This window comes from Leuciscus leuciscus, assembly GCF_965113295.1.
Source record: "Leuciscus leuciscus genome assembly, chromosome: 3".
Classification (NCBI taxonomy): domain Eukaryota; kingdom Metazoa; phylum Chordata; class Actinopteri; order Cypriniformes; family Leuciscidae; genus Leuciscus; species Leuciscus leuciscus.
Window position 1 is genome coordinate 31,568,110 of NC_138727.1, and position 72,089 is coordinate 31,640,198.

General features: G+C 39.8%; 1 protein-coding gene across 2 annotated transcripts; it reads left to right on the forward strand.

Moving 5' to 3' along the window:
- Positions 1-12,981: 12,981 nt before the first annotated feature.
- Positions 12,982-46,854, forward strand: anos1a (anosmin 1a). Of its 2 annotated transcripts, none has more exons than XM_082164025.1 (14): positions 12,982-13,252; positions 17,024-17,071; positions 26,495-26,557; positions 28,803-29,025; positions 31,122-31,306; positions 32,180-32,309; positions 32,492-32,688; positions 34,700-34,841; positions 34,983-35,099; positions 36,948-37,036; positions 37,524-37,695; positions 41,565-41,782; positions 45,317-45,461; positions 45,803-46,854. In XM_082164025.1, the coding sequence occupies exons 1-14, from the start codon at positions 13,073-13,075 to the stop codon at positions 45,850-45,852; spliced, it is 1,959 nt and encodes a 652-aa protein (XP_082020151.1). In that variant the 5' UTR covers positions 12,982-13,072; the 3' UTR covers positions 45,853-46,854. The 2 variants fall into 2 exon arrangements, with proteins under 2 accessions (XP_082020151.1, XP_082020150.1); XM_082164024.1 differs by having other exon boundaries at positions 12,983-13,252; positions 41,562-41,782.
- The last annotated feature ends 25,235 nt before the right edge of the window (positions 46,855-72,089 follow it).

Sequence of the window (72,089 nt, forward strand, 5' to 3'; positions counted from 1 at the left end):
CGCAAGCACACAGCCAAACAAATGGCCATGTGCTTACACACAAAACATGGGCCTGTCATGATCCTGCCTCAAGACCAGGGAAAATCAGAGACAAGAAGGCAGAATCATGACACTGCAGTAGTTTTACACTATGCAAGTGCTGAATATACAGACATTCAATAGGCCTACTATTAATATTCAGTACATTACTATACTTGAAGTGCATACAGTAATATATTAACCTTACAGTTGAAATTACTATTACTATATTTATGTAATGGCAAAAATTGTTTAATTGTTAACATTTTTGATGTAGTGTCTAATGAATGATCTGTAGTGCTTATTTTCTTGTGTATGATATGATCTGAAAGCATTGTTTGATTTTAAATACAGGTGAAATGGTTTTGAAGCAATTGTTTGACTTTGCCAGAAGAGTCGATGGTTTTGTGAGTTTAGTTTATAAATTTGGATTTGTGTTTAATGTTGTAAGAAAATGGGTGAAGGTTTCCAGAAATGTGCCTTAGCAATTGTGAAAAACTGTAAAAAATAAACTAACATGATAACAAATACTATAGTTCACAGTATCAAGCAGCACAATTGCAGTTAAAAAAGGCTGCGCTCAAAATTAGTTCGATATGATAAAATTACAACAATAAAAATAAAAGGGGGAAAGCTTGTGCTGCATGAAGATCTGTCTGTGGACATGGTGTCTAGCAAAAATATTCAGAGCTGCTGGGAGCCACACCCTGCAAGCTCAGCAGGAGGTCTCTGCTCACAGAAGGACAAAGAGAGAGAGAGAGAGAGAGAGAGAGAGAGTGGAGGAGGATGTGCCCTGACACCTAGAGAGAACACATCATAACCCAGGGAGGTGACAAACAAAAAATACACACACACACACACACACACACACACACACAGACAGACACACACACACACACACACACACACACACACACACACACACACACACACACACACACACACACACACACACACACACACACACACACACACACACACACACACGTATATATATATATATATATATATATATATATATATATATATAAAACTTAATGAATATATGAGTCCCAAAATACCTTCCCAGCCTGCACAAACACAATACAATATTGCACCATCATTGTGTCTAGTGCTAAATTAAGCATTCTTCACATCCTTCCCTTTCAGATCTGTCTGACACTTTCTTTCAGACACTTTCAGATCTGCTTATGGTGGGACCTTAATAATGATTTAATACTTAATAAAATGCGTTCCCATTCATGTTTCCACAGCATTTGATTAAAAAAAAAAACACAGTAATTAAGCTAGGGCAGTTTGAAGTATTGCAAGGTAGAGAATTGTACTGATCTCAGGTCAGCAATAGACAACGGGCAGGTGGAAGATGCAGCAGTAATGATTGCAGATCTCCATAGGCTGACTCTTTCTTTTAATTGCAATTGATTAAAGATCAAAACAAAGGAAGTGGTCTAAAACCCAATAACCTGAGGTCTGTGGTGAGACTCAAACCCAAGCACAGGCACAACTGAAGGTCTGAAATAACTAGTGAAAATGCTTCTATTTTGTTTCTGGTTCAATAGAAAAATACATAAATAAATAATTGTAATTATAAAGTTGTACAAAAACTATATTTTTTAGCAAAAAGATTGAGTGAAAATATGCTTATTTGAATAGTGTCCTATTGAAATAGTGAAGGATATTATCAGGACTTATATTATAATAACTTTAATAGAATATGGGTGTAAACAATGGATTGTCCATTCTCAAGGAAACAGTTGAGAGTATTCACACCCTTCCCCCCCACACACATGCACGCACACACACACACACACACACACACACACACACACACACACACACACACACACACACACACACACACACACACACACACACACACACACACACACACACACACACACACAAAGTGTGCATGGTAAAATCCATGCATGACCACACCCTGATGTCAGACTGCAACGTTTGCCTGCTCTTTCTTCCTCACACTCAGCACTGCAGTTATTATGTAACTCACTGCCAGTGAGTGACTCTCTACAACACATCTCATATATGACTTTCATCATTGAACTCTTCTCTTCACTGTACAGTGTTTACAGTCAACCAGCTGTTCTCCCCTTTATCTCATTAAACTCTTCTGCAGCTCTCATCCTTAAATTAAGCATTGCAGCTGGACATATTACAAATTTGGGCTGATCATTGTGTCTGTGAGAGATAATTAAAATTATGGTTTAATTGCTTAAGTCACGTTCAGCCTGAATCTCAAAAGCATATTTGCTAGAGGATCTCTTTTACAGACCCAAATACTGTAGAGTTATCAATAAATCATCTGATGCACTCAAAATTATTTCTAAATGTATTCATATACTATCATAGTTTAAAGCCATAATGATATATGTTTTGTATAGGTTGTTATATATATATATTTCTAAGTTTGTCCACTACACATTTTATTGGCCCAATACATTTTTTGTCTCCATAGTATTCAACTGCATAAACTGAACTACTACGCCATCTGTTGATCAGTTAGAAATATGCAATAACATCAAGTTCATTTGCATCGTCTTGTGGCAATTTACTTGTTCAGTTCCTTTGTGTAATTGTAATTGATGTTAATTAATTTAATTATTTTTGGTTTTGTGGCTAGGTTGGACTAGAATAATACTATTATGTGCCATCCACGGCTAACCTGATTTTATCCAGAAAAGCTTACAATGCATTAGGGGTTAAGAACAAATAGACACATAGAGCATGTGTCTGTCAGTGTTAGCAGAGGTTGTGATCTCAATAAAAACTCATTCCTATTTTCTACTGCGTCTGATAGCTTTGCAAGATCCACCAGCCCATATGGAAGCACACTTGCGTTTAGATCTTTGATATAGACCTTAGTCAGGGTAGCGCCATTTAATTTTTGACAACAAAATTGCTGTTTAACAACAATCCAATTGTTCGGCTGACTAAATTTAAGTAGACAAAAACTCCATTCAGCAGTTTCAAAGGCTGTGAGTTGTGAAAATGACATGATGTAGGACCTACAGTGTATCATTGTAAATACTGTCCACATCCCTCACAGCCTTGTTTTCATGTGTTAAATTCAATATATGGCACCTAACCATACTAATGTTTATAGTTTTAAGTTTTAAGTTTTTGTTTTGTTCAAATATTTCATTATAATATATAACTTCTGTTCCAGTCACTTCAACCTTCTGAATATTGAGGCTGTTTTCATCATGGTATCTATAATTGAATGTCTGTGTGTGAATGAGGAACTGCCATTCAGGATGTGACAAATAGTATATGATATGTGATACTGAGGCACAGTGGAACAGTCAAGTCACGTCAAGTTACCTTCATTTATATAGTGCTTTATACAATACAGATTGTTTCTGTTTCGGGGGCAGTCATGGCCTAGTGGTTGGGGAGTTGAACTGGTAACCCAAAGGTTGAGAAATGACTGAGGTGCCCTTGAGCAAGGCACCTAACCCCCAATCGCTCCAATCGCTCCCCGGGCGCCACACAAAGGCTGCCCGCTGCTCTGGGTGTGTGTATCCACGTTTGCAGTGTGTGTGTGTTAACTACTCACTACTCTGCTCCTAATGTGTGTGCATTAACTTGGATGAGTTAAATGCAGAGGTCAAATTCCAAGTATGGGTTACCATACTTGGCCTTCACTTTCACTTCAAAGCAGCTTCACAGTAATAAACGTTCCCTGAGAAAGGAAGCCACTGATGACACAGTTGCTGATGCTATGGGAATGCGTCCCGTGGAACTTGGTGTCTGAAGCACGTATGATATCAAACCAATCTTATTGACCAGCGGTAGATTGATGACATCATATGGAACACCCGAGTGTCTATTACATGTCTGCATTACACGTCATCCTATTTGAATTTACTGAAGGAAGACGTGCAGGCATGTCCAAAGCATGGCAACGTGACGCAGCGTCTTGTTCCCTTCTTAAGGAACCAAGTTACATAAGCAACCAAGACGTTCCCTTTTGAGGGAACTCGATGCTGTGTCAGTTGCTGATGCTATGGGGACATTAGAATTAGAGGTCTGCACGGACTTTAAACAGAACCCTAGCCTGGGAAAACCCAGACAACTTCCGGCAAATTTAGATTTGCTCTGCAAATAGTCTGGCAAAGAGCTCATTCAAGCCCATTTCTAATCCGTCGAAATCGCGGCACCAATCAGAAACGTTGGGGCGGGCTTTACACGATGACGATCGCTCTGATTGGTTTTAGGTCTACCCAATTGCGCCCAGAGGCATTTGAGCGACATCCGTTGGTGACGCCCCTTTGGAAATGAGTTATTAATGAAGCTTTGCCAGACCATAACTCAGTTACTACTGAGAATGGTCTGGTTTTAACCAGGCTAACAGAACCCCGAACCTGGCCCGAACCCGAAATCATTTAACCACACACGAACCAACCTGACCATTACGGTTATATTTTAAGCCGAACCCAAGGTCCGTTTCTCACAGTGAATACCTTTTTTATATTTTTTTTATATATGCTGTATTTTATGATTGCCTGCAACGACAATCAAACAAATACAAATGTACAAACACCGTTTCACAAAGACACCCTCAGCAGTCAGCACACAACAAAAAAAAAGAGAAAACGTACGGACTTACCAATTATGAAATTATAATTACTTTACTGTGATTGAACAGGTGAAAGTCACAAATTATACAGTATATCATTCTCAGTACGAGTTATGAAGGAAGAGAACAGCATCGACAGTTGATGGTTTCAGTGCCGCTGTCCTCCTCTGATTTCTGTGTTGTGACCGAAATAGTGCGCACGGGAGCACATGCGCAAAACTTTTTTGTAAAATTATATGATAAAATAAAAATGATTCATATATAATTTTACAAAACTGTTTTGCGCATGTGCTCCGGTCACAATTCACTCAATTCTCTGAAATGAAGTGTTAATGAGTTATATTCACGTTCTGAAGTGTTTTCTAAGGGTTTATATTCATTTATTGTTCAGATGGTATGTGTAATGTATTGTAACTGTATGCACTGTATTTCTGAAGACCTCACAAATGCTAAATATGCAGAGAAATATAATTTATGAAAATTATTTATTATGCATTGCTCAAACAGTATTTTTCACCTAGTTGAGTTAATATATGAAAGATAAATTGAGTTTAAAAGTCATATTAATTGTCTATGATGTTTATGGCTGTTACGAACCGCTCCGAGACACGAAGGTTGAGAGCCAAATGCAGCTTTATTGTATGGGGAAATCCAGAATCATAATCAGATGTACAGGCAAGAGTCATACACAGACAGGCAGTCAAAACAAAGAAACAAACAAAGAAACAAAACAGGCAGGGACCAGAGGCAAGAGAGTAATCCAGGGAACAGGGTAAGATATCCAAAACCGAGAGACAAGAAAACCAGGCGAATGCTCAGAAATGCAGTGTAACACAAACAAGACTTCGCAGGGAATGAATGAATGTACAAGGTATAAATAGGCTGAGACTAACAGGGTAATAAGATACAGGTGAAAGCAATCAATGATAATGAGTCCGGGCAGTGAGTTCTGGGAAATGTAGTGTGAGTGAAATATGATAGTCTGGTGTGGAGTGCCCTCTGGTGGCACTCAAGGGCACTCCAGCTGGTGACCGTTACAATGGTGCTGTTTGTAAACAGGTCAGGTTTTTTTGAGCTGTGATCCTGAGATGGCGAGCCTCCCAGCTGAAAAGTCCTAAAAGAGACAAGAAATCCTGTGATTCGTCGAGTGATCAGTGCCTTATCTGATATCACAAGTGGAATTCATCCTTAGTGGTATTCTTAGTGGTTCTAATTCAACCAAATTAATAAGAAACAAAGCTCCAAAAAACTATAATAAATTAGAACACGAGAAATGACATGAAACTAAAATTGAATTTAAGTCTATAAAAAACATTTTATATACAAAAACACAATTTAAATACCAAAGTAAATAAATATAATACGAATAGATATAATCAAGTATCCACAAAGGAGCTCAAAACATAATTTCTTAAAGGGAAAGAGAAAGAGACAATTCCATTGTTTTATAACATTTTATTGTTTATTTTTATTTCATTTCATTTTACATTCATTTTCAATTTTTCTGCAAAGTAAAAGGAAACCATCTTGGTCAAAGTCATTTTCCTGGTCTGTCTGATTTTTGTGTTAAAGTGTCTTACCTCTTTTTTCCGTCTGTAGCGAACCTAGAGTTCTGGTCCATAGCGTGTATCCTGACATACAGATGATACACACAGAAAAGGAGTAGCTACGGTGCACTACATAGCGCTACCTGTTCGCTTTCCTCTCAATAACAAAACAAACACACAACAAAATTGTTTTTTAATAAAGCATAAGAAAAGCATTTGATCATAGCAACGTGTGGCACTCTAGTAAAATCATGTTTATTTATATAGCTCTTTATACAATATATGGCTTCAAATCAAGCAGCTTTACCATATTAAACATGAAAAACAGTGTCAGTGTCTCGTTTCATCAGAAGTACAACTTCATTTTCTACTATAAAGCAGCTCTCCAGTGTGTCCATGTTTTTACTCATGGACATCTGACCTCAAGGGACTCAACAGAAGAAATGAACCAGAAAAGATTTCAACGTGAAAGAAGGCGGAGCCTCCGCACAAACCCACCTATTACGTAATCGCCACTGACCAATGGTAGTACAAAAGTGTTTACCAGCCGTAGCAAACTTTTCCGGAAAGTTCGCTTTGGCAAGCTGTTTCGAACTCCCAAAACGAACTCCAAATGAACTTAGTTTGGTCTGATTTTGTTCGTTATTCAATTTTTCTTGAAGTTTATCGGGGCCTTTACATGGACACCTTTTGTTTAAATCAGAAATAATTCATGTGATGAATTCAATGAATCTGAACATAGTGTTTACATGAACCCTAAAAAAAGTGATCGAGTAGATGTGCGCATTTATATGTCACAAGCTTCAAATCAGAATTGATTTTATGATGTGCACACTGCCTGAATATACAGAGTTTTCCGCTGTTTGCGCATACTATTCTCCTAAATTGCTTCTTTGCTTTGATTCGGGTCCTAATTAGGAGACAACGAGCACATGAACCGTTGTGTTGTGCTGCTTATATTAATCAAGCAGTAAACACCCATTCCTGCACCCAAAACAAAACATCTGTGTCCAAACAGTCCAAAACAAGGACTGGTGGGACGTTCTCCTACTCCACTTCACAGACAATGAGTGGAAGGACCGTTTTAAAATGACACGACAGTCATTTATGACACTTCATTCAACAACAACAACAGCATGTTCCTTGCATCATACGTTACGCCATTTCTACATCATTGCACATGCGCCCAAGTAGCAGTGCTTCGCCTGTGCTTCCCCCTAATATAGTCCCAAGTCAATATCTGCCTAGGAAATTGCCTAGTCTTAATCTGCATCGCTATTTGTACTCGTTGTGAATACGCAGGCCACAAGAAGTAATTAGGTGTTTTTTGTTGTTGTTTTTTATCACTTTTAATCAGGACATGCTAGCTGGCAACAAAGGATTCCATTCATTAAGCTAAGCTAAGCTAGCGCCGACCCTGTCAAACTAAAACAATGCATGCACTGAGACAAAAATGCATTTGCCCACCTATCTAAATGTAGGAAAGAAGGGGAATGAGCCCTATTTCAAAAAATGCTGGAATGTTCCTTTAAACCACCCCTTACAAACCAAATGAAATTTTAACTGGATTCGGCCAATTCATTCCGATTGACATGGTTACTTCCGAATGTGCTAGTAATCCGATTACAATCGCTCAAGAGCTTAATGTGTAAATCTGGGAGGAATGAAAGGCTCACAGACTTTGCAGGGCAGCAGAGGAGGGGGATGCCTCAACTCTCTCTCCACATCTAATTCCTCAGAACTAGACACGGCACTGAATATGCGTGCAAAGCATCCACAGAGAGGGCTTCCAGAGCTAAATCGGCGTCTATGATTAGAGTTTATAGGTTCTGCTTAGATTTTGCATAGAGTCATAGCAGCATCATTTTTTTTTTTTTTTTTTTTTAACATAATGTCCTAAACATATACTGTTGTCACAGTCACACACCATTGGACATTGTTTTTCAGTTTTCACCGTTTTCCTGAGTTGAGTTGTTTGTCATGGTTATTGATTTGATTTTTTCATTTAGTCCAGGTGTGTGTCGTTAATTATCCTCATTTGCATGTATACTTAAGTTCCTTTACTTCTGTTCATTGTTGTCGAGTCTTGTTCATGTCTGTTGAAAGCCATTCTCTCTGTTTGGATTTGTGGATTTATTAAAGATTACCTTTGCTTTCATCATCATGTTCATGCATGCTCTCACTCACAACACAGTCCTTATGACAAGTGTAGGCTACATGCACAACATTGTACACTAAGTTAAAAGTAAATACAAGACTTAATTTAAAAACTCCAGAAAATACATATTATGTGAAAACAATAATAATCATAAATATAAGAACAAATCATAGACTCACACAGTGCAGTAGTTCTGAATATCAGATATCAGCAGATGTAGAAATGTCTCTGCAGTCAGTTGTGTCCATCAAATCAATTATCATTTCCATTAATTAAAATTTCAACAGGGCATGTGATAAAGTTAAGTTATTAAGTGCTCCTCCCTGACTGTGATCAATATATTGCTCTTTGGATAGATGAAGGACATGGAACTGAATCATGAAGATCCCAGCATGTTGCTTTCTCAGACATTTATGTAAACCATCACAACTATTGAAAAACAAAGAATGTGAATACTGACCACAGATCATTGTCTATGGTGGTTGTGGCCCTGAAGTCAGATGCAATTTTAATGTGTGTTCAACTAGAATGAAACTTCTCTTTCATATACACAGTATTAATATTGATAAGAAAAAGGGTGAATAAAAAATTATAAAGCATACCATCACAAACAATGCTTCTTTCTGGGAAATTTTTTGATAAAAGACAATGGAGATGTTGCTCCATGTATTTGAAATTAAGATCTTCCAATCTTTCAAATGATTTTAGATTCTTTGTTGTGTGTTTTCGACAGCAATGTTTTCAAATAAAGTCTAGTTCTAAATTAAGTCCAGACTTCATTGTCTCAGTGATCTACAGACATCTATGATTACTTGAAAAATGGAAACCGTAGAATTTATGGCCAATACTGCATCCATTAGTGACTGTATAAGAGTGCATTGAGGGTTTTTACTCTCATTTAACTGATTTTGTTTCACTGACAGTATAACTGGTCCTCTGGAAAACATCAAATGTACTTCTGTAATGGCATTAATGCCCACCAGATGTCAGCAGAGTTCTTAAACAAAGACGACCAGGATCTCCTGTCAGGCCTAATAACCAATTCTGAGCTGACGGACCTCAAAATGTCTCGCTTTAACACAAAAATGAGTTTCCTTGTGCCACTGCCAAGATTCCATTTACTTGATCAGAATATAAATAAATCAAAGTGGCTATGATGAAATCTCTCCCTACCTCCCCTCGTTTATTCCATTTTGATTTTATCATAGTTTTCACTTGCCAGATGGTGAGTAGTTTCATCATTCTGATCAGTTTAAGAACTGTACATTCTTCATATTTGAAAAGCAGTTCATTTTCATTATAATGCCAGTTAACTTTAGACAGATTTTTTGCTCTTGGGTAAATGTGACTCATTTGCAAGCTGACATCAACATGTTCATTCGTTTTTCCCAAAATAACACAATAAAAAGTTATTCAGGCATATTAGCAAGTTGTTTCCTAACGCTGAGGAAAAAGAGGGAAATGACAAAATCAACCTACCTCATGCTCCCCTACTAAGCCCAAATAAACTGCAAGGATCTCCCTGTACTCCGTATTTACGAGCTGGGCTCCCCAACGGCCGAAGCATTTCCCTGGAAGCACAAGGGGGTTATGGGAAATACCATTCAGTAAGGCTGCAGGAGAAAAGAGGACCCCACACCAACATGCTTTCCATGTGTACACACACACCAACCACCAATGCTACACACTATCCTGCTGGAGTACACACACTTGTATAGACGCTTACATAGAAATTCACAGCTGTGAGGAAACCACAAACACGTCACAGACGGCTAATTTTATGTGTAAGTAACATAGACTGATGCTTAAAGGCTTTTTTAGGAGGAATGACTGACACCTCACCTCCTAAATGTTATGGTGTGTGGTTCGACCACCAGGAGCACCAATCTGGCCAAGTGTAATGTTTCTTTTATTCAGAGAATACTCGCATGTAAGTATGGAGTCACAGGCTGTATCCAAATATGCATACTTCCCTACTATACAGTGGGCAAAAACATAAGGCCATAAGGCCACAGCAAAGAGTGAAGAGACGCAACTGACACTGGTAGGTCAAATGAAAATAGCAACGTGACGAATATAGCAAGCCTAGATTACATTCAAATTACACACATTCACAAAATATAGAACACATTTTTAAATGGTTGCGAAGTAAGTACATATTTAAAAAAATGTACCCCTCAGGGTGCTTCCGAGTTCAACAGCCAGGGCACTGACCAGGAAGGCTGGCATTTTATGGGTTGTCTCAATCACAAAATTCTTGAGATTGAGACAAACCATAGAAAATCGCACCATAGAAAATCCCACAATGCACCACAAAAAACAAAGTATCAATGCTCATTATGTTCCTTTAACGGGAATTCTGTAGCACAAAACATAAATCGCACGATCCAAAAAACAATGTGACGTGATTGAAGATTTGAAAAAATAAACTGTTAATTTATTATATGTCAGTATAACATTGCTAGACATGTAATGAACACAATCTAGTTAATTTTTATTTATTTATTAAAATTCAGCTAAAATGTTGCAGGAATATGTAACAGAACAATCCATGAATTTTTCATAACGTACATTAAACAGTAATAAAAAAATAAAAATAAAAATGTCAGAAAGATATCGGTCCTGTCTGTTCTTGATAAATATCAGTGGTGGTGACATTTTACAACGCAAGATGTCCCAATACCGACACTTGCAGTCTTGAGAGTGTGTGCATGTGACAGGAAGTGTGCAAGACTGTCCCAGGTCTGAAAAATGGCAAAGCTAAAAATAAAAATCACATTATTCATCTCGCTCAGAAATTCACCCCAAAAATTGCAAGATTTAGAGGAAAAAAAGGACTGTTTTTTAGAAGCACCACAAATAAACTGTTATCTGTTGTAGGGACTACTGAACAAACATTTATACGTTTATTGTAAAGCACTGAAAATCAAAATGTGTAAATAAAGCTCAACAAAACTTTACTTGAATTTTTACAACACTATGCACACTTCCGGTCTTCATGTCCACTTGAACACTTGGGCAAAATACAGGAAATTAGTCATGTAAGTAGACAAGTTGTCAATTTCAAAGAACGCAAGAGTAGGTGTTGGGAAAGACCCAATGTGCAGTGAGTCAGGATCCGAACCCATGTACACAGTGTACCGATTCATGACCTAGGGAGCAAGTGGGCTGATTTTGAAGCACCCACAATCTTACACAGCATGAGATTAGTAATCAGATGTTGATAATTACTACTAACTTGATGTCAGCTCAGCCTGCTAAAGGAAGCCATTGTGATTCACCTGTTAAAAAAAAGACCTCCAAATTGCTGACAGCACAGCTGCCAAAACACCAGGAAGCTTCGCTACTTCATAAAACCCAGTAGGGAGGAGGACGGGCGTCTCGTTAACACCCTGGGATCTCCCTTGTGAAGCACAATCCATTACAGCAGCTCGCATGACAGAGTGAAAAAAGCACATCATTTAGTTCAATATTTCCAACACGTCATATTTTCTCCATTCCTTGGGCGAGGGACCAGTGCCAGTATGTTTAGAGATACCTTGTGGTATATGTTAGTGGTCGTTTTAAACGCTCCGCACATAAAACTGTTGTTGTTCTCAGCTACCAGTGAAACCTTTTAATAGTTGTGGGGTTCCCTGGATGCTTCCTGCTCCCCTCCAGATGGGCTCAGGGTTTGGTCCATGATGTTGTGGGGTTTCTATCGGACACACACGTGCACAGCTGCATTTCAACAACACAGACTGAGTGGAAAATGTGTGCATTGGATGGCATGTTGGCTGAGATTTTAAAAGGCCTGGTAAAAATGAATCTAGTACTTTGGGTGAGAAAGTCAAGGGCGAAAAATCTTTCATCCATGATGACAAAATGGTAAGACTTTTTTTTAGATGTCTGTAAATACTATGTTTATACATAAAATAAAATAATAATAATAATAATTGTTGTATTTATTGTGTTCATGTTGTATTGCAAAACACATTTGCTGCTATTGATGTGGGATACGGGTAGGGACAGGTTAAATGGTATGGGTAGGTAAGGGAAGGGTCAACAGTGTAATTATAGATGTAATTACATAAATTAATAGATGTAATCACATGAAGGTATTTTTTTATTTAAAAAAAATACAATAAGTAGGCTACAATGTAAAGTGCATTGTATCAAATTATTACTTTAAATGTTAGTACATAGTAAGACACTTAATATAAAGTGGGACCAATTAAATAGATAGATAATGTGGAACATTATATTTCTGTATCAAATAAATTAGTTCCATGTGCAATTTTGTGGTCTACTTGTAATGTGTCACCAAAAGATGGCAGCAATGCCAAATGTCTCTAACTTATTAATGCGTATTAGTTTGAGATGGACAAATCAACATAACATATAACCAACAAACTAGTTGATGTAATGTTTGATGTAATGTTTTATTTGTTAAAATGAATAATACTAATTTCACTATTGCTACCCTGAAACAATGTCACAGCCAAACAGTTGTGTTGTGTTCAGCCATGAAGTGCGCAATCCACAGAGAGCATTAAGCTGTGTATCTTCATTGAACAGCTGCTGCGTGCGCTCGGTGCACCTGATCCCGCGCGTCTCACGGGCGCAAACTCTGTCCAATAGCAACGCACGTCTCTGTGGAAGCCCCGCCCACACGCGCTCATTGAACTTTCATTATTTGCATCAAGCACCCGCATATCCACTTTTTCTTTCAAGCTCTTCGGTTCAACGGGGCACTTTCTGTCCGTCAAGATGCGCGACGCGCTCATGGGTTTGTGCATTGGGATTATACTGTTATTAAACAGCGGGTTTGTAGTAATGAGGAGGCAGGACTCGTCTTCAGCTCTTGGCAGTATTTTCCGTACGAGGTGCGCCGCCAGGTGCCTGAGCCTTCACAGCACGCGCATCGCTCTCTCTCCAAGACATTTCCAGGTAAGTAAGAAAAGAGTTGACAAGTAAATATTTATTGTGTGTTGTACTCAAATGTACTGAATCAGACAGTCCCTTGTAAATGAGTCAGTGCCTTTTACCCTGCCTTATTCATAAAACAATATGCATCATTATTACTAAACTTATATTGAACTTCATTTAACTAAACGTATATTATAAATCTTGATTTTTTTCACAACGGATACAGATTTTTTAGCTTTATTGTATTGCTTGTTATAATGTTATTTGTATTAGTAATATTAGCCTTTTTTTTTCTTCTGCTTTCGAATCAATAACCAGCAGGATTAAATTGAATGAAAAGCATATTTATTATTATTATTATTATTATTGTCAGTATATGTATGCAAAGTAGATTTGGGATCTAAATAGTCTTAAATTCATCAAAATGGCCAGGAAGAGTAGAGAATAAATGACTGTAAAAGTACAGAAATGATAAAAATAATATATTAAATAGCCTAAGTTACTTTTCCTTTCAACCTTTGATATTGGGTGCCATTTTTTTTTCTGTAAAAATATCATCAAATCGATTATAGGTTGATCTAATACTACTACTACTACTACTACTATAATAATAACAATACATTATTTATTAATTAAAACTCCAAATAGATCAGAGAACTCCAAATAGATCATTCAGTGGCTCTATTTGATAAAGAAATGTTTGTGTAAATGTACCATCACTCTAAACCTTAATCAGATGAACTAAAGATACTTTTTTTTAGTTAAATGACTATTATTTTTTTAGTGCTATAGCTTACCCAGTGAACACAAGCAAACTCACTCATCAGCTCATCCATTTCAAATTCCTAACCATTCACCCAGAGGAGTTCTATCTATAAACAAACAAATGCATAGAATTGGAAAACTGGAGACACAACTGTACAAATCTCTGCCAGCCTCAGTCTCAACACTGCGGTTGGGGTTTTCATTAGACGTTTTAAGTTACTTGCTTCTCTGTTTATGTTGGTTATGACAGACCATGGGAGGGTTTGGGGTGGGGGTGTAGAAGAGGAGTGTGTTTAGAGACTTCCTCTGTATATGTGTGTGTGTATGCCTTATATATTTATGTGTGTTTGTATCTGCGCAGAGGCATGTGGAGGGGGATCTTTGTGCGTGTGTCTGCACTTTTTGTCTGCTGTCAACAAACTCCCTTGTTACCGTGATTATATTCATCCTCATGTCCTTCCTGATCTTTATCATGAGTTTGCACCGACATCCGACCCAGAAACAGACAGCTAGATAGCCAAATTCATTTACAATTGTTTTGCGAACCTTTAGGAGGAATGATAGAAAAATTATGTAACACTGCAGGAATTTTGTTCAATGTATAATATTAAAAAAAGATGATTTAGTGAGTGTCAAACATTATTCAGCATCTTTTCTTGTTGTTTCATGAATAAGCTATACTATTCCACAATAATAACAACTTAAATATGTTTTTGACATAGGCTATATAATGCATTAACATGAGAAAACGTACTGAACCAATGCATGTAATTAAAAGCCCAATGCCCATTCAAAAGTCCCCGATACAAATCATCCGGATCTATTTACCCATTCAAATTAAATCATCTCCTATCTTCAAATGCCCTGTCTGCTCATCACAGTGACGGCCTTGTTGTTATCTAATCCAGACATCAGTGCAGAGGGAAGCTATGCATATCAGTCTCTTTTATCAAATGCTTTATTCTACAGCAAGCTGTCCATCTGGAGATGCTATCAAATTAGACACTGGTCTAGAAGCTCTTCATTGTCTCAGCACCGATTCCACAATGGGTTCAAAGCGTTCCAGAGCTCTCCGACTCAAACAGCAGCTAGTGTTCCTGAACAGCTGCTGTCATTCTGATGTCCGAGCAGGGAATAAACCAGAATGAATGCTTTTCATATCTGCTGATCATTGTCTTCGTGTCCACATCCCTAAAGCCCACTTACACTGTCTCCCGAGGGGGGAAGCCATTTTGGCAATTATCCCCCTTCCTCTAGTATCAAATGGAGACCAGGGTCATGGGTTAATTTAGACGGGCTGAGCTGAATGTCAAGTTATGTTGTGGCGAGGCATAACATCGAGCTATGAGGAGCTATCACTGATGATTAATGATTATGGGAAATTAGAGAGCATTTGATGTGGTTCAGAGAACGTCTGATCTGTCAGCGTTATGCAGACAGTTACGGGGAAATACACAAATCTTTCAGCTGTCTCAATATCCTGTTTGACTGCCATTGTTTTCTTTGATCATCAGTCTTTGCCTCACAATGTCTTAAGTTTTTCCCAGGAACCAATAGTTATTTTGAAGTATAGTTTTATTACTTCATTATATAAAAAATAATAGTATACAATTATTTAATACATTTAGGAATTGGTTAATGATGTGACACTTTTTTCTGCCCCATTCATTTATTCAAATAATCAATAAAACAATAAAAAAGAATACACTTGAATATTTATTATTAATATTATTATCATTATTATTTTTTAGGGGGACAAACATTTCAGGGTTATACAACAGTCCTGATATCATAAAAAGTGAAAAATCCTAATTAAAAGAAGGACATCATATAAAATGTGTCTGCCAAATGAAAGTCATGTGGAGCGACCAACGAAGTCTTGTGATCCAATCAATATGAAGAAACACACAGGAAAAAGAAACTTAGGAAATTATATCATAGAGAATTCAGAATTGAATTGTTTTTATAAATGACAAGACAAGGTTGTAAAATGTCATGTGGTGCAACTTCCCCCAAACATGTGATTATATTTATGAAGTGATTCATAATAATTGTTTAAAAATACGTTTTTACAAATACGCTAATACATGTGTTTCCACGCACACCAATGTGTAAGGAAATATATATATATTACTTTTTGGTTACATTACATGACATTTTAGAGTCATTAAATGTAAAATTTCTTGAAAATGTTATAAATGTTTATTAAAAAAAAAAACATACAAGACCAATATGAATACAAAGTAACACAAGTACGCTCTTATACGTTGTTTACCCAATAACAGTTATACATATACCTTTAGTAATGAGAATAGGTTTGTGTAGCTCTGATGTGAGCACATCCATTACGTGCATGTGAACTAACCATGCTAATGCTGCCGGCTTGATCCATTGATCCCACCACAGGCCAAAATAGATTTGTAGCACTATTCCCCACAGTGGCGTAGTTGCAAGATCTGGCAGCGATAATATTGTGGTTACTTTAGAGTCCCCACCATGTTCAATAAAATATACAGTGCATCAAAAAGGTTTTTGTCCTTTCTTTGTTTTTGTGCTATTCAATAACCATTATTCGGAAGACTGGCCAGGGGCGTTATCCTGTGGTCTGCCAATCAAATATCCTGCATAAGCTTAAAACAACTAGTTGTTATTCAGATAAGCAAAGCGCTGTGACGATTCCTGACACGCTACGGAACATTCCAAGATCTGCTATGCAAACAAGTTGTGTGATTCCAGGTGCTGATGAGTGATTTCTGATGTTTCTGTGCTCAGGTGCCCTGGCTAGTCTTTTTAATAAGGGAGGGGATGTAGACTGACTGTTCTGGTTTATGAGCAATTTCACATTACCGTAGTCAGGGCAGTGTTTTTTAAAAAAGAATAATGCGTTCATAATAGGAAATTTCCTTTTTAAAGCCTCTCTGCTCAGCAGGGGCACATTAAAATAACACGATTCAAATGAGCCTGTCTGATGTGACTGGTGATTACAGCATTCTGACACGCAATTCCATCTGTCTCTTCTGTCCGCAGAGTAATGGATCCCTTGGATGGTGTCAGAGCCATAAACAGTGTGCAAAGGTAATTTCTGTCAAAATTACACAGCATTTCACAGCAGCTTGACATAAAAGCCAACACAGATCTATCACTGTAAAGCATTGGTATGCCTGTGCACCTCCCGTAATGACATCATACATCATCGTAAAAGCTACTGTATTTGTCAGCTATCGCCTTGGACTATTATATCCATGCTAGCTTGTTGTCATACAGAAATGAGATTATGATTCACTAGCAAAGCTAGAGGTCACATCTGTAATGAGACTGATACAAATGGAGTAGAAAGGCTATGTGTTTTGATTCACATTAAATTATACAGCCGGTGTTATTTTTCTTTTTTCACTTCAAGGCAAAATGCTAATTTCAGTAAAGAACTCAACCCACTTTTCTTAATGAGGACATTAACATGCTCTAGCAGCCTAGTCATTAAATAACAATAATATGCCAGTAGCACAGGGGGAATTGAGCTGACATGTTGCCAATGCAGATTTTCCACACATTTCACTGTGGTATTATGTAAAGCTCCCTTTGATGTATTGTTCAAGAGGGCTGCTTTCCTTTCAATGCTCTGTGCTTGCATTCCTTTACATATCAACCAGCTATTGCAGTCCGCACAATGACAGTCTGCAGAAAATGTTCTTGAATGCACATCTGGACATTTTGAAATTTTTCAAAACAGTTCATGATTGTGCATGTTACAGTTAAGCGCCTAAGCAGACTTTTCATGGCTTGAGGGGCAGCTTTAAGGATTTGAGATCTTTAATGCATTGATGTATGTGTGCATATGGTTGGAAATGGTGCAGCACGTGTTTTCATATCACCCTTGGGGTGAGTTCACTGGAACAGCCAGGGTTTTGACCTCTCTTCTACGATCCATGAAAACATTTGGCCAACTGGTTCATAGATTTTTACTGCATTCTCCAGAGAGTTTCTTCATTGGCTTCAAACAAAGACAATACCTTTTAAACTCTTTCTTTTCATTATACAGGATCCATGCACATTCAGTTAGAAGTCCAAAAGCTTCAGGACAATGTGCTTTTAAAACTCTCTGTCAGTAATAATGTATTTAGTTATACTCTAACTAAATAATGCATGTAGTCTTGTCACCATGTAGCAGGAATGTGCAAAATTACATATTGTCATTATCAGTTAGTCTGTGGGTTTTCTGAGTGTGCAACTTTTCAGTAGGATAACTCACAAATTTTGAACAAATATATAAGCTAAAAATTAGGGATATCCAGTATAGGTTCAATTAAAAGCACAACACACTGTCAAAAATCATTTCCAAAAAAAACAAGAAAACTAAACAAAACAAACTTAATTTAATCCATCCCCTTGAAAGTATTGCAGTTTAAAATATTAATCCTGACCTATCCTTACAATGCAGACACATCTACATCAGTCTAAAGCAAAGTAAAGAGTCCCTCCATTATTTTTTTCCTTGATTAAATAAATAATCGTAATCTCTCGTTGAAATATGGCCCATGGGAATCATAGCTTTGATAAAGCTAAACTTGTTAATCAGTCTCTGTCCGGGATCTCTGAGGATAAGATGGACTACCTTGCATAACATCGGGGGTTTGCGCTGGAATTTTAGACTGTGTTCACTCCTGTTGGCTTTCATGCCACGTTCAGGTGGCCTCTAAACGTAACCAATTCTTCAATCTCACTACAAATTGTGCACATCTAATTAAAGAGCTGTATCATATCATATAACTGCATACAGTACGTACACAAAGCAGACTGCAGCTTTTGTTTTACTGACCTTGTTTACCATACATTCCAGAACTAGCATTTGCATTCAGCTTGTGCACACAAACATCCATTGATACTCCTAATAGAGTGTTTACCAACTAGACATGTGATTGAAAATGCCATCTTGGAACTAAAAATTAAGGCCGGGAACACAATAACTGCAAGCGTCCGTCGGGATCGTTTTTGCAGTGTGTTCCACATGTAGGCTCTCGTCAGGCTCACATCAGCGACAGCTTACCCGATTCAGCAGTGCACGAGAATTAAAGTGAAAGTGATGAAAGAGAGCAAGTAAGTCCGACGTAAGTAAGACGTCACAGACAGAAGGCTTATCTAATGTTATGTTATCCTACCCGAGCATTCCAAAACGCAAATATTTTCATAACAACATGAGCCGCTTAAAATGAAGAAAGTTATCACCATAACTGATATTCAAAATGGTAAGCAAGCGCTACGTTGTTTAAGTTTTGTATATATGCGTATATCTTGTACTGTATGTACTTGTTTCGGTTTCTCCTTTTGAATAGATGAAAATAGACTATTGATACCGGCTTATATAGACAGTTAATTCCTTACATGCAGGCGCAGAACGTACATGCTAGTTTGCAGTCGGCTGTAGTCTGACGCAGCCGACACAAGGCGACAACACCGTTGGTTTTCGTCTTCGCTAGTTCTTTGAAGTCGGCTTGGTTTGTCCCAGGCTTTAGATGTTCCTGCTCTGAAGCTAGTTAGCTTCCAAAGGCTGTTAACTTGATGCTTCTTGTTTAGGCTGTTTGCCTCAAATTGACTGTTAACCCAGTGGCCTCCGCTCATCGGCACATTTTGATTCATAATAACTATACTCAGACAGCACTTGGAAAGCTCTTCACTGAAGTACTCTTCAAAGCGATTAGCATGATAAAACTACACCAATTCCTCAGTTTTCAAACGACGTCTACAAAAATGTTAAAGTACACAGGCAGCCCTCAAATCAAAGATCTGCTCTTGAATATTATTATGCTTCTGCAGCACATGGCCTTTAGGCATTTGATATTCAAATGCCAGCGAAATAATTAGTGTGCCTTGACAGTTCTCTTAGCCTCTAGTTTAATTGCTGGTTCAAGTATTAGTGCTGTGGCACCAATGCAATTGCAAAACCGAGAGTGCCAGCAATTTTCATGACATGGGCAAGATTTCAATTACAGTTGCTCTACATAATTTGCTGAGGCTGGCAAAGTGAGTGTCTCAGTGGTAGATTAAACAACGCTTGGAAACTCCTTAAAGCAACTACAATTTGTCCAAATGTTGGGTCCAGACATGGGTGGGATTCTTGCATTCCGCCCAGCATTTAACACCCAAAGCATGCATTATCCAGACTCACTTACACCCTTAAAAATAAAGGGATTGTTCCCCTTATTCCAAAAGGGATTGTTTTTCTTCTTCTTTTTTCGCAGCGATGCCATAAAAGATCAATTTTTGGTTTCCCCAAAGAACCTTTTAGTGATCTGTAACCATTTTTTTTTTCTTAGAGTAAAGAATAACCTTTTTCTACTAGACGCATATACGCATATATTCGCATATATTCCAATAGAAAGGTTCTAAGGATGTTAAATGTTCTCTATGGAACCATCAATGCTACTAAAGAACCTTTATTTTTAAGAGTGTATGGAGGGAGCGGTCTCATATTTGACCATTTTATTCAAAAGAAACAGGTCTTATTTTTTTACGTAATGCTAAAAAGTTAAATATTTGAATAACTGTTTCCCGGTGTGTGTTATTTGTTCAAGGGCAGTGCATCTTAGCTGAACTGGAACTCACCCAAGGCTTCTTCTCAGCTCAATCTCCATGTCCGCAGCTCTTAAATAACCTTTATTTTGTACGGTGGAAGGGAATGCTTGATTTGAGACTGAAATGGGGCGGAAAACTAACTGGCGCTGGGGTATAATAAAGACACTGGGAGAGAGCGCTTTCATGGAGATTACAGGTGCCTCACGGACAAAAGCAGAGTGGGTTTGGAACAAGCCAAAAGGTTGTTTTAGAAAGGTGAAAGCGATTGGATTGAAATACTTTAAGTGATTTATAGCTTAGATCTATGCTGTGCTTTTTCCACCAACATGCAATGCATCATAAATGGCCGTTACACAAAGGGCCATTGAGTGCTGTATTTGAGAGACTGATAAATGAGACTAAGGTTGTGAATGTGGCATTCCTCAAAACAAGCTATTGTTTACAATGGTTGAGGTTTAAAGGTGAGGCTGAATGAAAATGTATAAAGAGGCCAATGAATCTACTTGTCATATAAGATATGAATAATATCTGATCATGATCAATTATAAAATATGTGGGTAGGAGGTAATTTCCCTGCATCGACTTCAGCATTGCACAAAAATGCATTACCTGCAGAGTATTGAGCGAGGAGACATGGGTGTTTATCAATAGACTGCATCATATATCACATCTATCACATATAATGCTGCATAATCAAGGTAGGACTCAATTTTTAAGGGTATTATTTGTTTTAAGACTAAATCTGATAGAAAATAATGAATGCCAAAGTTAATAATCATGTTAATAATTTATGTGTGGGTCAAGGACAAATAATGTGTCCGTGAAAACGAGTCTAGAATAAAGAAAAGGAAGCATTTTGAAAAACTTTTATACCATTTGCATCAAAAGTTTTAATTTAATAACTCAAAAGATTTAACGTTGTGTAACCTTCAAGTAAAATGTAAAAAGGTAATAAGTGACCCTGGATCACAAAACCAGTCTTATGTTGCACGGGTATATTTGTGGCAATAGCCAACAAAACATTGTATGGGTCAAAATGATAGATTTTTCTTTTATGCCAAAAATCATTAGGATATTAAGTAAATATCATGTTCCATGAAGATATTTTGTAAATTTCCCACCTTAAATATATAAAACATTTATTTTTGTGAATGGATGCAGCACAATCGCCAATAGAAATGGACAACTTTAAAGGCGATTTTCTCAATATTTCGATTTTTCTGTACCCTCAGATTCCAGATTTTCAATAGTTGTATCTCGGCCAAATATTGTCCTATCCTAACAAACCATACATCAATGGAAAGATTATGTATTCAGCTTTCAGATTATGTATACATCTCAATTTAAAAAAAAATACACATAAGACTGGTTTTGTGGTCCAGTGTCACATAAGTGAATGTACACATCCTAAAAAATATTTTACATTTTCAAAAAAAAAAAAATATTTATGAAAAAGTATATATTTTTTTACAAATTGGTATACATTTGTAGATAATTATTAATAAATAAATATCATTATGTTTTTTTTGATATTTTAAGGGAATTACTGGCCTTGGAACAAATATAATTTTCTGTTTTATTTATTTTTCCTGCAAATGGTTTTCCTGCAAATGGTTTTCCTGGTTGTGTGACTTTGTTGGTCGCTCAACATGACCTTGATTTTGCAGACAAAAGTCTTTTAATATTAAGCAGTGAAGCAGTTTTATTTAAATGTTTCTAAGAAGTAATAATAAAACAATATGCTATACTATTTAATTAAGTTTTCTTTTCAATGAAGGCATTATGCTTCATTATGATATTAAGAAGGAAGACATGAAGGAAGGATAAATAAATAAATAAATATGGAAGCAAGTAAATAAATAGTCACATGTATTTACACACACGTCTATATAGATTGTTTCAAAGAAGCTTTACAGTGAACTGGGGAAGCAGTGTCAGTGTTGCAATATTCTTCAGTAAGGAAACAATACATTTGGTAATCTCTCAATTAAAACATTCATTTCAATAAAGCAGCTTAACGGGAGACAATGGTGTCATTATTTTAGCTCAATTCAATTTACTTATTTTGTGATCTGTTGATTTTATTTATAAGTATTAATATATTAAATGAAAATAAAAAGATAAATGAATAGATCTGGACACACTAATGCAGTTTATTCACCAGTCATTTAATACAAATTTCTTCATGTACTACACCTATTGCAAATGATGAACAGTAAACTTTAGTACTGTACAAACTGTATTGTAAGTTAATTAATCTTCAATTATACAATGCTTGTTTTATTAAATGTGGCATAATGCAGTGTGCATGATGAGTTGATATTTTCGTGCATGGGAAATAGAAGCAGGCAAAGCATAATTCTCTCAGCTGCACATGCGACTCTGAGACAGCGTTTCGTGTGTTAGAGCACACAAGCTTCAGGCGATCTCAGCAGGGCTCTGGCCATTCTGAGCTCCATAAAACTGCCTCCTCTGCCGCCTCTAACTGCCCCTGTGCCTCTTCCATTATTCATAGTTTCCGACGACTGCACCACCCCAAGCCCGCGCCGTCTTTAAAAGGTGTGCATTTTTACTGCCCTCCCAGATAAATGTGTTTCCCACTCTCATTCTTACTCAGAAACATTGCCCCAGGATAACCTCAGTTTCCCCAACACAAACACACATATATTAACAATTTACACAAACACGCGCACACACACACACACACACACACACACACACACACACACACACACACACACACACACACACACACACACACACACACACACACACACACACACACACACACACACACACACACACACACACACACACACACACACACACACACACACTAACAGAAATGTGCCTCAACCTTATCGTTTCCTCCTGATACTAAATCCCTGGATTAACAAGCATTTTAATACGAAACTTTCTAACTGACGTCTGCAGAATCTTTCCTTCTTAAGGAAGTGTACGTTTTTCCCAAGCTGGTGGTAAAGGTCCATTCATGCTGTTCTGAAAATGGGACCATTGGAGTAAAGACAGCTCCTAGATCAGCATAATGTGTAATGTTCACATCTCTTCCCAGCATTCTCCTGCAGCGCAATGTTTAGCCCCAGCACCATAGTGACCGCTGTGTCTCATCATGGCATGAAATTGGAAATGCGAATTCCCCAGAGGCAGCCACGCTCACTCATGCAAGGAATTGAAGTGTCAATTTTAAGGAAAGGAGAATAGAAGATGAGAGAGCGAGGGAACGAAGAGAAAGAGCCAGGGAGAAAGTCAGGTGTAGACAATAAAAGGAAAGAATTTTGGCATGTGATTTAAGTGCTGAATGCAAATGTCAGTGATCAGAATACATTCAGGGATCTCTCCGCTGACTTTTCCAAGTTGCAGAGAAGGTAATGACAGACTCTGCTGACAAATCAGCAGAAACAAACTATTCAAAACTAGGGCTGTCATTATATCAGATTTTCACTAAGCAAGTATTGTGGCATAAATAATTCACAATAACGATAATATCGAGCTCCCTTTCGAGGGAACTTGTGCTGCATGAAAGCGTCTGAAGCATGTGTGAAACTAGTCCAATCTTAATGGTTCTGCGTCATGACGTGGCATGTTAAGGCATACATGGAAGCTACAAAGGGACGCTGACACACAACAGAGTTAGCTTCTGGCCAGGCCTGCATCCACATCCACCAAGGCGGCATCTCAGGTCGTGGGGATTGCAGATGGAGCTAGCAGAGGCACTCGACACTTCGGCAGTCTCTCAGTCCTCATCGTTGCAGCTCCGATGCTCCAGATCGCGACGCAGAATCGCGTGAGATGGTGGAAGTGGATTTGTTCGCATCTCAGGAGACGACCCATTGTCCACTGTAGTTCTGCCTCTCTCAGAACCAGGCTGCGCCTGTACGCATTTCCCCCAATCGTTCTGCTCCCGGGAGTTCTGGAGAGGGTCCGTTGGAACTGGGTCAGTCTACTCTTAGTAGCCCTGTTCTGGCCAGCCCAAGTGTGGTTCTCGGACATCATATCACTCCTGGCAGGCCCTCCGTGGGAGATTCCCCTCAGGAGAGACCTGCTTTCTCAGGTCGGGGGCTCGAGGCTATACTCAACTCCAGAGCTCCATCCACGAGGAGACTGTATGGCCTAAAATGGAATGTTTTCACTGTTTGGTGTAGAAAGTGTGGGTTTGACCCAGTTAACTGCCCGGTGGCTTCAGCGCTGGAGTTCCTCCAAGGTCTCTTCTCTGCTAGTCTTACCCCATCCACATCTAATGTGGCACACTCTACGGTTCTTTAGGCTTTCCATTCTCCACCATATGTGTTGGCGGAAGAGGAGAGACTTCATTTACACTGCCCTGTCAGAGCTCTAGAGTTTTATGTTCAGAAGTCTTCTCAGTGGAGGAAGTCAGACCAATTGTTAGTATGTATTGGGTCGCCCAGGAAGGGATCCCCGGCCTCTAAGCAAACGATCAGCAATTGGATCATTCATGCTGTCTCTCTGGCCTACCAGGTGCGTGGTTTGCCTTCCCCTCTGGCCTTAAGGGCTTAAGAAGCGTGGCATCTTCTAAAGCCCTTCTTTCGAGGGCCTTCCTTCAAGAGATTTGTGTTGCTACAGGCTGGGCTCCCCGCATACTTTTTAATGAGGTTCTATAGTCTGCACCTTCCTTCCACGCTGGGCACATGAGTGCTCTCGTCCTAAATTGTGCCTGGACAGTTTCACACTAGGACAGGCATGTGTTGGTGTGGCAAAGTGGGTACTCGTTCCCTAAACGAGTCATTTTTGTCATTTTTTTTGGCCAATGAATCACATTTTAAAAATTATTTTAGGGAGGTGAAGAGAGAATCTTTCACATACTGTATGTACTGTTACCGTAAAAAGTATACAAACATATCTTACTGTTTATCTGCACTTAATGCAGAATGGGGTGTCTGGCTAATCATTTAGTGTGTTTTTATTTTATTTATTTTTTTATGACAGGTGGAAACCAGCGTTAAGATGATCCTTCTATGTTGGAATGTAAACCAGATAGTTGCCTGGGCTAGATTATTTATAGTAATATTGTATGTGTAGCATTAAAGATACATTAGGTAACTTTTGGCCTTCAATTGGTTGAAGCAAAAAAACTACATTGTTTTGGTCATTTTGTGAGTTGAGCTTTAGCTCCTTTATTCTGTGCAGATGAATCTCATGGTTTAAGGTGCACAGCTGTGCTCATGGTTACAGATGTGTGCCTTATAAGTGTGAATGTCACTAACTACATCACTATCTACTCTCCCAAAAACAAACAGTGGATATCTGAAAATTCTCTTATGAGCGGTTAAGTAGCTTATGACTCATTGAAATCAGTTGTTTTAAAACAATGTTAAAAAAGATTGGCAACGCTGACACTAGGCACAATGATTGCTTTTCATATCACATAATGGTGAAAACAATATCTTGGCAATGTTTTTGCTTGCAAACTCTTCCAATTTGAGGTACAGTTGTTGTAGCTTCAATCTACTTCAACTGCATATACTGTAGTAGTAGCTAGGCCTTCTTTCCTCTATTAAGGGATATGGTGTAAACATGCACAGTTTCTCGGGAAATCTGTCCCGATAACAGTACTCTAAAATATAAATAATTATTATAGGCTTACCATTGTAATGTAGGGTAAGACAAAAGCACGGTTTGTAAGGTTTTGTGATGTATTAACTTGTTAATTTTGAACTAATAAAGTTACTAACATAATATAGTTATGACATGATATCAGTATTTATTAATTTTTTTCATATGATAGTTATCATTAATATCTGTATATTGTAACATCCCAACTCAAAGCAAATGCTTTTGACTTTAACATATTTGGCTATGATTGTTTAAAAAAAAAGAAAAAAAAAAGAAAGATACCAGAGTCATTTGAGACTGCTTGCTGATACTAAAACTTCTGCTGTCTGTTCACAGTGCCTGGAGCCATGCAAAGACTCCTGGGAGTTGAAAGACGGACCTTGTCGAGATTTATGTGAGGTATAGACCGCAGCATTCTTAACAGATCTAGTAGTTTCTGGGATGTGTTCTTAACAAGAAAAAAAATCTAATACAAAATGGCTGACCTTGATGTTCTGGTTTTCCAAATATTAATCCTCCATTGTTTTTCTTGACAGACTTGGCTACCATATATGTGGTCTACTATTGTTTAAAATGATAATGTTCTGCTCTGATCTTCTTTTTAAACAGTCTTAGAATCTCTTTGAACATTTCCATTTGGTCTTGAATCCTGTTTCTGTGGATTCTCTACATTTTAAAACTCTTGGCCTAGAAACATCTAGCTTTTCCTGTTTCTTTGGCTATAAATGCAATGTTGAGGGCAATGGGGACTTAAAACAATGATTATTGTTCTTTCATTTGCCAGCACTGATCAGGACCTTCATCAATCATTGTAGACTTATATAAGAGTAAGAAACATTAAATCATTCACAACTCATGTAAATGCGAAATGTTATAATCATCTTGTTTTGAACATAGTGCCAAAAGCAAGAAAAGCCATTCTCTGAAGCCAGCTGAAAAACAATATACACCTTTCATATAGGCTTAAACTACACATGAACATATAGGGCCCTATCTTGCACTCAGCACAACTGAATTTGTACACCGCATGTATCATTCCTATTTTGCACCCGACGCACAGCTGACTTTTCCCTTCACAGACGCACGTCGGTAAATTAGGGAATGAACTTGCGCTCCCGGGGGCGGTTCAGCGAAAAGAGGAGGCGTGTTCTGGCGCAAACGTTCCCTGTGCTATTTTGCAGTTCCAGAAAACAGTTCCGCAGACCAGGAAAAACCTAGTCTAAAGTCAGTGGCGCATTATTCAGATGCTATTTTAAGGGCGCATGCTTGGCCATAATGTAGCGTGTGCACAACGCGCATACACTTTGCTTCTATCATCTACACAGAAGCAGCAGTTCACATTTTTGCAAACCATACATAATTACAAGGAAAAATATTCCACATGAGGGAAATCATTGTGGTGTCCATGAAGATGTGAAAAAAATAGGCAAAAATCTAGCTTACACATTTACCATAATTATTATACGGCTGTTTAACTGAAGCTAATTTGGGTGGGTTTCTCCCATCCCCATACAATGTCACTTCTCTGCCTTTTACGGCCCTGATGAGAACGTTGGTCTCCTCGGCTGTGAACTGCTCCTGGCGTGCGCCTGGCAAATCCACCATTATAATAGCAATCCGCCATGGAACAAACACGCCTTCTCTTAAAGGGATTGTGAGATGACGCTCTGATTGGTTTATTTCACGTTACGCCCAAACCACACCTATGAGTAATGTAGCTACTTCAGACCAACCCATTTTAGATTTGTGTTGGGCGCAAGAGTCATTTATCCCGCCGGTAAAATAGCAACAGCGCCCAAGAAGACCCGCCCACAAAGTTACTTGCGTTTCGCGTTTGATACTTGCGCTTCAGATCGTTAAAATAGGGCCCATACAGTTTTATGCAGAACTTATCCTAGATCATATTATTTCCCTGAAATAAATAAAACTTATAGTATGGTCACATACTTATTACATTTTCAGTAATATAACTGTTTCATTATAATAATAATCTGGGATAGGCTCCATAATCCCTGCCCTACAAAGGACAAGGGGTTTGGATGGATGGATGAACATTTTGAACATATTATTATATTATATTATATTATATTATATTATATTATATTATATTATATTATATTATATTATATTATATTATATTATACAGTTCTCGAATCTGATTGGCTGAGAGCCTTTTCAAGCCGTGCATTATTCACCCAGTATCAGCACTCTAACTGTTTCACCGTTTGTATCACTCCGCTTGCGGTGACTGTCATGGCGGTCCACTGTATTTAAAAAAAAATACTACTGTTGTTGTGTCACGAAATGTAGTTTTAAGAGTTTTTAGGCGCGAATGTAGTTATTTAGACCTCAAATATGCGACTAATTTATAATCATAGCCCCTTTTTTACAATATGTTTAGACGCTTTCGCTTTTCATGAATTTATAATTTTTCCATGATTTATTTAACTATTATATACAAAAAATGTGCGTATAAAGTGCAACGTTTCATAAATCAATGTTTCAAATGGTTAGAGAATGAGACCAAAAGTGTGTTTTAAAAATCCATAGACAAATTAATGTCACATAAATGAATTGTTAGAATCTATAAGCTATGAGTTACAGGTGTTAAACTTTGGTCCTGTACACTATGACATCTCCTCAGCATGCGTTTCCCAAGCGTCATGGGGAGTGTGTGACGAGCTGTGAGTTCCTGCGATCAGTGATGGTGGTGAAACAGGGTGACTGTCCACCACCAGAAAGAGCCAGCGGGTTTGCAGCTGCCTGTGTGGAAGGATGTGAGGAAGATGGAGAGTGTTCAGCCCAGAAGAAATGCTGCCCAAACGGCTGTGGACACACATGCCAGTCACCTAAGAACCTCTACAGGGGTAAGACCTGCTACTTAACCTGATGGTAAACAGCTGGTTTAACCCCGTTAACCAATTCATTTTTAACCTCAGCTGTGGTCGATACCAACTGATAACTGCTTTTTTCATTTTAATCCTTTCACCTGGAATGCCTAGCTTATTAATTAAAAACCAATAAGCAATTAAATAGTTAAAAATATATTTAAACTTCATCATGCATATAGGGCAATGGTTCTCTACCAGGGGTCTGGGGCCCACTAAGGGGCCTCACCAAACTTCTTGGGGGGCCCCAGTAAGTCTTAATATTATTTAAATGTAGTTATATTATATTAATCTTAATTAAAATGCTAAAAATAAATAAATAAATACAAATAAAGATGTTAACCAGGGGCCTGTACCATGAAGCCGGTTTAGGTGGCTAGCCAGCTATGTTTCAGTTAAGTTTCCGCCAACCCTGGGTTTTAGGTACTATGAAAGTAGCTTGGCTTGAATCGGTGTTCGTTGCCATGGTATCTTACGCTGCACGGCTAACCTGCTCCGGGGCAGGTTATGTTCTGGATTCAAGATCTCAGACTGAAGTTTGACCAATCAGCTGAGAGCAAAGAAACATAGGTGACGTAACTTATTCCCAGTGTCTGTTGCAATGACTTCACCTTTTCTTCCAAATCCTGTGACATCTCAGCGCAAATTGTTTGACGAGCACTTCGTAGAGAAAGAGTTTTTAGCCAGACAAAATCCCCTTGCCTTTCCTGATAGTTATTTGTATGAAAGATACAGATTTTCCGCGGAAGGAATGTCTTATCTTTACGAACTTCTTGAGCCGCACATAAAGAATTTAACACATCGAATTCATGCACTTACTGTACCGCAAATATTGCGTTACGTTTTTTTTGTTGCAAGTGGTACATTCCTGCACGGTGGGTGACGCACAGAAGCTAGGGGAAAACACGGTTTGTCGAACCATTCGTAAGGTGGTCCTCGCTCTGCAGGAGTACATGAATAGTTTCATTAATAGTGTTCCCCGGACATTTATCGGCCATGTCCATAAAAGAGGGCTTTTATAAAATTGCCGGTAAGATATATTGATAGGGTGACATCACATGAACACATTTTATTTTATTTTTTCAAAAAGCAAATTGCACAAATGTACTATACAATATAATACATGTTAAGAATTATTTAAAATCTTTATTATTATTCTGTTAATCTTATGATAGGATTCCCTAGCTTTCTTAGTAGTACAAATACGTTCTATATTTATGTAAAATTATGTATATGTATGTAGCCTATGTGTAATATAGCCTATAGCCTATTTTTATAATATATAAAAAATGTGCATGTATCATTTTTTATATATTATAAAAATAGGCTATAGGCTATATTACACATATAGGCTACACATACATACATCATTTTACATAAATATAGAACGTATTTGTTTAACTTACACATTAACAATCAGCAATCTTTCTCCAACAGTCTTCTCTTGCTTTGGCAGCAGAGACCGTATTGTTTCGAGCTTGAAATACATATTTAAATTCATCGTAATTCTGAATGATTATCTCTTGCTCCTCCGCGGGAAAATATATCGCTCACGCTCTACCCGCGATTGGTTGTTCAGTGTCGACGTCACTCTTTTATGTGCACGCGCGCGTGGAGTAATCATAGCTTGAGGATCAAAGCCTGAGTTGACAGAGAAAGTTGATGAGCTGCATCATGGTACCAATAAAGCCTGATTGCATCGGTTTGGTTTTGTCAACTCAAAACTAATCCTGTAACCCCGAGTTTGTTCAGCTACCTTCATGGTACAGGCCCCTGACATTATATTTTTGAGTTGTTTTATTTTGATTACAACAGAAGTACCAGAAGTACCATTATCAGTTTAGATAGAAGAGCCTTCAAATATTGTCTTGGACAAAGGGGGGCATTGGAGTCAAAAAGGTTGAGAAGCAAATAGAACACAACAATCATACATATTTGTTCTGAAAACTAAAGCAAGTATGAATAATACATTATACTTGAGAGACTACTATACAACTATAGAACAAAGGCATTTCCAGATTGTTCTCTTAATTTTAGATTTCTTTTCTATTCTATTCTATTCTCTTGATCTTTAGGTGCTCCTCTAAAGCCCAGGAAGGAGCTGGTCTTTGAGGAGCTGGAGTCTGGTGTGCTGGAAGTGCGCTGGTCCTCCAAGTTTAATGTGTCAGCGGAGCCGGTGCTGAACGTTCTTCAGAGGAGGTGGAACTATGGCATCCACCCCAGTGAGGATGGAGCCACTGAGTGGCAAGTGGTGGCACGGGTAAGTGTGAAATCCATATATAATATAATATAATATAATATAATATAATATAATATAATATAATATAATATAATATAATATAATATAATATAATATAATATACAGTACTCAACATTTGAAGTGGATCAAAAAAGTTAATCAAAGTTGTCCTAAGACAAGAACGGGTATTGTTAAAAATTCATGTATAACTTTAATGAAAGGTTTTAATCCACTTCAAATGTTGACTACTGTAATATGTGACCCTGGACCACAAAACCAGTCTTATGGGTAATTTTTTTTAAATTGAGATTTACACAACATCTGAAAGCTGAATACATAATCTTTCCATTGATGTATGCTTTGTTAGGATAGGACAATATTTGGCCGAGATACAACTATTTGAAAATATGGAATCTGATGGTACAGAAAAATCTAAATATTGAGAAAATCGCCTTTTAAGTTGTCCATTTCTATTGGCGATAGTGCTGCATCCATTCACAAAAATAAATGTTTTATATATTTAAGGTGGGAAATTTACAAAATATCTTCATGGAACATGATCTTTACTTAATATCCTAATGATTTTTGGCATAAAAGAAAAATCTATAATTTTGACCCATACAATGTTTTGTTGGCTATTGCCACAAATATACCCGTGCAACATAAGACTGGTTTTGTGATCCAGGGTCACATATAATAATATTTGCAACCATAAACATCATAACAAAGTTTGTAAATACATTAATATGATGTAGGCCAGACATAAAATGAAATGATTAACTTCACTTGGGATACTTGAAGTATGATATGTTCAGTCAGTAATTCTTCCTTGACTCCCTTCAGTGATTTATATGCTCACTCCTACGCTCATTCATCTGTGGTTCTGTACTGTAGACATCAGAAGAGCGTGTGTGGTTGACAGACATTCGACCCGGTCGCTGGTACCAGTTTAGAGTGGCAGCGGTCAATGTTCATGGAACAAGAGGATACACCACCCCCAGCAGACACTTCAGATCCTCTAAAGGTTGGATCAAGAGACTGTAATCTAATGGGGATTCTAATGGGGATTTTAGGAGAATAATAATAATAGTAATAGCATTTATTATTCTTTCTCATATTATTTAGATTAGACGTTATTATCCGAAATGTCTATACTGTACTGTTTTTGTACCGTAAGTTTTATTTCTTTATTTCACCCCATCTCAGATCCTGCCCCTCCCCCGGCTCCATCTGAACTTCATGTCAGCGACATGACCTTTGGTGCGGATCGCTCTGTGTCTGTCCGCCTCAGCTGGAGCATGTCTGCAGATTTAGACATTCCTGTTAACCATTACAAACTCTCCTGGAGCTGGTCTGACCACACAATGCCACCCAAACTCAAAAGGAGACAGACTGCAAATGGGGTAATTCTGACTTCCCCATGCCTCTGCACATTCTCTTTTTCTCTCAGTCTTTCACTATTTAATTTTCTCATACACTGGATTGTTCCCAAACCCCTCAAGGGTTAAGCTTCCCAGCCCCTTATTTCAGCAAGCCACAACAAATTAGATATCTTAGTGCAAATAAGTGCAAGATAAACAACTCAGGATTGGGCCTTTGATCGCACCAAGCCCTAAATTTGAGGGCTTCAGACACCAAACTAGGGTGGTACAGCATTGCATCACCGCTCTTGGCAAATGCAAACATTTCTGGGTGCCATTTGATATACAGCCAAAAACAGCATATCAATTCTAGTTGTCTCGAGAAAAGGAAATCTCTCAATAACAGCTGAATTGTTTTTCTTTGAATGAGATCATGTTGAAGGGTTTATTTTTTCCTCCTTTAGCAATCCAAGAGATGGCAGTTGTGCCTTTATATTTTTGAAGACTTTGTCAGCTGAGGGACACTTTCCTCAGAAAACTGAGGAAATTGATTTTAAACAGATTACTGCTTCAGATTTGATTTTAAACAGATTACTCTTATGCACAATGATTATAAGAACACAATCTGCATACAAATTCTGATAACATTGAATTTGGGAATTCTCTATTGCTATGATTTATGTGATTAATAGTAGTTTTATTATTAACATGTGACTCAGCTACAATATCAGATCACATGTTATTGGATTAAAGCAGGGGAATCTAATATGGCCCGTGTGATATTTTGGAGAAAACTTGCAACTGAAATATGCTGAAAACATTTGTATTCATTTATTTTATTGGTATGATATTTCTAAAATATTTTATTATCTACAGCAGTTGTATATTATACACTATGGGGTTGGTACAATTGTTCACAATTATTTTGAAAGAGGATTGATTCTTCACACAGGAGAGGATGTTCACCAAAGCTGCATTTGACCTTTTTGATCAAAAATACAGTATAATATTGTGACATGTTTTGTATCAGTGTACCAGTCTTTACTGTCACTTTTGATCAATTTATTGCAGATTTGCTCACTAAAAGTATATATATATATTTTTTTTTAAGACTTCTATCCACAAACCTTTGAATGGTAGTTTTCATATTTAATTAATAATGGCATTCAGCACTTCAGAATCTTGTTGAAACTAAATCTATGAGTGACTCTTTCCCAGGGGACCCACTTCATTTTCACTCTTTGACATTTGTCAGAGATGCTCACAGCAATAATGGACCATATATAATGAAAGATGTTTAGTGGCAAAAAATTATTAGATACATATAATGCACTAATACTGATTTGATGCTGATGCCGTAAATTGAAATGAGCCCAACACTCTTTATTGACATCTAACCTTTAACGTCCACGGTACCTATCCATTGCAAAAAAGGTTCTTTATAGTAGAAAAAAAGTTCATCAGATCATTCAAATGTTCTTCACACTAAGATAAATAATAGTTCTTTTTAGAAGTGATGGCCTAACTTAATTTTCATGTTCATGTTCAGTTATGCTTCCAGAGGCTTATTAAATCTACTTAAGTTATCCAGGTCAGACCAATGAGTGTGTTTCTCTTTTTTTAATTTGATTAACATTCCCTAATTATTTCATGTGCAAAGTAAACTCAAGGTCTCTGGTGACTGAAATCAGTAAATTGCTCCCAATATTGGTTAATAAAGCAGCTAAATTTGATTCTGGGTTATGTCCAAAAGCACATATGCTCTTTTTGTGATTAGGCTTCATCAAGGTTTAACAAATAAAATATTTTTGGCTTGCATGCGTAAGGTGACGTTTTGTATGACCCTCGAGCCTCGACGTGAAATGAGTTTGACACCTCTGGATTACCGGGTAGTTAAAAATTGCACATGGGATTACCTTCTATTTTCATATAGGTACATTGTTCATTCCTTTTTTCTTTCTAATCTTTTTCTTTTCTTTTTCTTTTGGATTTGTATTGCTGTGACTTTTTAAATGCATCCCTGTGGCTTTTGTGTGTGTGTGTGTGTGTGTAGGACTCTACCTATGCTGAGCTGGATGACTTGGGAGAGAACAGGAGTTACACTGTGGAGTTGCAGGCAGTTTCATACTGGGGTCAGGTCCCCATCAAGAGCTCCAAGGCCATTCTTCAGTTTACTACAAGCCAAAGACAATCTGGTACAAAACTATTTAATTGCTGTACATTTGTACTTGATACATAACAGCACTCATTTGGGTGTTGTGAAATACAGTGAAAACAGCTGTAAATGTTTTGAATTTGTAACGTTATACTTTTCTTCCATATTTGATGTCATTCAGATTTGGAACCCACAGTCAGCACGGCCTTTATAAAACCCCAGTCAGATCTATTAGACGTGGGCACTCCATTCTATCAAGATGGACAGCTTCAGGTCCGGGTTTACTGGAAAAAGAAAGGTATGACAGATGCAATATACCATGTCTTTTATCTGGGAAACAGTCCTGTTCTGTGCTGGATGTCTTTCTTTTTCTCACAGCTATGTTTTGTAATGATGTAAACATTGTGCTTATTAAAGAGTTAAGAATCAGAATATGTGTAATTAAATGAAGAACAATAACTCTTTGTTTGGGAAGAGATAAGAACTACTGAAGTAAGTGAGGACCTGTTTGTGTGCTAACATGAGCTGACGAGGCATGTCTCGGCCTAACTTCGCATGATGCAAATTACATTTAAACTGTTTCGTTCTGTCAGTGAGTGATGAGTTAATCCTACATTAAACTCAAAAATGAAAACTGTCATAGAAACGAAAACATTTAATTCATACCAAGCCATGCAAATGTTGCTTGAAATCTTCTCCTTGACCAAGGATGTTTTTATTTTATTTATTTCAATAACTTAAGACTCACACTGGCCACATGTCAAATCCCTTAATCTCTCTAATGGATGTCCCACAGATTTACCTCATACTAATCTGTCAGGCACATTATCAAGATTGCTTTGCTTTGCATATTTTGCTTGGTTTTGCATATTTTCTGGATGCATAGCAAGCATGAATTTCTACTGGGCGTATTACTGAGCACTGATTACTTGTAAGGTCTAAATAGATCAATACTGATGATTACCAGTGAATCATTAACCATTCATTAACTGATACAAACAACAACAACAACAACAACAACAACAAAAAAAATGTGTTTAGTTACAATGAAAGGCTTATCCATGCTTTTAAATATTTTGACCCTTTTGGTCCCACTTTATATATATAGGTTTCTTTAACTACTATTATAACATTTAAATTAATAATTTGATACAATGCACCTATTATGTACATACATGTTTTTACTTTGCACTTATATTGTTATTATTACCTGAATGTATTTACATCTGTAAGTAATTTCTGGAATTACATCTATAATTACACTGTTAACCCTTCCCTTGCACCTTAACTCATCCTTAAATTTACCCATACCACAAAACCTGTCCCAAACCTTATCCGTATCCCACCTCAATAGCAGCAAAAGTGTTTTGCAATAAAACATAAGAACAATCCATACATTGTACTTATTCTTCGATGCAATTACAAAATAGTTAAAGACACCTAATATAAACATAACTTCAGATGTATTGAAAGGGATCATTCACACAAAAATTTAAAGTCTGACATCACTCACTACTCATTACTCACTATGTTGTTCCAAACTAGAAAGTCGTTTTTTTCTTTTTACACAAAAGAAGATATTTTGAAACAAGAAAATAGATATTCAAAACAATGAAAGCCAAAAACACTGCTGACATTCACTGTATCATTATTTATTTTTTTGTATGGACAACACAACACACATGAACAAAAAATAAAAAATATATTTTTGTGTTCAACAATAGAAAGAAATACATACATTTTTGGAATGACATGGGGATGTTAATTACGATAGTATCATACAAGAAACAGCGATATTCAGTGTACGATATTCAGTAAACACTAGAACAATTGGATGTGTGAAATTGCTGAGATATAAAATAGTAACAAATAAATAGTATAACATAAACAAATTAATAACAAATAACTTATTTTTCAGACAAAATTTGGCCAGTTAGTTCATATACTGTAATCCTTCTCAGCCAACCCATATAAATAGTTCCAAACGAAAGCAAAGCATCAAGGTGTGTCACCAAGCAAAGCACAGACTGGAAGCCGGTCTGGCTTCCAGTGAGTGGAGCAAACTGACAGAAACTTCCCTTCCCCCACTCAAAGTGCTCCATAATCACATTTCGGAATCTGGCATTTATCTGTCTCTCCTTTTCAGATCCCACTGTGAATCGTTACCGTGTGCAGTGGTCTCCGGAATTCTGCAGTCACAATGGATCCAGAACCCAGGAGAAGCTCATCACCCAGGTAACCAGTCAGGAATGTGTCTTCCATCCTCCCTACAGGTGCGAGGCCACATTCTGACAGCTCATACATAAGATGAATTTCCGGGGAGAGGGTTCGTGTGGTGTTCATTGATCATTCATGGCGGATAACTCACCATTTTGAGGCACATCCAAATTCCAGAAAGATTTATTTACTAAATTGCAGATAAATATGAGACAAAGTATTATTTTAAACATCTTTAATATTTAGATTTTCATCAATGTGATTTTGTCTTTTACAAAGTAAGAAACTTTGTTAAAATCTATGACACACTCAAAGGAGAAAATTTATTTTTTCAGCATGAAAATTAATCTTTCTTGACATACAGAAAACATGAACTATAGATTTTCCCATTGAGGCCCACAGCTATGCTGGATGTGTTGATAGGTGATCAGTCATCATATTTCTCCTTGAATTCTTTTCAGTGGAGTTGGACCAAATACATTTTTTTTTTCATATCACTGAACAGGAGAATTTTGCTAGCCTTCCTGGTCTTCAGTTCTCTTGCAAGTATAAGGTGATTATTCAGCCTGTCGGAACAAAGGGTCGAGCCCAGGCGGAAAGCACAAACTTCTACACCCCTTCCTGTGCTACCATCCAGAGCAAGAGTCCCAAACCCATCCCCTGCTCTACTGTTTCAGGTGAATCTTAGCTTTCAAAAAATATGAGGACTGTATTGCTACAATTCATTAGCGTAATCTGCAAAACCATTTATGAGATATGTTGGATCAAACTTGTAGGTCGATGTATAAGAGTGTCCATAATATATATATATATATATATATATATATATATATATTGTCTCATGTTACGCATGTAACCATGGTTCCCTGAGAATAAGGAACGAGACGTTGCGTCCCCTAGGGGAATGCCTCCGGCATGCCTCCGGGAATGCCTCCGACATATGGGGAATGCCTCTGGCATAACTGGTGTCTGAAGCACGAGTCCAAACACGACAATGAACTTGACATTGGCAGGCGGCAGCCTATGACATCACCACTGGTGCGACCGTGAGTATAAAAGGGCACCTGAGAAATACGTCATCCACTTCTTGTCTGAAGGAGACGTGTGCAGGAATACCGGAATCATGGCAAAGGGACGCAGTGTCTTGTTCCATATTGTTTTAACCATGGTTCCCTGAGACGTTCCTTTTCAATAGGAAACTCGCGTTGTGTCCCCTAGGGGTCGCTATGGGGAACGGCATACCCACACTGCCATGCTGAAGGGATGAGTGCCCTATTGGCTGAGCTAAGTAGGTCTCAGTATGACGACTATCTAAATCAAGAGGAGACCTAACAATGCCCTTCGCTCAGGATATCTTGCAAGGAGACTCACAGAGAGCCTACCACTTGCAATCGCTATTGTTGCAGAGCTCAAGAGAGCAGAGGCCTCAATAAAAATAACTCTCTCTAGCAAGAGGAGGCCTATCAGCGCAGTAGCCAAGGAGGCTCACAGAGAGCCTAACCACTTAGCCTATGTCTGAGCTCATAGGATGAATACAGTACGTCCTACCTCTGTCAAGGAAGCTAAATAACAGGGCTAGCAGCCTACTACAATAATGGGAGGAGCTCAGAGGAGCGGAGGCCTCTAATAGAATGACTCTCTTAAGTGAGAGAAGACCTAACAACGCTCTGGTTCAAGAGCAGTGACCAAGGAGGCTTACAGAGAGCCTAACAACTTAGACCCAGGCTGAGCTCAGATGACGGAGGCCTTAAGATAATGAGCTAGGAGGCCTAGTTACATCCAGTGCATGTCAGGAAGGCCTAACAAATGCATAGCAACCTGACACTAAAATAACAAATGGAGCTCAGGGAAGCCTACATCTCAGCGCTACTGCCAAAATCTGGTTCAGAGAACAGAGGCCTCAATATGCTGACTCTCAAAAAAGAGATGAGGCCTAACTACATTCTATACCCAGGGCAGCTCCAAGGAGGCTTAAAACGAGCCAACAACTCGGAATATCTTTTATAAAAGCAGTATCCAAGGAGGATTAAAGGGAGCCTAACGACTTGACAACACTGCCTACTAAATAGCAGGGGCCTTCTCATAATGAGGAGCCTAATCAATTCATACTGTATGTAGGTGAAGCTCAAAAGAGCGGAGGCTAAACCCCAGGATGGAAAACCACATTTTACGCACTGGTTTCCTACACTCAGGTCTCGCTTCGCTCGGGCCAAGGGCTTGAGACGGCGCTGCCGCCCCATGGCGCTTCCTAAAGACAGGGGCCAAGGAGGCTCAAAAGCCTGACAACTCAGCACCACTGTGTGTAGGAGCTCTGCGGACGAAGGCCTTAACTTGAACACTCTCTAAAACGAGAGGAGGCCTAGCAATGTCCTAAGCAATGTTGTTTTCGTCAACGATGACGATAACGAAATTATTTCGTTGACGCATCTTTTTTTTTATGACGATAACGCGATGATGACTAGCTAAAAATGGCTCTAAGGTGACTAAAACATGACGAGACGTTTTCGAGTTTTCGTTGACGAGACGAGACGGAACAAAAATGATTATAAGTCTGACGTTCACAATGCATGTCATTTCTGCCTATTTTGCGTGAAATCTGTCTGTTTTGAGCTAAAAAAGTTTAGTAGGCTAATTGGTACAAAGTAATATATAATTATTATATAACTTAGATTATAACATAAATTATTATTTAACTAATTATATAATAAAGCCACAATTGCCAAAGTAAGAATGTTTTTATTCCTGGCTTTTTTGGAGTAAAACAGTGATTCCACTGTTACCACTTTATCTGTGTGTAATGTTGTAGTAGCTCAAATTGAATTGAGTTACAACACTCGAATTGCAACACTTGCTACAACCTGTCAAACCTAAGCCCATTTCCAATACTTTTTAACCTAAATTAATTTGTTAAAGACTACTTTCTTTTTTTTTTACTAAAATTGACTAAAACTTGACTAAAACCTTTTTGTGTTTTCGTCGACTAAAACTTGACTAAAACTATCAAGTTTATAAGTGACTGAAATGTGACTAAAACTAAAAAGCATTTTCGTCCAAAAGACTAAGACTAAGACTAAAACTAAAAGGGCTGCCAAAAACAACACTGGTCCTAAGCAAAAATACCAGTCATAGCGAGAGGGCAAAACTTGCTCAATTGAAACTAAGGAGGCTCACTGAGAGCCTACTTCTTAATAATCTATCTGGCGTGAGACAACGCATTCTCAACCAGCTTCCTTTTGAAAGCAGTGGCCAAGAAGGCTCGCAAAGAGCCCAAACACAGCACTACTGCCTGCCGAGCTCTGGGTACAGAGGCGTGCTACGCTCAGAACAACTTACCAAGGAGGAACTCATACCCGCTATTCAGCGGAGCTCTTGGGAGCAGGGGCCTGAAAGAGTGACTCTCTGTATAAAGAGAGGAGGCCTAACAACACTCCGCTACTGTAAAGGCAGTAATCAAGGAGGCTCACAGAGAGCTTAACAACCTAGTGTACTGCCTAGCTGATCTCTAAGGACAGCATGACGACTCTGTCCATAAAGTCTGTCTCATGAACCAATAAGAGGTGCCAAAAAAGGAAACATTCTGTTCAACTAGTCCCTGCTCTGTCTACTACCCCCATGCTAAATCCCACCTCGCCTTAATGGTGGCCACGGAACCCGAACAGCGGAGTGCAGACGCTCAACTCTCCTCCCTCAGGAGAGAGTCAAGCCCGGGTGGAACAATTACTGCGACGCATAGCAAAAAGCGCGCATTTGACCCCCTGGAGAGTCAAACATGGTAGTTCACGCGTCAGATTCTATCACTCTGAAAAGAATCATACGAGAACAGACACGAATACATCGCTATGAGTGCCTTAAACTCCCTTGAGAGCAGCTGAATGCGCTCGTGCAAACACTAACTACTATCCCTCAGGAGAGAGCAGAAAAAAAAAAAATATCTTACCCGTCTCTTGTAGTCAGTCTTGTGAATACAGCATTGCATTGCACCCAAATGTGCATCCCACATCCCTCTAAAATAGGTACAGCGCGAACAGAGCTTTTCATTGAGAAATCCTCTCTATAGCGAGATGAGACCCACGTAATGCACGCATTCAGCTCCATCAGGAGCTAAACGCGAATGCTCCTCCCTTATGTCCAAACAAACAGTCTCCTGAAGACAAGAAAGAGGTTGACAAATTTCACATGTGACCTTTTATACTCACAGTCGCACCAGCGGTGACGTCATAGCCTGCCGCCTGCCAATGTCAAGTTCATTGTCATGTTTAGACTCACGCTTCATGCTAGGGGATGCAGCGCAAGTTCCCTTTCGAAAGGGAAATATATGTCCAATTAAGAAGCAATGAGGCAGTTTTGTTTAAAATATTTTGTTTTCTAAGAAACAATAATAGATTATATCATGAACTACTTATATTATGTCACTGTGACATATTTCACTTTATGCACCCAAAACAATCCCAAAATGTTATCAATACAGGGAAAAAAAATGCATCACTTTTTATTTGTATATGGTTTTATGTTTCTTATATGATTCTTTGTTTTCTCAAATCAGCAGTGGTTCTTCCAAAGGTCCTGGTCAGGGCAGAGAACCTGACGGCAGCGTTCTCGGTCTACATGGGGAATGTTACAGGCCTGTTCTCATGGGTGGTGGCCATGCCTCAACCACCACAACAGGTCACAGGGTATCAGGTCACATGGGCAGAGGTCATCACAGAGAGCCGCATAAATAATCTGCCCAATAGCCTCATATCCCAGTCTCAGATCCTACCTCCAGTAAGTCACGTTCAGAACAATTGGTCACAAGCATACAGTATGCTCCCTAGCAAGGGATCCTGGTCAACCAGGATATGTTTTGTTTTAGGCACTAGCATGCAGGTCCAGCAGCTGGATCACCAAACCAGCATAAACTTCATACTGAATTGGTTTCTAAGCTTAATTCTTTTCTACACTTAGTTCTTACTGTTCTTGTAATGTAGTAAACTTACTGTAGTAAACGCACAACAATGGAGGTTTCACGAGTTTGTTTGCCTATATAGCTATTAAGGTTAAACGTATTTGGCTTGCTGTCCGCAGTGGAGGGGCACTAGGAAGCAGCTTCAACTCAAGCTTAGATATACCACCCAGTGGGACTACTAATGTTTGTAAGATGAGTCTAGTAGCAAAATGCCTAAATGATGTTGGTGGAGTTGGGGAGGTGGAGGGATGCCAAAACAGCTGATGCAGTTAATTGAAAGATTAGATGGGTTCACTCCCCCCGAAAATTAAGTTTAAGAACTTCACAAACACATAAATAGTCTTCAATAAAATAAATAAATCCTAAAACGTAACACTCAGGAGATCAAAAGGATAAATATAACATGGAAAAACCACATAGAAAACGAGACTGAATACTGAACAGAGGAAACTAAGGGTTTATAAACAGGCAGTAATTAAGAGAAAACAGAACAGGTGTAAAGGGCTAATCAAAATCCATAGTAACTAATAAAGAGCGGGAAAACAGAACAAAGGAAATATTCCAGAAAGCAAATTTATCTTACCGTCAAACATACCCTTAAAGGTACAATATGTAAATTTTTTGCTTTAAAAATAGCTATGTTATATATTTTTTTTTGTTGTGTACTTACATTATCCCGACTGTTTCCAACAACTTTCAAACCAGGAGAAATTTGTAATTTAATTCGAAGACACGGACCGTTTCTTTATTTACGTTTTGTCGCCGTCAATGGCGTCATATCCGCGTTCTCCCTGGTTTCTGCTCGTACTGCCATAGTAACCAGAGCCCTCTGATAGTAACCAAGGCGACAGACGTGGACAACTGTGTAGTTCGTAATGTCTATCTGCACGCTGTTGTTGTTTCGTTCAAACATTATGGACCATGGCAAGCAGACTTTGGATAAAAAAGGAGAACTAAAACGAGAATCAATATCAGCGCGGTGTTTTCGAGATGCCGATAGCTCCACGTCCGAGACTTCGACCGCTCCTACATGTACTTTATTAAACAGGTGAGCACATTTACATAAAACTAATCAATGTTATATAGTTCAACAATGATAAAATGTTAGAATGTGATCTGTATGTTATTCTAATGTTGATCTAGCTTACTGCTAGTCTCATACAGACAAACTAACACATAGAATAAAATAAATTTCAACACATTCAAATGCAGTTTAGTGTGATAGTGTAACGTTAGACCAAGTGAAACAGCGCTGAGTTACCTCACAAGTTTAATTTGTCTAATAAACTGACCTGTGAGTAGTAATTCTGCACTTGCGTGTAACGTTAGTTCGGTAGAATGAAATGTCCATATTCCTTTTATATCCGCGGGACTCGCGTCGCGTGTGGAGCTGATAGCTGTCTCTTAGCAATCCCAACCTGCTTCATATCACAGTCATGATAAAAACATAGATGTATTTACTCATCCATAAACATTATTAGATCGGTCGGCTTGACATTGACGACAAGATCCATAATTCTTAGCAAATGTTGCGTCATCAAACTATGCCTTTGTTATTGTAAGAGGTTAGCGACCCCTAGCGGCGAAAAAAATTACATATTGTACGTTTAACTCTCAGTTGACTTACCCAAACCTTGCTTACTCAAGGTATGCTGGTTCCAAAAACTCGTTCGGGAGTTAAGCAAACTCTGAGTATGTTCACTGTTAACACTCAAGACATTTTCAACAGAGTGACGATTTGACAAGTCACCATGGAAATCAATGCTAAGAAAAAGCATGCCATTCTACTTCTTTTATTTAATGGTTATTTACATTCTTAGTGCATATCGCCATCTATTTGGTGGTTGTGCAATCATGTTTCAATATTTTCGTTTAATAATCTTTTATCACTGTGAATAAGAACTATTGTTTGTTTGATGCTAATTATACAATAAAAAGAAAGACTGATTAAACTACGTAAATATCAGTCTGTGCATTTAAAGAAATACATTATAGTATAGAAAACGTCCTGTTGCCAAAAAAACATTCTGAATGCAGATCAACGATTCCACTGGAGCCTTATAAAGCACACATGCACTGAACACCTCTGAAGTAAACTAACCATGGAACAGAACCTGCTCCGGAGCGGGTTATGTTCAGAGATTAAGTTGATATGGCTACTTACCCTGAAAATTACCTCCGTTTTTGGAACTGAAAGTTGAGGTAAACCACTTACTTACCCTTAGTTCACCCAAAAATGTAATTCCTGTCATTAATTACTCACCCTTGTGTCATTCCAAACTCATAAGAAACCCATCTTCGGAAAACAAAAAAATATATTTTTGATGAAATCCGAGAGGTGGGCAGCAATGGCCCGACAGTGGAAACGCGGCTAATGTCATTGCAACTTTCAAGGCCCAGAAAGGTAGTAAAAACATCATTAAAATACTTCATCCTTAATGTTATGAAGCAGAACTAAGGACTTTATTCAACAATTTATTCTCTTCTGTGTCAGTCTTCTAAGCTGTTCATGTAGTAAACAGTGCAGCGCTTCTGGGTTCTACGTCAGAACATGTGTCGTGGTGCTCACGCGAAAAGCATAGGCCAATAATGAGCCGGCGTTCTGATGTGTTTGTTTTGTCGCTTCATAACATTAAGGTTTAACAAACCAAAACAAGACCTAAAATAAATTTGATTACTAAGCCATATATGTATTGTATTATTGGCATAATACAAATCTTACTTTTTCTACCATGTGCCCCAAGATTCATATCCGAAGTTCTTCAACAATGTACACTACCATTCAAATGTTTTGGGTCTTTTTTATTTTTTTATTTTTGAAAGGAAGAGGGTAATACTTTTATTCAACATGGACAATCGATCAAAAGTTATAGAAAAGACAATGTTACAAAAGATTTCAAATTTCAAATAAATGCAGTATTTTTGAAATTTCTATTCATCAATAAATCATACAAAAACGTGCATTACAGTTTCCACACAAATAATATGCAGCTCAACTGTGTTCAACAATAATAAATGTTTGTTGAGCACCAAATCAGTATATTATAATTATTTCTGAAGGATCATGTGACACTGAAGACTGGAGTAATGGCTGCTGAAAAAAAAATCTGCTTTGCCATCCCAGAAATAAAATATTAAATTATATTAAATTATATTAAATAATATTTCGCCATACTGTTTTACTGTATTTTTGATTAAATAAATGCAGCTTTGAGCATAAGGGACTCTTTTTCAAATTTAGAATTTTTAACAACAGTGTATTTGTATTTTATTTATTTCTCAGACTCAAATGATCTTGATTAACAAAAAAAAAAAAAAAAAAAAAAAAAAAACTTCTCTTTCCTCTCAAATAGGAGCGTAATATCCTGGTAGTTTCTGGTCTTCAGATGGCATCTCTCTACAGGCTTGAGGTGCAGGTGATCACTATGGGAGGACAAGGCCCAGCAACATCCAGAACCTTCCAGACACCAGCTCACAGCAGGCCAGTCCTGCACTACAGTAAGCTCTTTAAACTTATGAGACCCCAGCATTTGTGTACCAAATCACATACTAATTAAAAATAGCATAATCTCTCGTACTTTTTTTCGTAATCTTTTGTGGTATCTCTATGGCACTGACCTCTCCAGCGCAAAAAAAAAATGCAGCCCAACCCTTAAATCTTAATAAGGGTGAGCTGACAAGACATTCTTGTTCATCGGAAGGAAAAGGTCAGAGGGTATATGAGGTCAAAGTCTTGTGCAAGTAGCCCCAGATCTTGATGTCGAGGTCAACCAATAAATCTTGTAATTGAGATGAATTGCTTTTCCTCTCTTGACTCTAGTATATATTTAACTTTGCAGAACCAAGGATTAAGAAACACCATCTAAGGTCGGTGATAGAACGGCACTGAAGACCACACTGCAATGAATCATCCTGGACCAGAACTGACTCCTCAGGAACACAGAGTGTCAGAAGAACCAAAGAAAAGTTAATTGCAAATCGTGTTTCAGCCTGAGCCAGTCAGTTGCCTCATATAGTAACTCAAAATTGGGACCTGCTGTAATCTGAAGATCAAATTGTGATTGACGTTATGATAGATGATGACTATTTAAAGACCCATTAATTTCCTGTAGTGGGGATCGGCTTCCACAAACTAATTTGTATTGAATTTGCAACAAAGACTTGGGCATCAAAAGCAAAAGGCATAGAATAAAAACAAAGTGCAAATATGAAAAAAAAAAAATTTGGTTAAATGCCTAAAAGGCATGTTTTGAATTGCACCTTCCCTAAAAAAAAAAAAAGAAAGAAAAAAGCATTTCTGGTTACACTCACCCTAGGCGCTGAAATGGACCCTCTTTAATCCAATATTGCATGTGATGACTAATTTGGTTTAACTTGTAAATAAGCCTTGACTCAATACAACTGTTTGTGGTTTTGCATGTGTTCGTTAAGCATGGCATTTTACTGTTTGTATCCCCATTGTGTCAATAGCAACAAATGAGGAATCAATGAAAAATATTCCTGCTCTTTAAAAGGAAAATGCCATTTCATTTTATGAGGGTTTTGTGTGGTGCGTGCTCAATTTGCTGTAGAGATATTTGTTTGCAGTCATGTAATTCCTGTATATACTGTATGTTTTTTTTATTTATTTATGTATGCAATACAAATGTGTTATGTGGATTTGTAACTGTCTGTGTGTGAGTGCATGAATGTGTGTGTATGTGTGCGCGTGTGTGTGTGTGTGTGTGTGTGTGTGTGTGTGTGTTTGTGCGGGTTCCCCCAGCATCATTCACAAACTGACAAACCCTTGAAAGGAGATTTTGTATAAATATATTTGTAAATTCCCATGGATAATGAATATTAATGTACATATTTTATATGAATAAAGATGTTAAACCTTGTTTTCCCTTTACCATACTGGTTGTGTGTTTTGTAACAGTACTACCAGGGTGAATAGGAAATTAAATCTATCATGCCACACAAGCAATATTCTCTAAAATCATGTATATTTAAAATACACACAATCAATAAAAATCAATATAAACATGCACATAAATTTCATCTAATTTTACTACTAAAACACACTACAAAACAGTCAAGGCAAGGAACTTTTCCACCCCTTGACACTAACAAGATACAGTATCCGTATACAATATAGTTGTGTTTATTTTTCATTTCGATGCAAATGTACACACTACTTAAAAAACAAAAAAACAAAAAAAAAACATTGAGATTGAGAATAATGAGATGTTCTGTTGATGCAGCTACATTGTGTTCTGCTTCTATTTCTGTTGTGGTTCAGTGTGTGTGTGTGAAAACAAAGCATTAAGCCCAATGGATAAGTGTGTGGTTACTCAAACATACACATATGCAAGCAGGCAACTCTACCCTTGTAGCTCTGTAGTCAGTTTCATTAGAATTCAACTCCACATCTGGCCCTCGTGTCACAACAGAAGTGTGTGTGTGTGTGTGTGTGTGTGTGTGTGTGTGTGTGTGTGTGTGTGTGTGTGTGTGTGTGTGTGTGTGTGTGTGTGTGTGTGTGTGTGTGTGTACGCCTGTTTGCTATATGGAATTTTGATGTGCCTGTTGCCATTACCCCTTCAGAGAATGTCTGACCAAAAAGACAGGAGTACCACAGGACAGGAGACAACAATATTTGTTTTTGTTGATCCTCAGTGAGATAAAAAAAAAAATTCCATTCTACTATTGCAGGTCACACAATATAATGCACCACCAGAAGATTTTTAAGCAGTATTGAACAAGCGGGTCTGTTATTGCCCTGTATTCCCTTACAAAAAGTTATTTTAATCTTTAACATTAAAAATAAGAAAGTATACTTTCAGTACTTTATGTACTTATCAAAAATATACTTAGACTTTTCTGTCATTATGAGTCAAGTACACTTATGTGTAATTTTAAGTATATTTGGCCTATACTCAATCTTTTGCTCGGCATATGCTTAAAAGTATAATTAAGTGTTATAAGTAGGCCATATACTTGGCTTGTTGTTGTGTTTGGTTGAGCCTATTAAATAATTCTTTTTCTTTTTTCTTTTTTTTATACTCTCTTTAAACTTACATTGTTTGAAAAAAATATTTATAAAGAAAACAGATATGTTCTTCATTCTGTGTATGTGAATTTCTTTTGTAGTCCACTGGTAGTGTACATAGGAATTTACTTCCAATCTACTTAACTCTTTCCATGCCTTTGACGGAATTTTCCATAATTTATCCATAAACACTTTCCCGCCTAGGGTGACCAGACCGAAAAATTCGGGACAGTCCTGAAATAAGCTGTTGTCTCGAATTCTGAATCCGGCCCTAATTGTCCCGAAAATTATACTAAAGCAAATTCTTGAGTAGTTATTGTCTGATAAAACATTAAAAACTGACTGTGGAGGTTGAGTCATGCTCATCGGCTGCTCATTGGCTGCAGCATCTTTTTTTGTTTATGTTTAAGTTCTACAAAGATACAGTAGGTGCGAATTTAGATATGCATTGATAAGTAAGCGCAAGTTGCCGCAGCAGCAAGGACAGTGAATGTGCAGGCAGCCAGTCATAAAGGAGTGACTGATTGGTTGTGGCACTGTGTGCAAAAAAATACTTAGGCCTAATGTCTGATGTTGAGTTACACAAATCAAATCATCTACACAATTATTTACTTTTCTTATTTAATGACCGACAATTTAGTTGTGATAATTTTGGCATAAGGCTTATTAGCATTAGGCTATAGCCTGAAAGGTCTGATTTACGCACTGTTACAACAGTATCTATTTTTTTTTTTTTTTCACAATGACATTTGAGTTGCTCTAAGCGATGTCACACGTTTTTTAGGCCAAAAATTTTTTTGTCACATACAGCAAACATCTCCTCACTATCCGCTAGCTGCCTGTCCCCTGAACACACTGTAAAAAAAAAAAACACGGTCTCTGTAGACAGTCCAGGCTTCACAAACGGCAAGAAAAAACAAACTGGCCCAGCCTTGGCCACGAAACATAACAAACAGTGTTCCAGCAAATAACTGACAAGAATGATTTTGGGGTGGGGGTTGCAGGGTTAGTGTGTGTGCGGGGAGTGGAGGAGAGAGAAGCATGAAGAGGGAAGTTAGCAAGAGCAGAGATGTCCTAACAACGACTAATGTTAAAATCGTCCAAAGAGATGACGTTCCGATGAACAAATAGCAAAGAATAGGGAAAAGGAGAAGGAACGCAAAGTTCAGAATTTACCTCGGAAAAGCGTTCAAAAGGTGGCGAGAACTTCGTCAGCAGAAGGGCGTCCAATCCGACATTCAGGTGGTTCTGTTTTTGCTGGACAGGTGGGTAAATCCAGTTTGTTTTTTCTAAATGGTTCATGACTGTTTCAGGAAGCACGGAAGGGAGGGGGAGGGGACGGGATGAGGATGAGGAGGAGGGAGGGTCGAGCTAGCCTCCATTTTGTTTGACAATACTTCGAACGTCAATAAGAAGTGACGTCACCCAACATCGCTTAGAGCACCTTTAAAGGTTTTTTTTTGTTTTTGTTTTTTTGTGGCAGACTAAAGACTAATGACAGACGGTTGATCTTTGAATAAAAATATGTTTGGTTCAGGTTTGAAATTCATTATATTTGATCACTATCTAAGTATGTTAACATCATGCTTTTACCTATTTTTACAAAACAACTTTTAACACACTTTAAAATAATTGTACTTTAGTATATTTTCTAAAAATATATTTTAGAAAAATATTCTTGAAGTGAAAATTCAGTTTATTTTTTAAAAGTGTATTTATTTGCACATTATTAAAAATATATTTTAGGTATATTTTAACTGTGTGCTGGAAATGATCATTGTAACCATGCATTGAAAGTACACTTTCAAAATACATTATAGTATAGAATAGTATTTTGTACAAAGTATAGCTAAGTTTTATTTGTCTAATAATGTACATTTGAAGAGTTCAGATGCAAAAGCCTCTAAGTGCCGTCTGAAATTTTCTTCTAGAATGATCATTTTTATCAAGCTTGTATATTTAAGTTCAGTAATTTCACTTAAATTACAATTAATAGGTCATTTGCATTGCCATTTAAGTGAAATTATTTAACTTAAATATACGAGCTTGATAAAAATGATCATTCTAGAAGAAAATTTCAGATGGCACTTAGAGGCTTTTGCATCTGAACTCTTCATTTATTATTGAAAACAAAGTATGCAATTTGTAGTATTTCGAATAAGTATTTGGAACTTTTTATTCAGATATATCACACCACGATATTCTTGAGGGCAAGTGCGCCGACATGTGCTTCGGGAGACCCTAGTTCGAGCCCCGGCTCGTGGACCTTTCCTGATGTCCCTTCTCTCTGTCATATCCTAATTAAAGGCGAAAATGCCCAATATATATATATATATATATATATATATATATATATATATATATATATATATATATATATATATATATATATATATATATTAAATAAAACATATATATAAATACACTTATGGTATATTGCTTGTATGTCTCGAAGACACTCGTAATGAATTTGTAATGTATTTGTAATACAAATAAAGTACACTTTACTAATCAAGCATGTAATTAGTCCCTACACAGGCATATAAAGTATACTAAGTATAGTTGAAGTTGGTCCAATTTAGTTCAGAAAAGTACAATAAATACACTTAAAGTTATGCTTTACTACAATTTAATTACAACTAAAATATACTTAGTACAAAATTCAAAATAGCACACTTCAAGTTAACTAATCATAAACACAATTAAAGTATACTGATAATTAGTCTGGCTGAAAGTATACTTAGCACTTTTTTTTTCCACCAGGGTGTGTGTGAGCCTTGTTTAAGATGAGAATCTGACATTTTTATGGTTAGACTCTAAATAGTTCCAAAAAAAAATTCTTTTGTGTATCTTATCTGTCTGAACTCCCTGAAGGAGTGTCTGAAAAGTTGTTGTTTTGTCACATTGTCTAATAATGAGGCACATCAGTATCAACCTTATTGTTTAAAGTAATCATCCTCTTGTCAATGATGCCTCAATGGATTTAGTTAAGTAGAATATATTGCTAGCTGTTTGAATCCAGGCCTAATGTTTGTATGACTGATATAAAGGCTGTCTGAATAAATAGATGGAGCTCTGCATGATGCAGCTGGAGCGCAGTAAGAACATAAGAGAATTAAATGGTCTGGTTGGAAGTGTCTTCTTGCTTCCTTGCTGAAGTGTTGAACTGTGCCTCAGGATTTATGAGTGCTCCTGGACTCTGGTGACCCAGAGACAGGGATTTAGAAGGAACAGAGAGAAGGAATGGTGGGGGCAGGAGAGTTTGGGAAGACTCGATCCGCTTGCAACACATTTATGATGCTCCAGAGAATGGCTGCAGAATGGTACAGAGAAAGAGTGTGAGAGAAAGGGAGACTAAAAGGGAAGCAGCATCAGGAAGAAGGAAACCTAGAGGGGAGATAAGCAGAGGAACCAAAGGGGAGAAGAGGCAAAAGAGGGACAATGAGAGAAGGAGAGAATAGATGACTTCAGGGACTGAAAGTGTGAGCAGATGAAATATGTATCAAAATACTTCACACTTTTTAAGCCAGAGGGAGATATGATATTTCCTCCTCCCACTTTCCCATGAGCCTCCCAGACGAGTTGCCTCACAACTGGCCAATCCCATAAGAAACATTTTCAAAAAAGATTGCTCTCTGGCCTGTGTTCTCGCTTACACCATTACAGCTTCAATTCCTGCATAATGGTATCTGACAAGTAGCTTCTAGCTTTGAATCTGATAAAGAATGAAACTTGGTTCAGTGAGTGTCCACTTTCCATTATCTTGGTTTTTTTTTAAAGTAAAAAAGCAGTTTTTCTTTTCAAGAATTGAATCTTTTTCTTCATTCTTCACTGCATGTATGAATTGCATATTCATGTATTTTTAAATAAATTAATAGATAAAGACTAAACTTGAGCTGACATTTCAAATTAATTGATGAATCAATGTCATGGATCAAGGTTGAATCACTGCCAATTATTTTGTAACTTTTGCAAACTGAATCAGCATGCGCCATTATTTCAATGTTTTACTATTCTCACAGGTCTATTTAGTTCATCTTTAACAATCATTTAGTATTAAACATTGTTTAAACTTTGTTCCAGTGTTTGTTTCAACTTTTGTGCAAAATTCTGCTTTCAGTTTTTTCAACATTGAAACAACAACAATGCCTTGGTTATCCCCTTGCATATCCTCTGCTTCAATGTTGGGGACCCCTTGCTGGGTGACCCAAAGCAGACGAATAGTTAGTCTGATTTACACCACAGGGCAGCTCTATGGATGTAACCATTTAATGCCCGACCTGGACACAGCAGATTATTCCTTTCCTGGTCTGAATCCTGGAACAGAGGAGGACAGAAGGCCTGCAGCACAATAGATCTAGCCACATTAGTGGGGACCTTGGGAATGTAACTTGGCCTGAGGTGAAGGAACACCGTTATCATGCCAGGTGCAAATTCCAAGAACGATGGGGCAACCGACAGAGCTAGCAAATATTATATCCTTTTAAGAGAAAGAAGTCAGAAACTTGACTGAAACCTCTTCAATAGGCTTAAAGGGAGCCAGGGACAGGCCTTGGAGCAGCACTGCCAAGTCCCAAGTGGGCACCCTAGTGCGTACCGCAGTGCTCAGCCTCAATGTGCCACAGAGGAAACATGTTACCAATGGGTCTCTCCTTAAGGACATTCCACCCAAATAAATGTGGTAAGCAGCTATGGCCGCCACATAAACCTTTAAGGTGGATTGGGATAATCCTGCAGTGAATCGCTCCTGTAGGAACTCCAGCACTGTGTCAACAGGGCAGTTAACTGGGTCTAGCTGATGACCAATGCACCAAGAAGTGAACACTCTCCACTTGAAGGCATACAGTTTCCTCAAATTTCCAAATTCCTCAGCTTTGGAGTGAAGGATGGTCTTAACAACCTCAGTTGAGAGACCAGAATCCTGTGCAAGCCTCTACCCCTTCTTGCCTGGAAGGACGATAGGAGAGGGCTTACACAGAGTATACCTGTCACTGTTGTTCTGTGATAACCCACACAGTGAGATTTTTGGATAACACAGGGAAAGCGTGCCCTTTATATGGGAAAGGGGAACGCTCCGGAAGCCACATTCTTCCAAGGAGTTATGTGGGAAATACATATGGACTAGCCCAAAAGTTGTACTGCATATGAATACTGGCTGACTTAGCCAAGGGAAAGACACAGGCTTCGATTAGGAGCAGCCAGGGAGAAATACACATATAGGATCCCTGTAGATTAATTCCGCCACGTCCGGGCCGAGGGTGTTTCACAGGTTTTTCACTTTGGAGCAATAAGGATCACAGTAGGGTGCAGCAAGCCGACAGAGCCGGGCCTCTCAGTGCTTCTACCCGTTTAGGCTGAGAACACGGGAGGAGACCGGCTCTACATCTAGGCTATAAAATCTAGCAAATGCGTTAGGTGTCACCCAGCCCGCAGCTCTACAGATATCTGTTAGCGAAGAGCCACGTGCCAGCGCCCAGGAGGATGCAACGCCTCTCGTGGAGTGGGCATGCAAGCTGAGCGGGCAGGGCACACCTTGTGCTTGGTAAGCCAAGGCGATGGCATCCACTATCGGCATATGGCATCGACCGAAAATGCCTGCAGGTCCCCTACCCTCTTGATAGAGGCCAGTGCAACCAGCAGCAAAGTCTTCATGGAGAGAAGCTTTAAGTCTGCTGATTGCAAGGCTCAAAGGGAGCATCCTGAAGTGCTTGAAGCACCAGGGAAAGGTTTCAAGAAGGTATGGAGGCAAGGGGTGGGGGGGGTGGGGGGGTTAGGGTAAGGAACCTGACGACCAGGTTGTACTTTCCTACTGACTTGCCATCTATGTGGTTGTGATATGCTGAAATAGCGGCAGCATGTACTTTGAGGGTGGAGGGAGACAGCCTTCGCTCCAACCCTTGCTGCAAGAAGGAAAGCACGGACCCTATCGAATATCTTCGGGGGTCCTCTCGGCGAGAAGAACACCAGTCGACGAACAGGTTCCACTTCACGGCGTTCACTTGTCTCGTGGATGGCGCCCGTGCAGACGTGATGGTATTAAGTACCTCGGGTGGTAAGTCACCTAGAACCTCTGCGTCCCGTCCAGGGACCAGACATGGAGTTTCCAGAGGTCCGGACGCGGGTGCCATAGTGTGCCCTGTCTCCGAGTCAGAAGGTCCTTCCTCAGAGGAATGGGCCAGTGAAGGACTGTCACGAGGAGCATGAGTTCTGGAAACCAGGTCCGGGTGGGCCAATAGGGAGCCACCAGAAGGACCTGCTCCTCGTCCTCCCTGACTTTGCACAGGGTCTGCGCAGGTAGGCCAGCTAAGTGCCAGTGCAGCCGTGCCGAGTGTTCCCTCAGTCAGGGAGTAAAACAGCTGGCAGTGGGAGGTCTCTGAGGAGGCAAACATGTCTACCTGAGCCTCCCCGAACTCTCTCCAGATCAGCAGAACCGCCTGGGAGTGGAGTCGCCATTCTCCCGGGAGCACAGCTCGTGACAGCTCGTCTGCCAAATGGTTGAGCACACCGGGGACATACATGGCACGAAGCGACCTCAGATGCTTCTGACTCCAGAGGAAGAAATTGTCGGTTGATGTACGCAATGGTCGCAGTGTTGTCTGTATGGACCAGCACGTCCCTGCCCTGTAGCAGCCTTTTTAAGCGGCTCAGAGTGAGACGTACTGCTAGCAAATCAAGGCAATTGATGTGCCAGTGCAGTTGGGGGCCCATCCACAGCCCTGACACTGCATGCCTGTTGTACGTGGCACCCCAGCCAGTGGCAGAGGCATCTGTGAACACCACGGCATGCCAATGAGATTGTCACCCAGTGAGTGCCATGATGCCACGCCCATCTCGGGACTCGGCCATGAAGCCAGTGCTGAAGCGGTCTCATATGGAGCAGCCCGAGTGGAGTTACTGCTGCTGCTGCTGCTGCCATATGCTCCAAGAGCCTCTGAAAGAATTTCAGTGGGACCGCCGTCCTGCCTTTCAGTTCAGCACTGACTGAGAGCGTTCCTCTGTGAGGCGCGCTGTCTGTGCGACCGAATCCAACTTCATACTGAGAAAAGAGATCCTCTGCACGGGGGCAAGTTTGCTCTTTTCCCAGTTGACCTGAAGACCCAACTGGCTGAGGTGCCTGAGCATGAGGTTCCTGTGTTCTTGTAACTGATCATACTAGTGTGCTAGTATGAGCCAGTCGTCAAGATAGTTGAGGATGCGCACGCCCTGTTCTCTCATGGGAACAAGGGCCCCCTCTGTGACTTTTGTGAAGACACAGGGAGACAGGGACAGCCCGAAGGGCAGGACCTTGTACTGATATGTTCGCCCCTCGAACGCAAAGCGCAGAAACTGCCTGTGTCGAGGAAGAATCAAGACATGAAAGTACACGTCCTTCAGGTCAATCGCTGCAAAGCAATCTTTGGGACGGAGTGATTCGAAAATGCGTTTCTGTGTGAGCATTTTGAACGGTAGCTTGTGGAGACTCCGATTTAAAACTCGCAGGTCCAAGATCGGTCGTAACCCACCGCCTTTCTTGGGTACAATGAAGTAAGGACTGTAGTACCCTGACCTCATATCGGCTAGAGGGACCGGCTCTATTGCGTCCTTCGCCAGTACGGACTGGGCATCGGCTGCTCTCACTGTAGTGGAGTGGAAGGCCCAAAACTTTGGGGGACGCCGGGTAAACTGAATCGCATAGCCGAGCCTGATGGTACGAATGAGCCAGCGAGACGGACTGGGGAGCGCTAACCAGGCTCGCAGAGACTGTACAAGCGGGACCAAAGGGATCGTAGGCATACCCGAAGTGGGGCAGCGAGGGGGAACACAGGGACGCGGCTCGGGAGACTCTCTCTGGAAGGCGGTGTGTAGCAGAGTCTGAGTGTGCTGAGCAACACTTACCTGGTTCCATGGGGCAGGAGGTGCAGGAGGTGGCTTGGTTGCGTTCTTGAACCGCACACTGCTGCCCGCTGGCGATAGAAGAGGATGAGAGTGGTGAGGATTCTTTTTTTTTTTTTTTTTTTTTTGTAGCGCTTTTCACAATACAGATTGTATCAAAGCAGCTTCACAGTATTAAATTAAAATAATACAACAAAGTTTTTTTTTTTTTCAAGAGGAATTTATGGATTGATAAAATAAAATAAAATATCCCCAAAATATCCCCAACTGAGCAAGCCAAAGGCAACAGTGGCAAGGAACCGAAAAACTCCATCAAGTGACCTAATTCTCTCCCCCCACTGCTCTCTGGGCCCTCTTCGGACCCAGAGATGAAAGAAAATGCTCTTTTATTGAAAATTTGGGTACACAAACGGAACACGGGTGGAACACAAACAAAAAGGATTTTCCACCCGGGCCTCTTTCGGGGGAGGGAGCGGTGTGGTCACCATCTCCCGAAGAGCAGTCCCATCCATCTCTGGGTCTCCCGTCCTAGGGCTGCTTACCCTTGGCTTTACCGACCTTCTTGGCGGGGGCCTGAACGGGCTGGGCGGCCTGCTTGTGACTGGCTCCACGATGCCGTTTAGGTGAAGGCTGCTGCTGCGGCGCGGGAGCGAGGACAGACACAGAAGGCCGCCCCCGGCGATGAGCAAACTGTGCAGCCACAGGTGGTGGGGTGGAGGAACCCCCTGACCACCGCTGCAAAATGTGTTTGATAGCCTCAGTCTCAGGCTTTTGTACAGCCGAGAACTGCTGTGCGAAGTTCTCGACCGCGTCCGAAAACCGAAGAGGCTGGTCTGGGACACTGGGGAGTTGAGGAACCTGAGCTTGTCGGTCTCCCTCATGTCGGCCAGACACAGCAAAAGATGTCGTTCCTGGACCACCAAAGTGGACATCGCACGACCCACTGACTGTGCGGTGACTTTAGTCGCATGAACCGCGAGGTCCATTGCGGCACGAAGTTCCTGGAGAACTTGTGGATCGTGACCACCCTTGTGCAGTTCCTTCAGTGCCTTGGCCTGATGGACCTGCAGCAATGCCATGCCGTGCATGGCAGAGGCGGCTTCCCCACAGGCCTTGTAAGCCTTGCCGGTTAAGTCCGACGAGTACAGCCTCAAGGGCTGGGGACACGGTGGAGGGTTCCACACAAGCCCGATCCTGTTGGCGGCCCGGGAAAGCATAGCCATCATCTCCGGGTCCGACTCGGGCACCACTGGCACACCCGAAGGAGGCACCGGCGCCGAGTCATCATCCGCGGAGAGATCTGACCCAGCCTCCGATGCAGCGATTGACATCTGTTCCTCGTGGGGAGCACCAAAGGAAATTAATGGTACACACCTCAAGGATGGTCCAGCACGTTCCGTTGGTGGCTCTACTTGCTGCGGAGCGTGAGAGGGATGAGGGTTCCTAGGGGATTGGTTCCCAGAAGGAAGCGTGCTCACTGTAATCCTCAGGTCTCCTGTGTCATTGCTCGAAGCAACCCTCTGGGTAGGGTTAGATTGAGGCATAGGCACGGGTACCATGCCCCTTTGCAGGAATGAGAGTCTCGACCGCAGCTCCGCGATGGTCATCTTTCCACAATGGGTGCATGACTCATCCACAAAGGCTGCCTCAGCGTGTTCAAGGCCCAGACACACGAGACAGCGATCGTGACCATCCCGCGATCCCAGGTAGCGACCGCATCCAGAAACACACAGCTAGAATGCCATCTTTAAAAATACACATTCTATCTGTGTAAGCTCTTTTAGGGACTGCTCTCCTTAATGCCGAAGCACGAAGGGGAACAGTCACCGCGAACATAGACAGGAATGTGCACCTGTCTGTGCGCTGTCTCTCTCTTGCTGGCGTGGTCTTACCAGCCGTCAAAACGGCTTTTGAGCTCTCTCACTGTGCACCAGCTGTGAGAACAGCTTTTGTTTGCTCAAGGAAACAAAAAATAGTAAACAGAAAGAAGAGAGAGAGAAAGACCGCTCACGCTGCCGTGCTGTGTCGCCCGCACCATGGTGGAAAGGTCCGAAAAAGGTTGTGGTTTCACAATCTCTTGTAGAATTTGTAGAGAGCATCGAAGTCCTTGGCTCCGAAGCAAAAGACTGAAGTGCAATCGCACCTTCTGCTCAGTATATACCTGCGCTGCATGGCTGAACAGCTGATGCAAATGATTGCACGCCAATGTGCATTGGCTCGTTTAGTTTCACTCAAAGTAGATTGGCCTCTCTAGCGAGATTCCTATTTGTCGGTCACGACGTACGTTGAGAGTGACCGACTGATATGGAACTGACTTGAGGATAAAAGTCACATCGTTTTTATTTCGCAATTTCTATACCACGGACGTTTTTGGGTCTCCCTGAACTCCCAGATACTGTTTTATTCAGGAATGATAGATTTATTAGGTGTTTTATTTAATCCAACCTCTTTATATTGATTTCGAATTCCCTCCGATGTGTTTATGTCATGTCAATCAGTTTATGCTCAAATAAATCTACAATTTCAGAATGCAGCGGAGGGAGACATTTTATAGCTTGTTTGTTTGCAAAGAGCTGCTTTGATTACTCAGTATTTATGACAATTTGAGATGAAAATCTCTTGGACCCACAAATATGAAGAAAGGCTCATGGAGTTGAATGACAGTCATTTCTCAGAGCAAGAGCTATTTTGCACATTGCACTGAAAAGTATGTATATCTAGCTCATGGATTAATTGAGTGACTTCCCTCAAGGGCATTGGACATTTGACGTTCATAAGCTTTTAAACTCTGAATGTGTGATAAATGTGCACATCACCACAGATGAAACAATTGCATTATGGTTTAAACGCTTGATGCTTTTTTTTTTATTTCTTTTTTTTTTAAATTCATTTTAGCAACATTTAAAGTGCACATTTTTAAAGGTTCAATGTGTTCTTCCAAACTTCACAATATAGTCCTTTCGTTTCAGTAGATTATCCGATTGTTAAGTCTGACGTCACGCGTGACGTTTAGCCTTTTCCGGGTCCAAGCGCTCCTCTCGTCCAGAAATAACAATGGTGGAACCTGTAAATTTATTTACGATCACGTCCTTCTTAGTGAGGCACCCTTGGCGGTCAAAAGGGGTTTAAATTCCTTTAACACCAACAGAGTGGTTAGTGTAGCTCATCACTCAGGTGGCATAATTAAGGGTAGAGTCCAGGCATCAATGAAAAATAAGATTTACGAGGTTGAAGTGAGTTAGCTCGGGACACGGGACACAGCACTGCGGCATTGTAAAAACACTCAATAATAACCAAAACACTAGCGAAAGCGGCAGGTAGGTAGAGAGGACCTGGACTTTGGACCCGGAAAGAGTATTATCGGAGAGTGGTTACGTCACGACTTAACAACCGAATAGGCCCACAGGTGAGTGCTGTCAGAATAAACCATTATTATTATATGGGGTTCAAAGGATAATACTTATTGTATTCTCTGCATTTGAAATGAAAATGAGTCTTCTGCATTCAGTACGCTTTTGTAATGACAGGAACTTTGAATAGGACCTTTAAATAAGATTTAATAAAAATTGCTTGAACAATAATGAATTCAAAGTAATGCGATTCTCCAGTCTAATCTAATAGGATGCGCTCTGTATTGTAAAGTGGGTCTTGCTGTACTCTAGGGAGATACCTTTTGGCCATTACTGCAATGTTGTTTTTGTCCAGTAATGGGGACCAATGAGAAAGTAGGACATAGACAACTGAGAAAACATCTTAGATAATGTGTGTCCTACATGGATTTACTACATTGTATGCATATGTTTGCTATGGTAAGCATCTATTTAGATTACATGAGTGTGCGCAAAAGTGCATGTGTTTTGTGTCCTGAGAATAGTGAGCAGATGTTCAGTTATTACTCAAAATTATATGGCACATTGCTGATGCTGGTTTCTCCCATCAGCACCTAGTATGGGGAGCCATTACTTTAGCGCTGTATATTTGATACTATCCCTTATCAGTCACAGAGGATTTGATTATGAAGAAATGTTCACTCCATTAAATTAGATCCTACAAAAATGTATGTTACAGGCGATGTTTAAGGGAAACCTCATGAGATAAAGAGATTATAGCCCCATATGGACATCTGGAGGCCTTGATTTCTTCTTTTCCATGTGGATTAGTGTTTTGAAACTTTGTTTTTGTGGAGCACAGCGCTGCATCGCGGCTGCTTTTGTTTGTCAGGTTCCTTTGAGGCTTTTTTCCGCGTCCAAATCCTGTTTAATATGGATTATGCATGTCGTCTGCACTGGGATTACTGGGGATGAATTCCATAACAAAATAGCAGCAAAACAGGATATTTTTGTCTCCTGCTTTATAGGCACCGCATGAAGTCTATGTCAGTTAAATAGATGATTTGTGATATTAAAAAGGTGGCTGACTGGACTAGTGCTAGTAGATCTGACAAAACAGAGCACTGCATTTTATTTTTTTTTATTTTTGCAATACAGTTCTACTCTTATGATAGCTTAAAGCAAAAAATTCAGCTGACTGAATTTACACACTGATTTAAGAGATCCACTATGCCAAAGTACCAGATTAGCGATTGTGTTTTTCGACATCTCTTCGAGGATTATCTCATCACATCAAATTAACTGGAATGTTTTCATTCATATTTTGAATTATTTATGTTCCCACGACAGTTCCCATGGCAACGTCTTGTTGTATTCCACCAATGATACATTAATCACCAACCCAGGCTCACTGGAAAAAAACTTGCCTGTGGTGATATTTCTGCAAAATATGACATTGCTTCATACACATTTCACAACACTCTCAAAGAGAAATGTCCAGTGAGTGGTGCTAAAAATGAATTCAATTATATATGAAACAGAAACATGAATCTGGAAATTATTTATTTTGCTGGTTGTGTGTATTGCAGCAGTTCAGAAATAAAATGTTCGATAAGTGGCACTTAAAGGTCAATGCTCTATCACAGGGCTAGGCAACTCTGGCCTTCGAGATCCACTTTCCTGCAGAGTTTAGCTCCAAGGTCCCTGTAGCTTTCTAGTAATCCTGAATACCTTGATTAGCTTGTGTTTCATCAGGGTTGGAACTAGGCTGGAACTAAATTGAACAACCATACTCTAAGCAAGGGTACATTTACACATCAACGATGCTTAATACGGAGAAGTTTTTCCTTTGAGTTTTCAGCGTACAGACAACATCGTTGTCAAAATGATCATCATTCACACGGATCCGCCACGACACAAAACACTGTATTCTGCTGCCGAGCCATTAGATGGCGATGAAATGCTATAGACTGAACATGTAATAGGCATGTGCATGACGTCATTGTTTTCAGAGATTCTTGTTTTTGTTGTTTACACGGACACAGTTTTCAAAAACATGCACTTTGAAACCCGTTTTTCAAAAGTTTGCAATTTCAGCCATTGTCATGTAAATGAACAGCCAAAACTCAAAAACAGTTTAAGGCCCTGTTTTTTTTTGTGTGTTTTTTTTTTTGTTGTTGTTTTTTTCAATATATTTATTAACTTTTTAACAACATATAATACACACACCAGAAACAAACAAACAAAATACAAAGTGCAGTATAGACACATATTGATGTCTTCGCATCATTACCACTTAGCAAAACTCAATTTGTACAGGACTCACATCCTCAAGACAAATTAATTAAAACACACAAAAAAAAAAAAAATGAAGGCCCTGTTTACACGAGAATGCTAGCGGGTAAAAACATAAAAATATTTGATCAGATGTGCCTTTCGTTTAGACGGCGACGGCATTTTTGGGGCTTAAAAACGCAAAAAAGTGAAACCACCCTCCAGAGTGGAAATCTTAAAAACGCTCCACCGTCGCTTCTCCGTCTAAACGGTAAAAACGCAAAAGTCTGCTAGACAGTGAAGGCACCGATCAGTGCTTCACATTGCCACCTAGCCGCCTGGAGTGCATACTACATTGAATTTCACACACTTTTGCGTCACCATATGCACGCAGATTTCCCCCCCATAACGCTCGTCTAAACGCAGAATAAAAAGTGATCACTTTTGCGTTTTCTCTTCAGATCGTTTCCGTGTAAACGTAGCCTAAACCTTACCATTTTTAGTGGAAAACGGTGTCGTGTAAACAGCCTGTAAACTTAACCGACAGTGTTAACAAAAGCAAACATAAGATAAAAAACACATTTACTGAAGCAACATTGCTATTTAAAACTGCTTCTACTTTGAGCTCTTTTATCATGACTTGTGTTTCAGGACTCGCATTGCGGATCGTGCACTACTGTACCAGGTGAGCTACCTAGCAAGTTAATTACATCAGAAAAGCCATACATACGGAGCTGATTATGTAATCTTGCACTAATGTAAATTTGTTTTGAGGTCAAAGCACAGTATCGGGTAGTGACCAGGAACGTCATTCACTATCCTTCTCATTCATTTTTTTTTTAAAGTTAGACATCAACCTTCATAGTATTACTCAATCAATTCATTATAAACAATATAACAAGAAAAAAATAATACAATTATAAAAGAGTGCCTGTTTTCCCATTCATTTTTTGTAAAAATTATAGGGTCGCTAATGACCCGAGGTATGTAGCAGTGTCACAACAATAATTGAATATGATGACTGAATAAGTGGAATTCACCTTTATTCCACAAGGTGGCAATGTCTGATATGATAAGTGACGTTTCCATCATAGTTACCACATACAGAAAACAGATCACCAGCAAAACTTGAAATGGCTCTTGAAAGAGCAAATACTGAGCGCAATCTAATATTAGTGTCACTGTCACTTGATGTGTGTCAGCGATCAAAATATTGATTTTGAAAATGTTGAAAATTATAGTTTTTAGGAATATGTCTGAGATCGCGAATATGAGCCAGATGCTGAATGCAATGGTAAGCTCTGACGAGGACAGTGATGATGGTTTAAAACATCTGCGAAACTGAACCCTTCCAAGCTCCAAAAGGTAAAAAAATTATTATTTATTTTATTCTTTAGTAATTGTTACTCTAACATCAGTTCTCTTACGAGAGGTTCTCTCGTATTGCGTAAGTTGCTTACGCTGCAGGTAAAGTCATCTTTTCTCGAGATATGAGGCCAAAAAATGAACCTTAATTTTGTATTTATTGTCAACGCAGTGCATCAGCTAGCAGACCTAGAGCGAGCTGTCTAGCACGCTCATTGGCTGCCCTGCGGCAACTGCAGCAGCCTACCACTGAGCCCCGCGTGACGTCGTGCCCTCACGACGTGCCGCGTCAGAGCCCGCCAGAATGGGAGTGGCTTAGCGTATATAAGGAAAGGCTCGGGGGCTGCTTCCCTGATTTTCATCTCTTCAGCGAAGCTCTTCGCATCGCTGGATCCTGAGAGAAGCCGCCGCCGTTGAACTAAGCGACTAGCAAGCAGAGGAAAGCGTCTGAAGAAGCTGGTCATCTTTGCCGCCTTCAGCCATCCGGCGACAGTATCCTTTTGCTCTGCCGTGTGTGTTCGCCGCTGCGACACACACTCTCTGTCTAAAAGAGCGCGAGGCGTTTTTCTCAAAATGCCTCGCACTTCCTGTGGCTCTTGCCGAGCCCCGCTCAGCGCCGGAGACCGCCACGTGATCTGCGCTCTCTGCCTGGGTCGAGAACACGCAGCCCTCGCTCTTTCTTCGGGAGGCTGCGTCCATTGCGAAGAACTGTCAATGTCGACCCTGCGGGCTCGACTTGAAGTGTTCGATGCTGAAGCTGTCATCCAGCCGATACAGGCCGCCTCCCCCGCGGGGACCCCGGCCTAAGATCGCGCTGAAGCCTGAGCACGCGAAGTCCTCCTAGCGGCTGCAAGGAGGAAGAGACGGTTAAGTCCCGCCGCGGCTGGACCACCGCCGAAATGTCCCGCTTTGTCAGTCCCCTTAAGAAAGGCTACTGCAGAAGTGTATTTTGCAGCCAACGAGCCAGTAATACTACCCGCTCGCCTGCACGCAACCGCCGTTTTCACAGCGACCCAGAGAAATCTCAAAAAGAGTGTAATGCCTGGTCATCCGGCTCACGCCGTTGGCGTTTTAAGTGTAGAAAATGTGCCCACGTCTCAGTGTTCACCCCTACACACAAGCACGATAACCCTCGTGTCTCTCACCCTCACAGAGCCCACTCACATAAAGCTGGCAAATGCCGCTCGAGTGTTAAATGTAGGAAATGTGCCCACGAACCTGTGCCCACACCTACTCACTGCCCGCTCTGTTACACAGCCAAAGTTACCTCTTACCGGTCATGTTATGAATATAAGTCCTGTGCCCAGGATTTCCCACAAAATACTCCCCGTCCAAAGCAACTGGGACATCGTGTGTAAAACGACCAGCCATCGCTGTCAGTGAGCGCCCGTATTCAAGCACCGAGAGCGCGCGCTCTGCGCCCATGCCTCTGATTCATGTTCTCGACCCCTCGAAGTGCGGCAATCGAAACCCGGAGGCCATTCTGCTCTTAGCTGTACACAGGGCCGTCGCTAGTGGGGTGAAAGGTGGTGAAAGGCCGCTGCCCAGGGGGCCCCACAAAATCCTGCAGTTATATATAGGCCCCTGTTGTATGAATAATTATAATATTTATAGTAGTTGTATGCCTGAGATTTAAATGAAAACCACAAAAACATGCAATTTGGTTAAATATTTTTTCCAAATATTATCTTACCTCCCTATAAATGGTTTAGTCCGATCTAAAGTATTTATTAATTATTCAGTCAGTGACAAACATCATGGACCCAATAAAATTGTAAGTCCCACCCCAGCTCGTGAACAGAACCAATCAGAGTTGAGGCGGCAGTGCCTGAAGTTAACGATGAACTTGGTGGAAGAGCAGGAGACCGACTGACAAAATGTCGGGGAAAACAAAACATAAATCAGGGTACCAGAAACCCTGAGAGTTTGCATTACGCGATTTTGCTTTCAGCTCTTTGTTTCGTTTGATGGGCGCACCAAGGGTCTCGCCGCCTCGAAACATAGCCTGTCCAAATGGATAGTGGACGCTATTGCAGCAGCTTATGCGTCTAAACACCTGCAGTGGCCTCTGGGCATCAGGGCTCATTCCACTAGAGGCATGGCCTCATCGTGGGCTTGGTCCAGCGGGATTTCTATTCATGACATTTGTATGGCGGTGGGCTGGGCCTCCCCCTCTACATTTGTTAGGTTTTATAACCTGGAAGTTCCCGCCTTGCAGGCTAAACTTTTGTCAGTCTAAGCGGTGTGTATGTTCTGCCCAGATCATTCGTATGCAGGCTACTCTCACGTGACTTTAGCTCTCCTGGTTGAGCTGCACTATAAGGGTTGGTATTCTTTAATATAGACCGGCAGCGCCGCTCTGTATTCCCCTGCGGTGTGCTTATGTACATGCGCCGGCCCGCATTGCTGGCCGCCTGATTCCCACTTATCTGTGTTCCCCCGGGCTTCCCCTGGGACTCATGTAGTGGATGCTTGGCGCGCACGGCGTTGACAAGGGGTTCCCGTAGCTTAAGCAACTTACGCAATACGAGATAACCTCTCATAAGAGAACGTACTCGGTTACCTAATATAACCTCGGTTCTCTCTAGAAGAGGGAACGAGTATTGCGTAACCTGCCGTGCTCGCGCCACGAGCTGATTTCGCTTCAGTCGATGAAAACCAGGGAAGCAGCCTCCGAGCCCTTCCTTATATACGCTAAGCCACTCCCATTCTGGCGGGCTCTGACGCGTGAGGGCGCGACGTCACGCGGGGCTCAGTGGTAGGCTGCTGCAGTTGCCGCAGGGCAGCCAATGAGCGCGCTAGACAGCTCGCTCTAGGTCTGCTAGCTGCTGCACTGCGTTGACAATAAATACAAAATTAAGGATAATTTTTTGGCTTCATAACTCGAGAAAAGATGACTTTACCCGTTGCGTAAGCAACTTACGCAATACTCGTTCCCTCTTCTAGAGAGAACCGAGGTTACATTAGGTAACCGAGTACGTTTTATATTATCGCAACGCTACGGCCCCCGATCAGACAGAACGTCTCGGGTAACGCTGCGTCGAGAATCGACACATTGGGGAACGCTTTCAGCATTATGCGTCTGAAGCCTGTATGGAACTAGTCCAATCTCGATTGGTGTTGCGTCATCACGTCACTCGTGACGTCGCATGGCGCATTGCACGGACAATTGTTAACATGGCTGAGATGAAAACATTATGGTTTTTATGACCTAGATGTACATTTTACCAGTTGTTACCTACAGTTTATACAAACATTATGGTCATCGACCAGTGGTTGATGTCTCAAACATAATAATAGCACGTTGAATAATACGATTGCATTATGATTCATTAAATAAATAGAACCGAATGTCAGGGCTTTACAGAGTCATATGTAAACATAGTATGAATATTGAAACCTGTAAATTAATCTGAAACTCATGCACATTTTCATTATGTGTTATTATGTACAACTGTATACATAATTTAAATAAGCATGATGTATATTTTGTCAAATGCCCTGGTGGCATGCACAATATCAAAATATAGAACTGTAAAATTAGGCTGTGTAGTTGACATGGAGATAAGACGTCGGAGCGCAAAAATTTGATTTCTCCTGCATGTCCAACAACAACCAGACCGTTATTTTCGGAATGACGATCGAGTCTGTCCCAAAAATACCTCTCAATGCGCCCTCGTGGACTCGTGCCAAGGGCTCTATAGGTCTGCACTATATGACGTCACCAAAGTGTGGACTCTGAGGAAGTCCACAAGTCTGGAGTGTGCCATTTGGGACAGGGCCCAAGTCGTTCTCAGGAGCGCAGGAAGTCAAGTCAAGTCACCTTTATTTATATAGCGCTTTTTACCATACAGATTGTATCAAAGCAGCTTCACAGTGATAACATGAAAATAATACAACAAAGTTTGTTTCTAGAAGAAAATTGCTTCATCGTCCACCTTAAGTAAGGCAGATCAATAATATTGTTGAATATTAAATGTCCCCAACTAAGCAAGCCAAAAGCCAAGGCAACAGTGGCAAGGAACCAAAACTCCATCAAGGTGACAGAATGGAGAAAAAAACCTTGGGAGAACCCAGGCTCAGTCGGGGGTAGGGTTGGGTATCGTTTGAATTTGAACGATTCCGATTCCGATTCCGATTCCTTGTTTCGATTCCGGTTCCTAACGATTCTCGATTCCGATTCTTTGGCAGGGTCAAAAAAGTTTAGATCAATTTTAATTATATTAACTTTTTACTTTTTATGAAATTTACTATGAATTTCTCACAGGGCTGTTTTCAACTACAATATAAATATCAAATCTACTTTAAACAACTTTTTTGACATTTTAAATGAGCTAGCTAACCAACTGTCTTTCTGAAGGAAATAGTCTGACCTTCTCCATCAATTGAAATATAAAAAAATTTGCATCACAATAAGTGTATTGTATTGTATGTGATTGTCACTAACATTTTAGTAACTAAACTGAATTTGATTAGGTTTAGTGACAACATGTTACAATGTTTACATGGTACAATTTCTGGTAAGCTACGCTTTTTAATTATTTCATTTCAATTCAGTTATTGTGATTTGATTTAATATTGACTCATTTGGATAAATATTAGGTACTCAAGATAGGCTTTAATTTTTCTCAAGAAAAAAACAACTCACCTAATGCTGTAAACATACAGAGAGCCCTATCAGCTGGCAGTATTATTTAAGGTTAAAAATAACTCAAATTAAATATAATGCGTTTTTTTTTTATTATAATAACAACTTTATTTAATGATATAAGTTCAAATATAATAAATATGTAATATAGTACACATATTTAGCAAAATACTCTCTATAGCTCTTTTTTTCTTGCCAACTAGCCTATGTGTTACAGCCTATATGTTCATTAAATGGCTTTCCTGAGGTAAATATGACATAATTGTTCTCCAGCTATGTTATTGACCTCTTCACGCTGATAAAAAACACTGATTGATCGATATTATATATGAGGAATATACAGTTAGGTAAGTTGTAGTCTACTGTATCTTTCAACAGTGTTCGTGTTTTTTGTACTATTAGCTGCTAGTCGAGATGATCGGTTCACGTGCGCTAGGGATCTGTCACGTCACATTTACAAGCGCCAAAACGGTATTTATTGTTTGAATTTCGTAATAAAATTGACAGAATCTGAGAGCTGAGATTTTTTTGCATATCATAAAGTAACTGCTCTGTCTAGTCTGTCGGTCTCCGTGTCCTCTTTGCTTCACGATTTTATTGTGCGTGAGAAAATGGATGTGTGGTGTGAGAAGTGTCAATTGCGTGTGTCTCACGGTAAATGCGTGAGAGTTGGCAGCTCGTAAATGTGTTTTCATGAATATATTTTTTTTTTTTACGTTCGCCGGCATCGCGTGCAGTTTTCAAACGGACGAGCAGAGGACGAGAGAATATGGTTGCAACTTGCAAGATACCGAAGAATAAGAAAACATCATATGTACGTTTTTAAGGTTTAACGTCAGGGTTGTTTGCTCTGAATACATTTTATGAGACGCTGTGTGAGTTAATAAGGCAACTCACAGCGTCTCATAAAATGTGTCGGTTCGCAGTTTAGCATAACAATCAATATACGCTTACACCTGTGCTAGTACACGCATTTACCATGCCGTGTGTACGTTACAAATGTTTAACTAAAGTGTCAGCGAGTTAACATTTGGCAGTTTGAAATCGATTATGTTGTTACTTCAGTTCAGAATAGGGCTAGAAATGACTTAGACAGCGGTTTCTTCTTCCGGTCGGCGGACTGTGAATCGAAACTAGGAATCGAAATTTAAACTTTTGAACGATTCCGGGAAAATCGCAAAGCTAGTCCCGGTTCCAGTCGATACTCGATACTCGATACCCAAGCCTAGTCGGGGGCCAGTTCTCCTCTGGCCAACGAGCGAGCAGTGTATGATTATGATTCAGGCAGCATTACATGTCAGAAATCAGATTGGATCAGAACATTCAGAATATTTATCCAGTTCCATTTGGTTGGAAGACGGAGTCATCACGCTGGTATATAGAGGACTTTTTTGAGGATCAATACCGATGGCTGTCGTGTCGATGAGGCCTTCACAGGGCTGATGAGGCTGGCACTTCAGGGATGCGTCATGGATAGGTCCAGGCGCAGGTCCACCATCTCGATGACAGTGTTGACTGCGTCGCCAAAGAGGCCAGAAGGTGAAAGCGGGGCATCGAGGAGGAAGGCCCTGTCCTTCTCCCCAGTGCCCGACAGGTTCTGCCACAGGTGTCTCTCCATAGCTACTAATGCTGCCATGGAGCGGCCGATGGCACGTGCCATCTCCTTAGTAGCACGGAGAGACAAAGTTCTTTAATATCGTAGAGGGCGACCTCCTCGCTGTTGTTCACCTCTTTTTGAGGAGGTCGGCCTGGTATGCCTGCAATATCCCCATTGTATGCAGGCATGCACCTACCCGACCCGCTGCCATATATGCTTTCCCCACCAAGGCTGTTGTAGTAGGGCAGGGGTTTGAGGGGAGCGCCATAGCTCTCAGGGTATGAAGCAGCGTCGGGCGAGAGATAAGATGCTAGTGTTTCTTCTACCCGCGGCATCACCCCACAGCCTTTCTCTTTCGAGCCCACAATGGAAGAATATACGCGGACATTAAACAGCTCAATAAACAGCTTACTCCACGATCTTGACACATCTGTGTGGAGATTGGTGAAGAAAGGAAGACTCCAGTGCGAAGGCTGTGACCGGGCTTGCAGGAAGCGTTCATCGAGTTTACTTTTTCATTCAAGGGGACACTGCCTATATTGTTTCTCTTTACTCGCCATACTTTTAAAAATATATTTTTCTAATGATTGTGAGAGATTTCAGGCCTACTATGATATTAGACTACATAGCCTAATAAAAGATAATGAATTTCAAACCTGAACCAAACATATTTGTATTCAAAGATCAACAGTCTGTCATTAGTCTTTAGTCTGCCACAAAAAAATAAAAAAATAAATCATGAACTCAAATGTCATTGTGAAAAAAACTAAAAAAAACATTGACTTGTAACAGTGCGTAAATCAGACCTTTCAGGCTATAGCCTAATGCTAATAAGCCTTATGCCAAAATTATTATTACAACTAAATTGTCGGTCATTAAATAAGAAAGATGATTGTGTAGATGATTTGCTTAGTGTAACCTGACATCAGACATTAGGCCGAAGTATTTTTTTGCACACAGTGCCGCGACCAATCAGTCACTCCTTTACGACTGGCTGCCTGCACATTCACTGTCCTCGCGGCTGCGGCACCTTGTGCTCGCTTATCAATGCATATCATTTTGCGCCTACGGTATCTTTGTAGAACTTCAAAAAAGATGCTGCATCCAATGAGTAGCCGGCGGGGGCTGGCTGCAGGACGACTCAACCTCCATGGACAGTTTTGAATGTTTTATCAGACAATAACTACTCAAGATTTTGCTTTAGTGTAACTTCCGGGACAATTAGGGCCGGATTCGGGATTCGGGACAACAGCTTAGATTTCGGGTCTGTCCCAAATTTTTCGGGAAGTCTGGTCACTCTGGTCACCCCTAGTCACATGCAACATTACGAGTGACGTAATGACGCAACACCAATCGAGATTAGACTAGTTCCATACAAGCTTCAGACGCGTCACGCTGAAGACGCCCCCCAATGTGTCAATTCTCGAAAGGGAACATGTTTTTCAGGTTTGAAAACACAAGCCTTTTTTTTTTTTTTTTTTTTTTTTTGAAAATAGCAGTGTGTTGCGGTTTTTTATGTTGCTAGGCAACCCTGAATCAGCTGTCCTGTCATTCTAATCGATTATCCACCTTGAATGAGTGGGTGCGGCCACTTGTAAATTGAATGTGCTGGCTTCCGGTGTCATTCGCTTCCAGTTATTTCTAGCTGTACAAAAAAGCTTGTTATGCTGTTTGATATTGCATGGTATTTCTTACCCTATTATTTTAATGTATTGTCATAATTGTAAACACACTAGTTTGTATCTTAAATAGTTTTACATTTTATAGCACTGTTATTTTCTTCTTATTTCCCTATTATCGAAAGTCTCGCACATTCACAGAAAATAGCTTACTTCCGCGTTGAAAAATAAGGTGGATAGCGCGAGCACTCTAGAATTGTTGGTTTGCTGTTAAGTAAACTGTCATATCAGCAGAAACGTAAATTTTTTTTTGACAAGTAGAGGGCTTGTGAAGTCATACAGTTCCGCGACAGCCACCACAAGTTTCTCCTCCATCATTGCAGTTTCCAGATGTTTCAAGCAACTGTAAACTTCCGTCACCACAATGGAAGGCCCGCCTCTCCATTCATTCGACTGGACAGTGGAATACTAGTGGAAATGGACAGCACTTGATTGAAAAGAGTTTTTTTTTATTTATTTTTTTACTTCAGGCACTCAGAGCGCTCCGACAAAACAGCACGCAAAACGCTCCCTGCCAATAGAAAACAATTTAAAAAAAGTCTCTCTCACTGCAAAAAAACATGCTCTGTCTGATCGGGGCCGTAGAGAGCCATCCGTGTTGGATATAGATCCGGGTCGCTGAAGACCCGGATATTTAAGAATGATTGGTGAAACATTCATGCATTTAAAGGGGAATTGTGCAATGAAAAAATCGGACCCGTATTTATAATTTGTGTTGCAAAGAAATAAAAGTTGTTGGTGTTTTACTGCTACTAGTTTTTATTTCAGCTGAAAACTGCAGTGAATTATATATAATAAAGTTTTGTATTTTATGTTAGAGGCAAGTTTTTCCAATGAGCCTATTGCTAATCACAGCTGATGCAACTAACATGATTTGTTATATTTTTGTTGAGCTAATAAGAGTATGACAGTAACCACGGAACAACAACCTCAGCGTTGTTTGGATTATTAAGTCGTTCAAACCGAAACCGAGCAGTGTTCCAAGATGAGACTCCGTTCTGTGCCAGACAGCCATGTCGACAGCAATCAACTCTTTTGGTATGACCTCGACTCTTTATCCAGACTCTCCCGAATGATTGCCGACCTCGCTCACGGCCAAGAGGGAGATATATTTCCTCTGTGGGCATATCTGTGTATGTGTGAGTGTAAATTGAACATGCTTGTTTGCGTGTGTGGGTGTTGCTGACAGCCGGAGAGATGGCTGTTCTGATAGTGCTGATGAGGCACACATCGGCGCTTAATCAAAAGCAGAGGCAGTGGAATCACACTCCGGAGATGGGAGTCATAAATTTACAGTGAAACGCAGAGTGCAGTTTTACAGTGCAACTCACAGC

What these genes read in the sequence shown, in the direction of transcription:
- anos1a (XM_082164024.1), top strand. Translation starts at nt 13,073, where the DNA reads ATGCGCGACGCGCTCATGGGTTTGTGCATTGGGATTATACTGTTATTA. An exon ending in GGAGACAGACTGCAAATGGG is followed by an intron (nt 32,689 to 34,699) that starts GTAATTCTGACT and finishes GTGTGTGTGTAG; the next exon opens with GACTCTACCTATGCTGAGCT. An exon ending in CAGGCCAGTCCTGCACTACA is followed by an intron (nt 45,462 to 45,802) that starts GTAAGCTCTTTA and finishes TTAACTTTGCAG; the next exon opens with AACCAAGGATTAAGAAACAC.